This window comes from Cervus elaphus, chromosome 1 (genome assembly GCF_910594005.1).
Source record: "Cervus elaphus chromosome 1, mCerEla1.1, whole genome shotgun sequence".
In the NCBI taxonomy this organism is placed as follows: domain Eukaryota; kingdom Metazoa; phylum Chordata; class Mammalia; order Artiodactyla; family Cervidae; genus Cervus; species Cervus elaphus.
This window is the reverse complement of record NC_057815.1, coordinates 51,507,406-51,579,494: the sequence shown is the minus strand read 5'-3', so window position 1 is coordinate 51,579,494 and position 72,089 is coordinate 51,507,406. Positions and strand designations below refer to the sequence as shown.

General features: G+C 37.6%; 2 protein-coding genes and 1 non-coding gene across 4 annotated transcripts; 1 reads left to right on the top strand and 2 right to left on the bottom strand.

Annotated features, from left to right (window-relative positions):
* Positions 1-11,908: 11,908 nt before the first annotated feature.
* On the bottom strand, positions 11,909-47,283 carry COPB1 (COPI coat complex subunit beta 1). 2 transcript variants are annotated; one of them, XM_043902518.1, is made up of 22 exons: positions 47,146-47,283; positions 46,240-46,396; positions 42,671-42,900; positions 42,078-42,247; positions 40,260-40,374; positions 38,961-39,053; positions 37,080-37,217; positions 34,296-34,415; positions 32,831-32,938; positions 32,601-32,747; positions 31,170-31,315; positions 29,620-29,716; positions 28,048-28,208; positions 27,100-27,220; positions 22,488-22,715; positions 22,155-22,334; positions 19,711-19,855; positions 18,588-18,707; positions 15,945-16,090; positions 15,256-15,345; positions 14,160-14,315; positions 11,909-12,256 (listed from the first exon to the last, which is right to left on the bottom strand). In XM_043902518.1, exons 2-22 carry the CDS (start codon positions 46,328-46,330, stop codon positions 12,197-12,199), a joined length of 2,862 nt encoding a protein of 953 aa, XP_043758453.1. In that variant the 5' UTR covers positions 46,331-46,396; positions 47,146-47,283; the 3' UTR covers positions 11,909-12,196. The 2 variants fall into 2 exon arrangements, with proteins under 2 accessions (XP_043758453.1, XP_043758458.1); XM_043902523.1 differs by having other exon boundaries at positions 46,240-46,399; positions 47,147-47,281.
* Positions 38,376-38,482, top strand: LOC122703942. The gene has a single exon (XR_006343676.1). It is a non-coding gene; the product is annotated as a U6 spliceosomal RNA (small nuclear RNA).
* A 7,429-nt stretch (positions 47,284-54,712) lies between the features above and the next one.
* Positions 54,713-67,649, bottom strand: PSMA1 (proteasome 20S subunit alpha 1). The gene is made up of 10 exons (XM_043902503.1): positions 67,508-67,649; positions 66,163-66,207; positions 65,782-65,883; positions 65,559-65,662; positions 63,575-63,663; positions 62,878-62,948; positions 62,629-62,758; positions 60,151-60,230; positions 56,237-56,347; positions 54,713-55,083 (listed from the first exon to the last, which is right to left on the bottom strand). The coding sequence occupies exons 1-10, from the start codon at positions 67,508-67,510 to the stop codon at positions 55,027-55,029; spliced, it is 792 nt and encodes a 263-aa protein (XP_043758438.1). The 5' UTR covers positions 67,511-67,649; the 3' UTR covers positions 54,713-55,026.
* Positions 67,650-72,089: the final 4,440 nt, after the last annotated feature.

The window sequence follows — 72,089 nt, the reverse complement described above, 5'->3', positions numbered from 1 at the left end:
TAATGTCAAAGTTTTTGGACTTCTTTCTTTCAAGTTATGTCTTCCAAAATGGTTATTACCAGGGAAAGGTCGGACCAGGTCAAGGAATCACACAGCTACTGTTGCATGTGGCCAGGACTGCGGTGTTGGCTTTAAACTTAGAATCATTTGTGAAGTTTATAGTTGGGCCACTGTAACAGAACACAATAAAGATGACAAAAGTCTAAACCAGAGAAATGGCAATAGGAGTGGGAAAAAAGATGAGAAAAATACTGAGGAAGGGAGAACATCGGGCTTGGTGTCTGATGAGATATAGGGGGTGATGATAGAGCTAACAGTGACTACTGGGTTTCTAGCATAACTAACCAGACAGAGACTCAGCAGAGGAACCAGTCTGAGCGGTAACGTAAGTTTCATTTCATAATGTGGATTTTGAGGTGTCTGGATAATAGCCAGCAAGCGGTAGGCGCCAGAGCGGTGGCTGCGCATCGCTGGAGCGGCTGCAAGGAGATACCCCACGTCCAGGGGCAAAGGAGAAGCCCCAGCAAGACAGCAGGAGGGGCAAATTCGCATTTAGAATCAAACCCTATTCCCGCCAGAGATGCTTAGAGGGCTCAAACAAACCTTGTGCGCACCAGGACCCAGAGACCCCACAGAGACTGAGACAGAACTGTGTTTGAGTGTCTCCTGTGGAGTGACAGGTCAGCAGTGGACTGCTGCAGGGGCAGGGGCTCTGGGTGCAGCAGACCTGGGTATGGCATAAGCCCTCTTGGAGGAGGTCGCCATTAACCTCACCATAGAGCTGCCAGAACTTACACAGGCCTGGGAAACAGACTCTTGGAGGGCACAAACAGAACATGTGCCCCAGGACCCAGGAGAAAGGAGCAGTGACCCCACAAGAGACTGACCCAGACTTGTCCGGGAGTGTCCAGGAGTCTGCAGCAGAGGCGTGGGTCAGTGGTGGCCTGCTGCAGGGGTGGGGGCACTGAGTCCAGCAGGGCCTGCATGGGACCTCTTGAAGGAGGTCACCATTATCTTCATCACCTCCACCATAATTTGGCCCCAGGTAAATAACAGGGAGGGAACACAGCTCCACCCATCAACAGAAAATTGGATTAAAGATTTACTGAGCATGGCCCCTCCCGTCAGAACAAGACCCAGTTTCCACCTCAGTCAGTCTCTCCCATCAGGAAGCTTCCATTAAGCCTCTTATCCTTCTCCATTAGAGGGCAGACAGACTGAAAACCACAATCACAGAAAACTAATCAATCTGATCACATGGACCACAGCCTTGTCTAATTCAATGAAACTATGAGACATGCCCTGTTAGGGCCACCCAAGACGGACGGGTCACGGTGTAGAGTTCCGACAAAACGTGATCCACTGGAGAAGGGAATGGCAAACCTCTTCAGTATTCTTGCCTTGAAAACCCCGTGAACAGTATGAAAAGGCAAAAAGATAGGACACTGAAAGATGAACTCCCCAGGTCGGTAGGTGCCCAATATGCTACTGGAGATCAGTGGAGAAATAACTCCAGAAAGAATGAAGAGACAAGCCAAAGCAAAAACAAAACCCTATTGTGGGTGTGACTGGTGATAGAAGCAAAGTCTGATGCTGTTAAGAGCAATATTGTACAGGAACCTGAAATGTTAGGTCGATGAATCAAGGCAAACTGGAAGTGGTCAAACAGGAGATGGCAAGAGTGAACATCAACATTTTAGGAATCAGTGAACTAAAATGGATTCACCCATTCACTTAAATGGGTAAATTTAACTCAGATGACCATTATATCTACTACTGTGGGCAAGAATCCCTTAGAAGAAATGGAGTAGCCATCATAGTCAACAAAAGACTCTGAAATGCAGTACTTGGATGCAATCTCAAAAATGAAAGAATGATCTCTGTTCATTTCCAAGGCAAGCCATTCAATGTCACAGTAATCCAAGTCTATGCCCTGACCAGAAATGCTGAAGAAGCTGAAGTTGAACAGTTCTATGAAGACCTACAAGAGCTTCTAGAACTAATACCCAAAAAAGATGTCCTTTTCATTATAGCAGACTGGAATGTAAAAGTAGGGAGTCAAGAAACACCTTGAGTAACAGACAAATTTGGCCTTAGAGTACACAATAAAGCAGGACAAAGTTTTGCCAAGAGAATGCATTGGTCATAGCAAACACCCGCTTCCAACAACACAAGAGAAGACTTTACACATGGACATCACCAGATGTTCAACAATGAAATCAGATTGACTATATTCTTTGCAGCCAAAGATGGAGAAGCTCTATACTGTGGTTCAGATAATGAACTCCTTATTGCCAAATTCAGATTTAAATTGAAGAAAGTAGGGAAAACCACTAGACCATTCAGGTATGACCTAAATAAAATCCTTCACAATTATACAGTGGAGGAGAGAAATGGATTCAAGGGATTAGATCTGAAAGACAGAGTGCCTGAAGAACTATGGACAGAGGTTCCTGACATTGTACAGGAGACAGGGATCAAGACTATCCCCAAGAAAAAGAAATGCCAAAAAGCAAAATGGCTGTCTAAAGAGGCCTTACAAATATCTGTGAAAAGAAGAGAAGCAAAAAGTAAAGGAGAAAAGGAAAGATATTCCCATTTGAATGCAGAGTTCCAAAGAATAGCAAGGAGAGATAAGAAAGCCTTCCTCAGTGATCAGTGCAGATAGAGGAAAACAATAGAATGGGAAGGACTAGAGATCTCTTCAAGAAAATTAGAGATACCAAGGGAACATTTCATGCAAAGATGGGCACAATAAAGGACAGAAATGGTATGGATCTAACAGAAGCAGAAGATATTAAGAAGAGGTGGCAAGAATACACCAGAAGAACTATACAAAAAAGATCTTCACGACCCAGATAATTATGATGGTATGATCACTCACCTAGAGCCAGACATTCTGAAATGTGAAGTCAAATGGGCCTTAGGAAGCATCACTACAAACAAAGCTAGTGGAGGTGATGAAATTCCAGCTGAGCTATTTCAAATCCTAAAAGATGATGCTGTGAAAGTGCTGCATTCAATATGTCAGCAAATTTGGAAAACTTACCAGTGGCCACAGGACTGGAAAAGGTCAGTTTTCATTTCAATCCCAAAGAAAGGCAATGCCAAAGAATGCTCAAACTACTACACAATTGCACTCATCTCACATGCTAGTAAAGTAATGCTCAAAATTCTCCAAGTCAGGTTTCAACAGTATGTGAACAGTGAACTTCCAGATGTTCAAGCTGGATTTAGAAAAGGCAGAAGAACCAGAGATCAAATTGTCAACATTCGTTGGATCATTGAAAAAGCAAGAAAGTTCCAGAAAAACATCTATTTCTGCTTCACTGACTATGCCAAAGCCTTTGACTGTGTGGATCACAGCAAACTGTGGATAAATTCTGAAAGAGATGGGAATACCAGAACACCTGACCTGCCTCTTGAGAAATCTGTATGCAGTTCAGGAAGCAACAGTTAGAACTGGATATGGAACAACAGACTGGTTCCAAACTGGGAAAGGAATACATCAAGGCTGTATATTGTCACCCTGCTTATTTAACTTATATGCTGAGTACATCATGAGAAATGCTGGGCTGGATGAAGCATAAACTGGAATCAAGATTGCCGGGAGAAATATCAATAACCTCAGATATGCAGATGACACCACCCTTACGGCAGAAAGTGAAGAGGCACTAAAGAGCCTCTTGATGAAAGTGAAAGAGAAGAGTGAAAAAGCTGGTTTAAAACTCAACATTCAGAAAACTAAGATCATGGCATCTGGTCCCATCACTTCATGGGAAATAGATGGGGAAACAGTGGAAGTGACAGACTTTATGTTTTTGGGCTCCAAAATCACTGCAGATGATGACTGCAGATGTGAAATTAAAAGACGCTTACTCCTTGGAAGAAAATTTATGACTAACCAAATGACATATTAAAAAGCAGAGACATTATGTTGCCAACAAAGGTCCATCTAGTCAAAGCTATGGTTTTTCCAGTAGTCATGTATGGAGGTAGAGTTGGACTATAAAGAAAGTTGAGAATACAAAGAAAATTGAGAAAGAAAGAACTGATGCTTTTGAACTGTGGTGTTGGAGAAGACTCTTGAGAGTCCCATGGACTGCAAGGAGGGCAACCAGTCAATCCTAAAGAAAATCAATCTTGAATATTCATTGGAAGGACTTATGCTGAAGCTGAAACTCCAATACATTGGCCACCTGATGCAAAGAACTGATTCGTTGGAAAAGACCCTGATACTGGGAAATATTGACCACGGGAGGAGAAGGGGATGACAGGGGATGAGATGGTTGGATGGGCATTACCGACTCAATGGACATGAGTTGGAGTAAACTCCAGGAGTTGGTGATGGATAGGGAGGCTTAGCATGCTGCAGTCCATGGATTCACAGAGTCAGACATGACTGAGCTACTGAATTGAACTGAACTGATATCCCAGTTGATTTACAAGGTTTGTTGAAGAGGTATACATAAAAACACAAGGCTTCTTAGTATGAATTTTTTTAACTAGAAACCCTGGAGTCAGTTAACTATATTATTTCATTTTACAGATAAATAGATAGGCCCAAATAGATATATCAATTTTCAGAAAGTTAGAGAACTGAGATTCAATTTAGGAAGAATCTCATTTAGGGGTGTTTCAGCCCACCATGCTGCATTTCATTTGTGTATCTTGTTGGTTTTACAATTAATAAAAAATACATAGTTTTCTCAGAATCCCACAATTATATACAGACTCAGATAAAAGGCACAATCCCACTTGCCTGCTTTTGTCACTGCATAACTAACTTCTTAATCAAAGAGATTCTGCCATGCTAGATAGAGAAAACAAGAGAAAGTGGTCAATTATTAGAAGTGACTTTTGATCCAAGCGAGCAACTCTAAATAATTGTTACTGTGATCTGGATGCACATATTTCTGTACTCAGTTGTTAAAGAATCATTCCACTATCATCCTGAAAGCAAATAAAACCAGTATGTTCATCAAAGACCATCTATCACATGAGGTGTATGGGTTGTGTCAGTCTCATTTAACTGTGAAAACAACAGTTTATAAGCGAAAGTGCTAAAGCTAGTTAAAAAACTGACATGATGTGTGAGGCGAGCAGAAGTAATGCCATGGCAGGCAGCTTAGATTAGGAGTAGGCCTTCCTACTTCTGGGTGGTAAGATTATCAGGCCACCTGGATACAACCAATCAGCTTAACACTGACTGCTGTTTGCCAATTAGGAACGGGGCGGAAACTCCCAGGAAAGTCCCGCGCGCAGGAAAGTTTTAAGTGTGTTTGACCAATGAAATTGCTTTGCAAACTTGTAACCAATCCGCTTAAACCAACTACCAACTGCGTGTACTCACCCTATAAATTTGTGTAACAGCTTGGGCTTGGGGCTCTCTGACCCCGCACCACTGCATTGGATGCGGCAGGAGCCCTGACTCGAGTCAGCAATAAACTTCCCTTTTTGCGAGTTGCATTGTCTTGGAGGCCTTCTCTCTTCCTGCTCGGGGATTCGGACATCGGGCATAACAGATGAATACTGCTATAAAGAATTCTTGAGAAATGAAGCTGCTTCTAAGTAAGTTTCTGGTGTTAAGAAAAAAAACAAAGCATTCAAACAGAGTATAAAATTAGGATTTAAATTCTGAGGGAGGTTGAAGATAGTGTGAAGAATAGGTTTCCGTCTTTTCTGTAGTGAAAGGAAGGTGAATGGGAAAGCAATAAAGTGAATACTTATTAACATCTACTATGTGCCAATGTATAATACATTATGTCATTTCATCCCTCACATCAATTCTATAAAATAGACATTATAGTGAAAGTGTGAAAGTTTTAGTCCGTCCACTTGGCTCCTCTTTGTAGCCTGCCAGGCTCCTGTCCATGAAATTCTCTAGGCAAGAATACTGGAGTGGGTAGCCATTCCCTTCCCTAGGCAATCTTCCAGATCCAGGGATCAAACCCAGGTCTCTTGCATTGCAGGCAGATTCTTTACTGTCTGAGCCACCAGGGCAGCCCCAGATATTATAAGCATCCCACAAGGGAGGACACTGAAGCACAGAGATGAGGCAGCAGTGTCAATGTGTGACTAGTTGTAAGGTTCTTGTGTCAGATATGAAACCCAGGCTTTATACCTGGGTTCGACTCTTCAAATTAAGCCTTAATTGATAGGAAGTAACACCCTCCCTTATGACTGTAATCATCATCTGTAAATTATTTTAATAATATGTGCCTGATAAGGGTCACTGAGAGGGTTATATATGTCACTGAAAAAGCACTCAGTGCTATGCCTGACACATGTCAGCACTCAATAAATCAGCTATTCACGATTGTCCAAGACCACAAAACAAGTACATTCAGACAGGATTCTACACTTCTTCTGATTCTAAACTGAACTTCTGCACTGTAGCTGGTTACTACTTCAAGCTCTGGAGATTCCTGAGGGTAGAGAGTGATGTTCAAGGATGGGAAAAGATAACACAGAGTCTGGAGAGGACTGTAAGGCAGGGAGGTGATATGCCTGACCCTACTTTGAGGACAGCGTTCAGAACTATTAGGACAAAAGACTATAATTGTAAACTTGATCTTGGTTTGAGGGGATGGATATAAATTATGAGCTAAGGGACATTCCCAGTATCACCAGTAGAACTACTTACTTTATCCAATATATAGCACAGATACTTCATACTTGATGTTATTTGAGTTTTCAAAAATATTTTGGGGACTTCCCTGGTGGTACAGTTGCCGGGACTCTGTGCTCCCAATCCCGGGGGCCTGAGTTTGATGGGCTACAATTCATGGAGTCGCGAAGAGTCGGACACAACTAAGCAACTATCACTACCACTTCTTCCTTTCAGGGAACTACATCCCCTTTGCTGCAACTAAGACCCAGTACAGCCAAATAAATACATATTTAAAAAATAATTTTGGTTCTCTTTGTCACTTTAGGTATCCTAAAACAAATTCCTCTGTTTTCTATATTATTTACAAATCAAGTGGAAAACTTTTTCACAGCTAGAAAAATATCACTAATATTAATCTCCTTGCTAATAAAAAATTATATTGGTTTTTCTTCATATAAAAACAACTCTTAGACTCCAATCTCTTCTAATCCCAAAATGAAAGTAACTGCACATGGCTCCCTCTAGTGTCAAGACAGCAAAATATCAAGGTCATTTAATTTTCTTGTAAGATTTGCACATTTATTCAATACATTTATATATTAAGCTCTGAGCTGGTGCCAAATACTTTGCTTATCCTCTTACTAGATATGATGGTCCTAATTATATGATATTTTATAATGTGAGCATTGCTGTTGTTGCTCAGTCCCTAAGTCTTGCCCCACTCTGAGACCCCACGGACTACAGCACGCCAGGATTCCCTGTCCTTCACCATCTCCTGGAGTTTCCTCAAATTCATGTCCATTGAGTAAACGATGCTATCTAACCATCTCACCCTCTGTCGCTCCCTTCTCCTCCTGCCCACAATCTTCCCAGCATAAATGTCTTTTCCAATGAGCTGGCTCTTCGCATCAGGGGGCCAAAGTACTGGAGATTCAGCTTCAGCATCAGTCCTTCCAATGAATATTCCGGACTGATTTCCTTGAGGATGGACTCATTGGAGCTCCTTGTTGTCCAAGGAACTCTCAAGAGTCTTCTCCAACACCACAGTTCAAAAGCAACAATTCTTTGGCACTCAGCCTTCTTTATGGTCCAACTCTCACATCTGTACATGACTACTGGAAAAACCATATGGACCTTTGTCAGCAAAGTGATGTCTCTGCTTTTTAATATGCCATCTAGGTTTGTTACAGCTTTCCTTCCAAGGAGCACCTTTTAATTTCATGGATGTAGGCACTATCCACAGTGGTTTTTGAGCCCAAGTAAAGAAAATCTGTCACTGTTCCCACTTTTCCCTCATCTACTTGTCATGAAGTGATGGAACTGGATGCCATGATCTTAGATTTTTGCGTGTTGAGTTTTAAGCCAGCTTTTTCACTCTTCTTTCACCCTCAAGAGGCTCTTTAGTTCTGCTTTGCTTTCTGCCACTAGGATGGTATCATCTGCATACCTGAGGTTGTTGCTATTTCTCCCGGCAATCCTGATTCCAGATTGTACCTCATCCAACCTGGCTCAATGATGTACTCTGCATATAAGATAATAAGCAGGGTGACAATGTACAGCCTTGACATACTCCTTTCCCAATTTTGAACCAGTCCATTGTTCCATGTCTGGTTCTAACTGTTGCTTTGCTTCTTGTCCTGTATACAGGATTCTCAGGAGACAGGTAAGGTGGTCTGGTACTCCCATCCCTTGAAGAGTTTTCCAGTTTGTGGCAATCCACAGAGTCAAAGGCTTGAGCACAGTCAATCAAGCAGATATTTTTCTGGAATTCTCTAGGTTCTTCTATGATCCAATAGATGTTGTCAATTTGATCTCTGGTTCCTATCTTTTCTAAACCCAGCTTGTACATCTAGAAGTTCTCGGTTCATGTACTATTGAAAAGCCTAGCTTCAAGGACCTTGAATATTACTTTGCTGGCATGTGAAATGAGCGAATTATATGGTAGTTTGAACATTCTTTGGTATTGCCCTTTGGGATTGGAATGAAAACTGAGCTTTTCTAGTCCTGTAGCCACTGCTGTACATGCTCAGTTACTTAGTTGTGTCTGATTCTTTGCAACCTCTTGGACTGTAGAACGCCAGGCTTCTCTTTCCTTGGGATTCTCCAGGAAAGAATACTGGAGTGGGTTGCCATGTCCTCCTCCAGGAGATCTTCTCTATCCAGGAATCGAATCCACATCTCCTGCGTCTTCTGCATTGCAGGCAGATTCTTTACCTCTGGGCCATTTGCTGAGTTTTCCAAATATGCTGACATATTAATTAAATGTAGCAATTTAACAGCATCATCTTTTAGGATTTGAAATAGCTCAGCTGGAATTTCATCATCTCCACAAACTTTGTTTGTAGTAATGCTTCTTGAGGTCCACTTGACTTCACACTCTTTTAAGATGTTTACTCTAGGTGACTGACCACACCATTGTGGTTATCATTAAGGCCTTTTTTTTTTTAATAGCTCTTCTGTGCATTCCTGCCGTCTCTTTGTAAGGTCTTCTGTTTCTGCTAGGTCCTTATCATTTCTGTCCTTTATTTTGCCCATCCTTGCATGAAAAGTTCCCTTGATATCTCCAGTTTTCTTGACGAGATCTCTAGTCTTTCCCATTCTATTGAAAAAGCCTTCTTATATGAACAATGCAAAGACATGTGACCATATAAAGTGTATTTTAAATCCCAATTAAGAAAGCACAGTATAAATAGCTTTTCTAAACAGTGCTATCCCACTCAATTTACATTTAGTAAATGCACAAAACCAATAAAATGCTAACAAAGTAAATATATTAATGTACTATAGATATGACAACTGTTTTAACTTTTTTCTCTTTTGTTCTCCTTATTTATGAATTTAAGAAAATGGCCATGTGAGCCAATTTTAGCCCAACAAAATTGACCAGAGTGTTAGACAATTTTCTGAGAGTATCAACAGAGATATATTCTTGGACATAAACAAAGATAAACCCTTGAGATATAACATGAAATAATGGTTGTGAACACAAAGCCAAACTCTCTAATGTGCTAAGCCACTTTTCCTGTCTTGTGTTATCATCAATAGATGTTCTATAGAAAAAGGATTCCCTGGTTATGTAAGATTAAGATATGCTGGGTTAAACCAAACTTTACTGAAGGACCTCTCAACATTTTCAGTATGCTAATGCGGGTGGTGAAACGCCAATACAGAACAGTATAAAGCTTTTCCAAACTGACTTGACTGTGGAATCCCTTTTCTCTTGATAATATCCAATGGCATCAAGGAAACTAATATGCATTGGAACAGAGCTTGGCAAAGGATCTAATCCAAAACTGCATCAGTTCTGCTCTCATCACAAACCTCCAACGCTAGACACTGCACCCACCTGACCCCTTTTCAGCATTCCCACTATCTTTCCTGTTTGGTAGCCGCTGACTTTGCTTTGAGATCTTGGTGTTCTGGGATATCAAATGCACTATGATCCCCTGGTTCATTTGATTAAAAAAGCACGTGGCTTCAAAGTTTCTGACCTCATACCATGTATCTGTCTCCTTCACACTCCAAACAAATCATTTCATTCTCACTCAAGTGCTGAAATGGGAGATGCCACTTTCACTCTTTCACAGACCTTATCTATGGACTCATCCTGAATGCAGCCTGAATCTTAGCTGGAAGACAAAGTGTAATAGTTTAATGTTCAGACTTAGGTAAAAAAGCAGACTACCTCAGTCATCCCCAGGGAAAGCAAGGGCCAAAAAATAGCACAATCTGACCTGAAGGAACTCAGCTCAGCTCACAAAGGCATTTAGAATCATCCTGGGGATGGTGCCCAGCCCTGGCATAAAGTGAGGAAAAGGGGAGGAGAAGGTGAGGCACATAGGCAACATGGAAACAGGACAGCTTTCTGAATCCTCTGGAGTTGAATCCTCCCAGTGCAGCTTCAGTAATTGGTTTGCTGGAATCAACTTAATTCCTAACAAACATAAAGGAACACCCAAAGCTAAATGTGAAGGTTAAAAATCTATTTTGGAATATCTACCTTTCATTGTGATTCAGAATAATTAAGAATAGTATGTTTATTTTAGTCAGAGTTTATAATACTCTTTTTAAAATGAAGATGGATACAGATGGCCAACAAACACATGAAAAAAATGTTCACTCAACAGTACTAATTATTAAAGAAATGCAAATCAAAACTACAATGAGGTCATCACCTCACACTGGTCAGAATGGCCATTATAAAAAAAACTACAAACGATAAATGCTGCAGAGGGTATGGAGAAAAGGGAACTCTCCTACACTGTTGGTGGGAGTGTAAGTTGGTACAGCCACTTCGGAGAACAGTATGGACATTCCTTAAAAAACTAAAAACAGAACTACTACATGATCCAGCAATCCCACTCCTGGACATATACCTGGAGAAAACAATAATTTAGAACTATATATGCACCCTAATGTTCACTGCAGCACTATTTACAATAGCCAGGACATGGAAGCAACCTAAACATTCATCAACAGAGGCATGGATAAAAAATATGTGATACATATATACAATGGAATATGAGCCTTAAAAAGGAACAAAATTGTGCCACTTTCAGAGACATGGATGGACCCAGAGACTGTCATATAGAGTGAAGTCAGAAAAACAAGTATCATATAACGTCACTTATAATGTGGAATCTAGAAAAATTTTTACAGATTAACTTGTTTGCAAAGCAGAAATAGACACAAAGATTTAAGAACAAACATATGGATATCAAGGGAGAAGAGGGGAGTGGGAGTATGGAGAGACTGGAATATGTATACATAGACTACTATGTATAAAATAGACAACTAATGAGTACCCACTGTATAGCACAGGAAACTATTCAATGCTCTGCGCTGACTTAAATGGGAAGGAAATCTTAAGAAAAAGGGGATATATGCATACATACAGCTGATTCACTTTGTTGTATAGCAGAAACTAACACAACATTGTAAATCAATTATACGCCAATAAAAATTAATTAAAATGAAGATGGATCTGTTTTCTCAAGGTATTTGATACTTTCTTCTAGGACCTAAATTTCAGAGAAAAGCCCTTTAGAACACGATGAGGCATTTTTAGATACACTGATGTCAGAATATTAAATCAGTAACCATTAATCAAGTAAATCAAGGCCTATCTCATTTCATATCACTGTATCTTTAAATTATCTTAATAAAGCTCATAAATTCTCAACTCAAACAGCAATTTAAATTTATAATAGAAATCTATAATGCAACTAAAAGAAATTCATTGTTACATAACTAAAATTATATAATTACACATTTATTCATAAAACAACAAAAGACTTAGGAATAGATCTGTTTATTGTACTGTGAAAATGGTCTTGATACATGTGAGAAATATTATATACTTTGAGGACAGCATTCAAAATTGTTAAGACAAAAGACAAACTATAATTTTAAAATCAATCTTGATTTAAGGGAAAGGCTATAAATTATTGGCTGGAATGCATTCAGCATGAACTCAGAGTCTATATAACACAAAAGCACAAAAAGAGTACAAAAGATGTTGGAGTCCAGTAAGCCCATACCTAAATTTTAACTGTAAAGCTGCAAAGACTTTTTTGTTTATTCTTATATACTATTTTTCTTCTGAGACAAGTTGATTTTATCTCCAAGACTTAAGGCCATTCCCTGTAAGAAAGAATGATACAAAATTATTAAAACTATGTGTAATCAGTAGGTTATTCCATCTTACCAAGCCCCCATTCAATGATACCACATCAACACTGAAACTAAGATGTACAAAACAGACTCAACAAAACTTTACTTAGTTAAGTACTTGTAGTGCTAGATTTAAAAAGAGTCATTAGATTTCAAAAAACTAAAGAATATATTCACAAATACCCCACAGTAGTTAATCCGATTGCAAATAAACCAGAATGACAGACCCAGAAGGTGGGCCATTTATTAAAGGAAGGAGTTCTATTTCAAGAGTGAAAAGGGAAAGTGAAAGTTGCTCAGTCATGTCTGACTCTTTGTGACCCCATGGACTATACAGTCCATGGAATTCTCCAGGTCAGAATATGGGAGTGGGTAGCCTTTCCCTTCTCCAGGGGATCTTCCCAATCCAGGGGTCAAATCTAGGTCTCCTGCCTTGCAGGCAGCTTCTTTACCAGCTGAGCCACCAGGGAAGCCCAAGAATACTGAAGTGGGTAGCCTATCCCTTCTCCAGCGGATCTTCCTGACCCAGGAATCGAACCAGGGTTTCCTGCATTGCAGGTGGATTCTTTACCAAGTATGATTATTATAAATACGCGTGTGTTCTTAGTCGCTCAGTTGTGTTTGACTCTTTGCGACCCCATGGATTGTGGCCCAGCAGGCTCTTCTGTCCATGGGGATGCTCCAGGCAAGAATATTGGAGTGGGCTGCCATGCCCTCCTCTAGGGAATTTTCCTGACCCAGGGATCAAACCCAGGTCTCCTGCATTGCAGATGGATTCTTTACCATCTGAGCCAGAGTGAGGTTGCATTAGATGCATATATACTATATATATTATTGGAAATATTAAAATAGTATGTATTATAGATATAAAATAATATAGTTATAAATATAAACTTAATATATAATTATATCATTATAATATAAAATAATATATATTATAAATCTAAAAATTGTATACATACACATATATATATATGCATCTAATGTCAACAGTACAAGTCTGTAAGGAAAGACTGGCTATAATTTCCAACAAGGGAGAATTTTTTTTTAGAAGGAGTTATTTCACAAGAATAAAGAAATCAATAGATGGTTATTTAAAATGGGATAAATAAAATGGGCATTTATGCGATTAAAACAAGATTTGATATTACTATACTACCTAAGGTTAAACGGGCCAAAAGGGACCCCCTACTGGTCCCCAACATTAATAGCCAAACATGTCTGTTCTATTTACCCAGTTTTAAAATATGCATTTAAGAGGCTACAAAAATTTGCACTGAGATATTTGATCAGTAATTACTGGGGCAACAGCTAGACCAAAGGGGCTGAACTCCTCAGCTCAACCTCACTCTGGAGATGCCAGAATTTTTTATACAAAGGTCAGTAAAATGGACAGGGGAAAAAAAAAAAAGAAAACTTCTAAAACTCCTCCTCTAAGACCAAGCTTGTTGATTGGATTGATTGGATCCTAAATGAAAACAAAGGTTAAATGCATAAAAATTTACAGAATTGAGATGAAAGTATATAAAATTGGTACATTTAAATGGACTTTACATAAGACGGTTGGCATCCCAGGTAGCTCAGTGGTAAAGAATCCACCTGCCAATGCAGGAAACATGGGTTCAATATTTGGGTCGGGAAGACCCCCGGAGAAGGGAATGGCAACTCACTCCAGTATTCTTGCCTGGAAAATCACATGGACAGAGGAGCCTGGCAGGCTGCAGTCCTTGGGGTTGCAAGGAGTCAGCCACAGCTGAGCACGAGCAATGCAGAAAACAGCAGTGTGCCGGAGCATACTGTACACAGAATGAGAGAGACACAGATCCTTTCTCTTTACTCAGTTCAGAGACCATCTTAAAAAAGCAACCGTTACCTGACTCTTTGCGCGAATTCTTATGTGGCCAGTAACAGGGGCCTCTGGTCCCTGTTGTATTGGCTTCTCAATGCTAACATTTGCAAGTGCATCTTCTCCAAATATGGAACGAGCATAGAGGTTGGCTGCCATAAAGCCACAGTAACCAGAAAGTGCCTGCAAGAAATTTGTGATAAATTCAATACTAGAGAACTACACATAAGCAAGACTAAACAGCATAGGTAAATTATCACCACTTAAAGCAGCTTATTCACCACTTATTCATACATGACTGTATGAACTTGTTGATACTCACAGAACTACATGTGTAAAATGCGTGAGCTTTACTGTGTCTGTATCTCGATAACCTGATCTTAAAGAAATAGCACTTATCCTAATTTGCATTTCTATATTTTCTTTGTTTAGAGTTGTCTGACTGCCTCCTACACCAGACCTTAAGCGCTATGAAGAAAGACTATTTTTATTTTCTCCATTATTGTATATCCAGCAGCTCACAGAGTATGGGGCATATAATATTTATCAGACTCAGTATCTGTTGAATAGACTAACATGAATTAAAGCCTACTTGATTCGGTCTGGCAGTATTCTTTCACTGATTAAATAAGTACCACAACATTAGCAGAAATTATATAAAGAAAACTTCCTTACATTCTCAGCTTCAGTTTTTGGTCTTTCTCTCTAGTCTTTTTTTCATACATACACAAATATAGCAGAAAATCAGAGTATATTAACAATTCCATACTTGGTCAGACATATTCTGACCCACAATCAGAATCAACAGAAGAGGTCAAGGACACTTTCTCTCTAGTACACTGTGGAGCAAGTCTTCAGTTGAAATGAAGAAGACTGAAAAGAAAAGCCAACCTGACTATTTAGTTGGGTCACTGCTCGAGGGACAAGCAGACACTGCTCCTGTCTCAGCAGAAAGCAGTAAGCAGGTTCACACATTCTACGGGATAGTTTTCTCTAACTAGTCCAGAATGACACTGCTTTTCTCAGGCTAAGTAAAAACACAATATACTAGAGGAAACGCAAGAAAGCCAAGAATCTACCATTACTCTGTATCAAATTTAAGAAGTACCCAGGCAAATCTTACCTTCTCTGGAGTGAGGCATTTCATGTTGGTTGACTTTAGTATGTGCTGTAAATAGTCGTTTAAATCAACTATATTTGTGTTAACTGTCACCTGTACAGAGGAAGAGAAAAAAAGTCAAGAGATTATACTTTTAACAGAGAGAAAGTTGTGAATTTCTTATCTTGGGGCTGATAAAACAATCACTTATGTGTCATATTAAAACCTCCTTCCAAGTACTTAAGGGGAAAGGGTGGACAATGAAAAGTAAATGACATCTACAAAATCTAACAAACTGTAGGCTGGTATCAGAACTTTCGAGTACAGATAACTTCACAGACAATCAACATGTTGTATATAAAATAGTTCCAATAAAAATCAAAGCTCACAGGAACAAAGTTCACTAGCAAGCCACTGACTTTGCAAAGCTTCTATTGGATACTTATTCAATGGTAAGTTTCTATTCATATACACAAAGGATGGAACATTGTTTATAATGTCTTGAACAATTAGATTAATTATAGAACTGTTACTCTCACCAATTTACAACAGTAACTTAACCAAACCACTTGCATGCTTTCCAGTTAAGGCTAATTTGTAAGCACAGATACTGAAAGACTTTGCTTTTCACATCTGGGATTAATTTTATCAAAGAATCCCTCAACACTAGCCAAAAAAAAAAAGGAGTTTAAGAAAATCGTCTAAGGACTAACTTTGTTTTCCCATTCAAATTCAGCCCACATCTGACGGAATTCGGCATCAGTGCAAGTTGCAGGCTGTATATAGTCCATGATGTCAATGTGAATATCACTGAGGACCACACAATTTCTGTCACTTGCTGCTCCAGAGACATCATAAACTGCAATTTAAAAAGATTCCCAATCACCACCAAAGGCAAATTTTAATTTAAAAGTTTTCATATTTCTAAATAACAACTATGATACTAGCAAATAGTTTTGCTTACTATATACTGGGCTCTATTCTATATATTTTACAAATTAATTACCTATTTAATATTCCCATCAATCCTATGTTACAATATTATTACTTTCCATCTTATAGAGAAACAAAAACAGAAAAGTTAAGTTGCTAGGTCACAACACTGGTTAAGTGGTAGAGGCCAGGATTCAAAGTCAATGAGTGCTTGCATAGCAGTTGCAATGTGTTATAGACACCGTGGAAAGATATATAGATAATAGTGTTCCCACACTATTAACAGGTGCCTAACAAACATTTCTGGATGAATATTGCTGAGCTATAGTACTTAATGACACAATACTGTTTGATACTATAAATGTTTCTTCCATTGTAGAAAGTCATCATCTGACTGGAGCCTACCTTTCCTCCTTTTAGTCTCTCCTCTTGACATTCCCCCACGCTATCTACTTTTAGAGAAAACTAAGCTTACCAAGAGTAAGTTCCTTTAATTTTCAGCCCCATGTCTAAAAATAAATGTATTTTTCTCTGAATCAACTTATCAACTTTCACCGCCTCACTTTTGCTGCCTCTTCTCTTCAAGGTTAATACTTGCTGCCATCCGTGATGCCTGCTTTGGTTTAGGACCTCACTCCATCAGCCATCACCTCTTTCACTCTTAATGTCTTTACCTTCATACTGACTTTCTTCCATTAGAGTTTATGAACATAGTCAAGGCTCTTGCATCTTCAAAAAAATCTTCCCTCATGCTTTACTTCTTTTCTGGCTACTGCCCTCTCAATCTTATCAAAACCAAGGTCCTACACTCAGAGTGATCTACACTATCTCTATTTCTCCAAGTCCAATGAAGCCCTGAACCTACCACCATTACCCAAGACATACCATAAGCAATGTTTTAGTATCACTGACAGTCAATCTAAAGGACCCTTCTTGTAGATCTTCTGCAGCTTTGGACATGTCTTCAAGATTTTTCCTTACTTCTCTAACCACACTTCCTTTACAGGCTTCTCCTTCTTTTAATACTGTTCTGGATAAAAAAACTCTGCACAGCTTTTAATATTCTTGTTCTCTTGGATTCAGTTTTCAAATCTCCCCTCTCTAGCTCTTTATGCCCTCTTTAGGTAATTTCTTCCATTTCTATGGTTTAAAAACAAATATTTATCTCTACTTTAGATCTGTTCAAGTTCCAGGCTCATCTCGAACTACCCTTCAGTAACTTAAAGACCCTTTAATTTATTATATCTCTCAAATCTGTCCTTCTCTCCTGTGTTCCATTTCAGTGATTAACATAAACACCAACCCAACACACCCAAGGAGGAAATCTGAGGGCTGCTCTAGCCACTTACTGTTCAATCAGTAACCATGTCCTGGACATTCTACCCCCTTAATATCTATTATATCCAGCCCTTCTCTTCATCCTGGCCATTACTGTGCTGGTTCAAACTCTCCGTCATCTCTCACCTGGGCTACTGCAAGTCTACCAGCTAACCTTCCTGCCTCTTCCAATCAGTCTTCTTTAGTGCGGCCACAGAAATATTTAATCATGTGATTCACCAATAATTCCTCAATGGCTCCTCTTTATATCCAGGATCAAGTCTGAAAGTCTTAGCATGACAAGTACAGTACAGCTGCCACTGACCTTCTCAACCTCGCTCTCTTCTACCATCAGGCTCTAGCCCACTCTCAACTCCAGGTATATCAAACTACTTGCATTTGATTCAACTGAATCTCTGTCTGTAGATCACTTACTGATCTTTCAAAACCCCACTTGAGCTTCAGCTCCTCCACAAAGCCTTTCCTCCCAACCCCCCACCACTCTGCGAGAAATAACCGAACCTCTGCACAGACTTCCACTTCACCCAGCACAGGCTTCTGTCACAGTACTTAACATTCTGTACTGCACATTATCTATTTCATGTATTTGTTTTCCCTTACTCAACTAGAAGCTATCTGAGGACAGAGATTTTTTTTGTTCCTACCACAGAAACTGTTTTTTAAAAAAAGAGAGCTTATTGACTAAATACCTTTGTGCAAGCTAATCCCTAGGCGGCCTGGCAACAAACACCTGTGCACTTAGTTCAACGGCTGATAACATTCCTTCCTCCGTTATAAAGCCTTCCATAGTTAGCATTTCCCCACTATGATCCCAAAAAACATAGTATATAAACTAGCTGTCAGCATACTGTATTGTAACTTTATATTACTTATTCTTCTCCTCTTGCTTAACAGTTTGAGGACAGTGACTCTCATTTCTGTACATCCAGAACATAGTACAACCCTGAATAGCACAGCAGATGCCCCATAAATCAATAATGAATGGATTCAAGTCCTGTCCTCAAGAAATGTCACACAGCTAGATCATTACAGAAATTCTCTAATAAAAACATCCAAACATCACAGGCTATAAAACAATTCCTTACCTATATTACCAAAAATTATTCCATTTTCTGTTGATGCTACTTTGACATTAGCTTTGATATTTGCAAAATCATGAGGAGCAAGAGTCAAAGGAGATGGCTTTTCCACAAGTTTCAAGTCCCCTGAAAAAAAATTTAGACGTGGCTAAAAAGACATACATAGTAACCTCTCCAAACATAAAACCTTAAAATACAGCTCAATAGTTTCTAGCAAAACAAGGAATAAAAGAAGGATTATGATTCAAATATGAGGACAAAAAAAATCATTTAACACTATTATTTACATCAATATGCACAGTTTCTTTTCAAAGGTTAATAGGCTTCTCAGAATAATCCTATATTTAAACTCATTTATGTGTGTGTGTGTGTGAGGGGGTGGTGGTATTTTGGGCATACCATTTTATTTCAGTGAATGGATAGAAACTTTTCAAAAAGCTAAAGTCTTAAACTATACACTCCATTACAAAGAAAGATGAAACAACCTGAAGAAAGAATTAGTTCTTTATGTAGGCCTCAAGCTATGCTGAGGAAGACAGGGCAGAACTATGTTCTCCCTTGATTTCTTAAAGTCTCTTAACTCTTGCTTAAGTCATACAGAATTTTGTAGGGAAAGTGCACTGTTCCTGCATACAATTTGTATTTTCCAACCTCAAAGCCAGATGTGTAAATGATCAGAGAAAGTCTAATTCATGTGTCTTTATTAAGAAGAAAAAAAAACTCATATTGCTAAATGTGATAATGTATTACTTTGGCCACACATGGGGTATGTATTTAGTTATGAACTCAGAAAATACCTTGTTCTGCACTAATGCAATTGAAATTAACTAAGCTACCTGGTAAATCTGTAATATTTCTTATATATATATTTATGTATATTTAATAGTTCTTATGTATATAAAAAAAATTGACATATGTTAGATCAAGTTCATTGAATAAACCTATACAGGAGTACCAAAGAACATAAGCATAAGAAAGTATCACAGAGGCTCAGAAACAAAGACTTGATTCAAAATATCACAAAGGGCTCAAGAGAATTCTTATACTAAAACTTGTACACTTTCTCTTAAAACCTGTCATAAAGATTTACCATATAATAAAATTTTCCTTTTATGGTAAATTTCCTTACCCAGAGTAGCTAACTCTAACGTGCAGTTCTGCAAGGTGTCACTGGTTTGGTTCACAACAAGTACATCCAGGACGATATCATACTGGTTGACATGAACATAGGCTTCTGCATACACAGGGTCTGAGAAACCTGTCAACTGGGTAACCTGTCAAACAAAAATAATCAAATGACTGAGACAATCAAATATATCCTAGCCAAATGACTAGAAATGTTAGGTCATTAACAGATGTACTTAGATTAAGCCAGTCATTCAAAATGGGTATAATAAAATTGTTTTATAATTTAGACATAGTAATTGAAGCTTACACACTACCATGTTAAATATGTTCAGCAAATACATTAAACATTATCCCAACTTAGGAACTGAGTAGATATGAACAGATTTTCAGTTAAATCCCTCAGGACATACACTTACTGGTTGTTACTCAAACTCGGGAAAAATAATTAGAAGCAAGAAATTCTTGTAATTCCATGAAGATGAATTTTTAGATGGACCCCCACCAAAACTTTTAAAAAAACACCCAGTTCAGTTCAATGTTCAGTCATGTTTGACTCTTTGCGACTCCACAAAAAAAAAAAAAAAAAAAGAAAGAAAAATCCAGAGTATATATAATATTTTTAAAATGTAATAATCACCAAAAACATAGGCAGAAAAAGAAAAAAAAATAGGTAAAGTAGACTACATCAAAAATCACAAACTTTTGTGCATCAAAGAACATTACTAACACAGTGAAAAGGCAACCCACAGAATGGAAGAAACTATTTTGCAAATCATACATCTGATAAGGCACTTGTATCCAGAATACATAAAGAAATCCTACAACTCAACATAAAGAAAACAACTGACCAGATTAAAATCACTTGCAAAGGACCTGAGTAGACATTATACCCAACATCACTAATCACTAGGGAAATGCAAATCAAAACCAAAACAAGATGTCACTTCATATCCATTAGGATGGTTACTATAATGGAAATGAAAAATAAGTGTTGGCAAGACTATGGAGAAATCAGAATCCCTTCTGCATTGAAGGTTGGAATGTAAAACAGTGCAGCTGCTATGTAAAAAGTACAGCGGTCCTCAAAAAACTAAAGCAAAATCACTATACTATCCAGCAGTTCCATTTCTGGGTTTAACACAAATGAAAGCAGATATCAAAGAGATATCCAAACATCCACATTCATGGCAGCATTACTCACAACAATGAAAAAGGTGGAAGCAACCCAAGTGTCTATCAACAGATGAATAGATAAACAAAATGTGGTATATATTTAGCCTTGAAAGGAAAGGAAATTCTGACACATGCTACAAAATGGATGAACCTTGAAGACATTAGGCTAAATGAACTAAGAAACCAGTCACAAAAGGATGAAATTGTATGATTCCACTAATATAAGGCACCTGGCATAGTCAAATTTACTGGGATAAAAAGTAGAATGTGACTACCAAGGGCTGAGGCAAGACGGGAATGGGGAAATATTGTTTCATGGGCATAGAGTTTCAGTTTTGAAAAATGAAAATAGTTCAGGGGACAGATGGTGCTGATGGTTACATAATAATGTGAATGCACTTAATGCCACCGAACTGGACACTTAAAAACAGTTAGGAGGGGATCTCTCTGGTGGTCCAGTGGTCAAGAATTCACCTTGCAATGCAGGAGATAAAGGTCTGATCCCTGGTCAGGCAACTAAGATCTCTTATATTGCAGGGCAACTAAGCAAGCGTCATAACTAAGACCTGACGCAGCCAAATCACAACTGATATATATGTTTTTAAATAAGTTAAGAGCGTAAATTTGATTTTATGTAAATTTTACAATTTAAAAAAACAGTGAAAAAATTTTATAACTGTAATACTGTCAATATCAATTATCAATTTTAAGGGAGAAAGTGTTTTAGTAGTTCCTATTCTGCCACTGATCTTACCTTGGGCAACAAAATCAATTTGAGACTGTTTACTTATCCAACAGAGGAAGGATTAAACTAGGTCATAGATGTGTAAATTTAATATTTGAGAAAAGAGAGGTATCAGAATAATTTTCCTAATGAAATCCTATATGGAACTACTGTTTAAAGTAGCAGGGGACAGGAGAAACTGAAGGCAGGGTGTGGGGAAGGAGGCTAGTGTTGTACCTTTTAAAAGCTCTAGTTAACCTCTCAGGATCCCTTGGCTCTATGTTTTAGTTTACGGTAATTTGACACACAACTGGAACAAGTTATGAAATCAGCCACGGACTAACAGTACTAGCATATAGAAAAGTATCAGGTTCCACCGAGTTTCAATTCATGTTTAATGAACCTGTCAATCACAGTAAGGACAAAAAAAATATGCCGTACTAGTTATTTTTCTTTTACAATAAACAGCAGGACCAACACATTCTTGATTACTACTTTCTTAGGCAGTCAACTTAAATAATCCACTGGTGTATTTGACATATCGTTACCTTGTTAAGTTTAGATGCTAGGGGATCTGCGGCTTCTTTTCTCTGCGTGTTACCCATTGCTGCCAGCAAACTCAGCTGAAACTGATCTTCCTTGCAGTTCATTTCATTCTTTGCAGTTAGTTGCATGAAGGAAATGGGGTCATCAGGCTGTACTGTCACATTCCTCTTTTCAGATTCTTTCTGTGTTGCAAAAACAATATACCAACTCTTTAATTTGGAAAAAAAGATAGCTTTCAGAGGCCTTCAACATAGACACTCCTCACACATGAGAACTGAAAAATCAACAACAAAGAACACAAAGCACTTTTATGCCTTTATCATATATAACCTTACCTTTTGGGATAATTTTTCTTCTTCAAGTTTAGCAGATAACATGTGAGAAAGGGACTGTCTGCATTCCTTATTGAAAATGTCATTCATTAAAGGTGAACATTCAGATAAGACCTTGAGGCACAAGGAGATTCGATCTACATCATCGTCTGTAATTGGCTTCTTAGGAAGAGAGGATTTTCCCAAATGTAGGATAGTGGCCATGAGCAACATGGCTTCAGCAACAAAAGACTAGACAAGGAGAGAAATGGTTTATTTACTGTCACGCTTCTTCAAATGCAATAATGTCACTTTAACTCAAAATCCAAGAAATTAAACCTAATATCACTTAATCTGAATATTTTAGATTTTATTTTTTCACACCCTTCTTCCTGCCACCCTCTAAAACCTTCATTAACCCTCAGCTGATTGAGAGCAGAGGCCTTTAAACTATTTTCTCTTATACTTTCCAACTTCAGAAAGATAAAAGAATGATTCGTTGTTACTGTTCAGTCTCCAAGTCATGTCTGACTCTGTGTGACCCCATGAACTGCAGCACGCCAGGCTTCCCTGTCTTTCACTATCTCCCTGAGTTTGCTCACTCATGTCCATTGAGTCAGTGATGCCATCCAACCATCTCATCCTCTGTTGCCCCCTTTTCCTCTTGCCTCAATCTTTCCTAGCATCAGGGTCTTTTCCAATTTGTTCTTCGCATCAGGTGGTCAAAGTACTGGAGCTTCAGCTTCAACATCAGTCCTTCCAATGAATATTCTGAGTTGACTGCCTTTAGGATGGACTGGTTTGATCTCCTTGCAGTCCAAGGGACTCTCAAGAGTCTTCTCCAACACCACAGTTCAAAAACATCAATTCTTCAACTCAGTCTTCTTTATGGTTCAACTTTCACATCCATACACAACTACCGGAAAATCATAGCTTTGACTATATGGACTTTGTTGGCAAAGTGATGTCTCTGCTTTTTAATACACTGTCTAGGTGTGTCATAGCTATTCTTCAGGAGCAAGTGTCTTTCCAATTTCATGGCTGCAGTCACTGTCTACATTGATTTTGGAGCCCAAGAATGATACACTTCACCAATTGTTAATATTCTGCCAAAACTGCATTCTTCTTCTAGCCATATATGTACATTTATTTTTTTGACTTGGGCTTCTGAGGTGGCTCAATGGTAAAGAACCTGCCTGCAATGCAGGAGATGTGGATTCAATCTCTGGGTTGGGAAGTTCCCCTGGAGAAGGAAATGGCAACCCATTCCAGTATTTTAGCCTGGGAAATCCCATAGACAGAGGAGCTGGGAGGTCTACAGTTAGTTCATGATGTCACAGAGAGTCAGACTTCTGACTTACCAACAACACAACAATAACAATTTTTTTGGCTTAACATATGAAAGAAAGAATCTTGACTTCATAAATGCTTTAGCAAACATCTCTTGATTCAGGACAGTTTCCTGGATAATCATAATATCATTAACTCACCTAAGAAATGTAACAATTTCCAAATATATCTATCACTCCAAATTCAACTAGATCTTCCTAATTGTCACAAGAATTTTTTTTTTTTAAATCCAGGATCAGGTTCATGCATTTTATTTGATTATTGTTCTCTTTAGCCCCTTTTAATCTAGACCGGTCCTTTGGTTTTCCATATTGTTTTCCACCATTGTGATGTAAATGTATCTACACATTGTGATCAGCATACATATATGAAAAAATTATCAGAAGCCTGGGAAGAATAAATGTAATAATCCTTTGAGTCCAGATATGGTCTCCAGAAGGAAAGAGAAGGGGAGACTGAAAAAAGTAGCTAAAGAAATAATAACCAAAAATTTCTCATATTTGATAAAAACTATAAAACCACATATTGAAGAAGCTCAATGAACCATAAGCAAAGGAAACATAAAGAAAATCACATTAAGGCATATGCTAATCAAATGACTGAAACCTGAAATTATAATTATAGTGATAAGTAGAAAATCCAAAACCAGCTGGAGGAAAACAGGACACACTCCACAAAGAGGCACAAGGGCAACATCCTGATAGTACTGAAAGCCAGAGAACAATGAAGCAACATCTTTACAGTGCTAAAAGAAAAAACTGTCAACCTAGAATGCTATACCTACAAAGATATCTTTCAAAACTGATGGAGAAATAAGGGCTTTTTCAGACAAACAAAAACCTAAAGAATTAACTGTTAACAGATCTGTACTACAAGAAAACTTAAAGCAAATTATTTAGGCAGAAGGTGTATGATACCAGAAAGTCAGATCTACATTAAGAAATGAAGAGTGTTGGAAAAGGCATATATGAAGGGAAGCCAAGACAGCACAGTGATGAACAACCAAACTTCCTTCTGCCTTGTACCAAAGGTGGCAAATTTCTTGAACTAGTAGGTTACCAGAAAGCTGGTTCTCCTAAACAGATTCCAGCAAATGCTCTCCCAACTTGCAGAACCAAGACATAAAATGTTGGAGACTTTTAAGAAGCATAATTTAAAGAACAGACAAGACCTAAATACATAAGGGCCCTCAGAGAGTTACAAAGTAAGTTACTCCTCATAAATAAAAGTAATTCCTCCAACAAAAAAAAAAAAAAAAAAAAAGATAATAATTCCCTAGGAAAAAAATAAAAAAATAAAATAAAAATAAAATAAATAAATAAATAAATAAATAAATGAGCACGTTTCAAAATAAATAAATAAATAAATAAAAGTAATTGATTAAAAAAGATAATACATCTTATAATTTACCTGATCCTCTGAATCTTATTTATGGATTTATGAGGAAAGCTATATGATGGAAATTTTTTTTAAAAATCCTTCAAAAATCCCTAATCTAAAAATAAAGTGTCTTATTATATGGAGGTTTGCCTACATGAAAGAATCTAATGGATTATCATGGAACTATTAAATACTATTATGATTAGGAAGGGTTTAGAATAGCATAGGGAACATGTTATAAAGTTAAATGAAACTACAATATGGCAAAACACAAAATGAGCACTACTAGGGAGAAAGTGTTTCACAGATAAAAGTCATAATAAACTCTTTCTGAGGAAGGAAAGGTTTTCATTAATATATTTGGTAATGTAATCCTGTCTTTTGAGGTTTCTATCTCCACTACAATAGTAACAAGATTTGTACTTCAGGCTTTAACCATGACTGATTTTCTTCTCATTAATTTTCATTACATCACTCCTTATTTTAGCAATGTGAAAAAAGATATGAATAAAAATAAAATAAAAAACACTCAGTTTTACAACAAAGTGATTTTTTTTTTAAATGAAAGCAAAGACATTTCATTTCTCAGGCAAATGAAAGCTGAGAGAATTCATCAGCAGCAGACCAGCAATATAAGAATAATCAATTTCTTCAGGCAGGAAGAAAATATCAGATAGAAATCTGCATGTATACAAAAAATGAAAAGCACTGTAAGTATAACTTTTTTCTTACTAAAAAATGTTTAGAAGAAAACTGACTATTTATAATGGATGAATGGATAAACAGTAATAGCAGAATATTAGACAGCCTGAAAAAAGAAAGAAGTTCTGACAATGCTATCATTCAAATGAACCTTGAAGATATGCTAAATGAAATAAGCCTGTCACTGAAGGACAAATATTGCATAATTCCATTTATACTAGGTGTGTATAACAGGCAAATTTATAGAGGCAGAAAAGCAGAATGGTTGTGGCCACGGACTAGGGGAGGGAACATGGGATTATTGTTTGCTGCTTATTTTCAATTTGGGATGATGAAGTTCTGGAGAGGGATAGTGGTAATGGCTAAAACAATTTGAATGTACTTAATGACACTGAACAACACACTTAAAAATAGTTTAAATGCTAAACTTTATGTTACATGTATTTTACCGGGAAGAAAAATATGAAAACAAAACAAAAATGGAAAAAAAAAAAAAAACCCCACCCAGAAAGGTACTTGAACTTTGTCCTGTTTCCAACTCTCAACTACTTAAAACTTGCTAAGTATATCCTTTCCCAACCTGAGTCTGGTCACTAGGTAAATAAGAAAAGGGAAAGAAATGGTACATGTATACATAAAAGATAATTGACTATTTAAAGCAAAAATAATAATAATGTATCACAGGGTTGATTAAATGACACACAGAAATACAATATAGGACAATAACATACAGGATGGTAGCAGGGGTTGGGTAGAATGACAGTACATTATTACAAATGAGTATACAGCCAGAATGGTCAGAAGCGATGAAGAAGGTATGAACTGCAAAAATGGGAATATATTTAAGAGGCATTTCTAGGATAAAACAGACAATGACTGGCAGGATGAAGATGTTGGAGAGAGAGGCATTTCCTTCACTGGGCTTTGACTAATCCCAGCAAACAGAAATAACTTCATAAACCCTTGTATCACTTCCACTGGACTAATCATACTGTGTTGTTATTACATTACTATGTCAATTTTACAATCATTATATTATATATATATATATTTCATTATATTACTGTGTCCATTTCCCCAATTAAAGCATAAGGTCTTTAACGACAGGAACTTAGCGTTCATTCACTTTTGGGTCCTCATTGTTCAATGCATATAGCAGGCACTCAATATTCATGTTAGGTAAATGTAGAATAAATGAACTTACATTTTGCTTTTTCTTCTCCTGAACCAAAGCCACATAGCGCAAGGCAATCTTGGTCAGAGTTGTGGCAAGGGAGGCAGCAACAAAGAAATCTCCATCCAGAAGGAATCCTCTTAGGGGAGGTCTGCAAAGGAATCAAGGCAAATGAAACCCACCAACTTCTTAAGCAGCATGCAGCTTCTGTATAAATGACTCAAGGAAGCCTATTTCATACTCTCGCTGCCACCCTTCAATGATAAAGATCTCAACTAGCTCCCTCTTTACCTCTCAGAATAAAAAAGGAAAAAGAAAAAAAAAATACATGGCTTTAACACATCTGCAATGTTAAAGGAGCTAAATAAATAAAGAGAAAACGGTTAAAGGTGTATATTCATTTATTACATCCCTTTGGGTAGTTCCAAACCTCTTTAAGCCTCAATTTCCTCCTCTATGAAATGTGGCTAATCAACAGCATACTGTCGAAGACTATCAGAGACAAGCTATTTATTTAGTACAATGCCTAATACATAGTAACCATTAAAATTTTAGACATCATCAAAATTTTCATCATCTTCACTATATAATTGGAGAGCAAATATGGAGGAAAACATCAAAATTTTATTTCATCATCAATGAGAAGTACAAAATCTTGAAAATGTGTTTTCCAAATGTTATTTGGAAATAAAACTCAAATATCATTTGTTACCTCCACCTAGTATTTTCTATGTGAGTAAAGTAATCTTAGTTTAAATAGAACACAGTTCAATGAGAATATTTATTAGGAGCAAAGAATTAAAACTATTAACACAATTTCTGGAAGAAAGAACTTAAACACCCTTTTCCTTCCAAGTACCTTAAATAGTGACGATTTCTATTTGGGTCAAAAGAGTAAACTAATAAAAGAAAGAAATCCTCTGACTGTTTTATACACAGAAGTATAAAAGCTTGCAGGGCACAGCTGCTGCAAATTACCTTTCTTCCTCTTTCTTGGTTGGTCTAGAACTGCTAAGGGCACTCTGAGTTGCATAGGTGCCCATTTCAGTAACCAATTTCTGAACTGGCCCCACAGTTATTTCTTCTTCAGGTTTTAATTCACCAGCTTCTTTTTTAATCTCTGACTCTACAATTGGGATCTAAAAATCAAACGGAAGCATCAAATATCAGTAGGAAGCCAAACATATTTAAATATTCAATAATTTCTATAGCTCTCTACAGAACTATTCCCTCCATGGAGTTTTTGGAACTTGGGACTCCGCTTCCAATCTTCTTTCCCCCCCAGAATAAAGCACTGAGGACGGGCGCTTTGGAGTTGGATGCTGCTGTTAGTGGTATGTGCTGAATGTGTTAGTCACTCAGCCACGCCCAACTCCCTGCAACTCCACGGACTGTATGCAGCCCGCCAGGCTCCTCTGTCCAGGGAATTCTCCCGGCAAGAATACTGAAGGGGGTAGCCACTCCCTTCTGCAGCGGATCTTCCCAACCCAGGGATCCAACCCAGGTCTTCCACAGTGCAGACAGATTCTTTACTGTCTGAGCCTTCAGGGCAAATTAATTGAAACTACTTTGAGCCTCAATTTCTTAATCTGTTAAACCGAAATCTTAATTCTCTACATACAAGTTACTGAAAAGGAAAATGCTTACGACAGTGACTAAGCCTTATTCTTCTTCTCCCTCACTTTCGTGAAATCTAATCAAAACCAGCACCCATCCTTCCGTAAAATGAAATAAATCTGACTTCTGTGTATGTAGTCAGATTTACCAACCTCCTCTTTTAATTTTTTTTTTGGCCACATGGCATATAGGATCTTAGTTTCCCCAATCAGGGATCGAACCTGCACTCCCTGCATAGGAAGTGTGGAGTCTTAACCACTGGACTGCTAGGGAAGTCACCCAACTTCCTCTCTTTTAAACCAAGTAGATACTATGTATTTATTTCTTAATACCAGTCTATCATCTAATTTATGAGCTCCAAGAGTTGTCAATCATTATCTACCGACTCCCTTATTACATAGAGGAAAAACCTGATGTCCAGTCAGGTTAAGGAAATTATACCCAAAGTCCCAGAGTTATTATTGGCAGAAGCAAGACTGGAATCCAGGTTCCTAACAAGTACTGTTCTTTCTATTCTACTATATGGGCTTGTTTAGATGAGGAAATGCTGCCGTTTTAGTACATAAATAGGTATTCTAAAGTCAGCCCTGTTCTTACAAGAATTCTTTTTTTTAATAACACAGAGGATTAAGCAGAGTTTTATAATCTTTTTCCTTTTTAAAAATATATAACCTTTTGTTCAAATAAAATTTTACCCAGAATGGTAAATAGTACAGATAAAAGAACACGTGTTATGGCTCAATGCAGAGGAGGGCAACTCCCCTAATTTCCCACTGACCAGAGGCTTAATTATCTGTGTAATTAAAATTTTTTCAATGTTCTTTAGCCCAAACACTATTAAATAAAAACACAAAAGTAAATCACCACATAAAAGTCAGATTTACTAAAATAAAAATCGCTGCATAAAGTAGCATTTATTAAAGTAAAACATACCTCCCCAAGGGACCTGCGGACCTCAGTCATCACACTCTGAATGTCTTCCTTGGTACTACAGTATTCTCCCAGGATCCACAATGCTCCTCGGTAAATCCTAAGGCAAGAACACAAGCTATGAAGCACTGGCTCAGCCAACAAATCTTGAAGCAGTGATCTTTTTTTGTGAGTTTAAGCTTAAGGAAGAAAAAATATTCTGCAGTTCCAAGAGACTATGGATGAAATGTTAATAAAGAATATAACAAGACACTAAGCTTCTTTGATTCTCTCCTGAGGTCACAAGAATTAAAAGGAAAGTTAAATGTTTTTACCATTTGTAGGAACATTCTACAACTGGTAAACCCAGGAGGTTAAAAAATAAAATACCCAAATGTTTCCCAGAAACGTGTTGTCTTTCATTTCGGACAGAATTTAAGGTAAATTTGATTTTATAACCTACTGATATTAAAAGTATGTATTATTTTTATATAAAAAATAATTCACTGAAGAGGCAGGGATGCCAAATAGACCAATGAAAAAGGAAGGAATGCATAGTATCAAAACAACAACCAAAAAAACCTCAAATAAAGCAAGCAACAATTTTCTAGTTAAAAATGTTGAGGTGAATTAAGCCTTCAGTCATCTTTTCCCTAAGATTTTCGTTAAATTTATTCAAAAAAAATTCTAGAAACTGAAACCCTAAGAGGTTATGGCTGCCAAAAGCTAAACTTTGACATGATTTTTTTTTTCCAGAAAGGAAACAAATCTTTCTCACTTCCATAAATCTCATTACATTTCATATCATAAAACCAACATTGTACTCCCTTCTTTTCTATACAGGAAGATATAAGGCAAGTCTACTACAATCCATCAGATGATTTAAATGAAGCTAAACTCAGCTGCAATAGTCTCTTCTCATTAGCAAAGGCTATCTGAAGGGAAACATTACAGATTTAGGCTGTTCATTTCAATCCTCCACTTCAGTAAACGATAAAGAGGGAATAAAAATAATAAAGGTATCCCAAAATAGTACCTTTTAAAAATACTTGCCTTATCAGATTATTCCTTGCAAGTGTATAAAATGCAATTAATATTTTATACTGATCTTGTAAGCTGCAATCTTGAGCTCATTTATTAGCTCTAATAGTTTTGCTTGTATGTGCATGGGGTGGGGAGTGGGGGTGATTCTTTCCCTTGTTAATATGGTGGATTACATAGATTGAATTTTTTTAACTAGTCTTGGATCCCTGTAATAAACCCACTTGTCAAGGTACGTACAAAACAAATAAAAATACGTTTCTTAGTCATTTTAGAATTTATGATGCTTTAGAGGAAATGAGAATGGAGAAACCTATCTAAATCATACCTACCTACCAAAAATTTTTTTGCTGATAGATTATATTCACTAAGGGTGAGAGTAGGGGTGACATGTTTCTGACATTTTTGTCTCCTTTTGTCTTAACTGTTTTAAGACAGCTCTCCTGTCTTACATTTTTTATCAACTTACCCTTAAAGATAGAAATTGGTAAAATGCTTACTTAACTTTACATTTGAACAGATTTTAAACCTACTTGACAGATTTGATAGCATGAAAGACTTCAAGCATCTTCTCAACAATAAGCATTCTCAGGTTATCAAAGCGCTGAATGGCTTCACGAACAAACTCCAAGACATCTGCAGCTGCTGCTTCATTACTGTCACTGAGAAATTCCATTAACTAAAAGTTAAAAAAAAAGATAACAATTACACATTTTCAGAAAGAAAATTACCTATTACCTAAGGTTAATAAGTAAACTGAACAAGTTTACAAAGAAAATAAATAATACTTTTCAAATACACAGCAAAATGTAAGTTGAGAGACAAGTACCATTATGTAAACAAAGGCATGATGACTTTTCAGTTTACATGCAGTGAAGTTTATTACAAAACACATGATAAAACTGAAGCTAGAGGACTTCCTTGCTAGTCCAGCGGATAAGAATCCACCTGCCAACATAGGAGACACAGGTTCAATTCCTGGTCCAGGGGTCCAGGAAGATCCACATGCCTTGGAGCAACCAAGCCCGTGCACCACAACTACTGAGGCCCGTCACCCTAGAGTCCGTGCTGCAACAGGAGAAGCCACCGCAATGAGAAGCCCGCACACCACAACTAGAGTAGCCCTGGCTCGCTGCAACTAGAGAAAGCCCATGTGCAGCAACAAAGGCCCAGCATAGCCAAAATAAAAACAAAAACTGAAGCTGGAAATCCACAATTCAAAATAAATTAACTGGAGACACACAAAGTTGTAACTAAAAGTAAAATCATTTTAGAGAAAATTCAGAGCTCAAAGTCAAAATTTCAAATTACAATAACATACCGCATTTGTCTGACAATGACAGAAAGCAAAACATTCTTGGTATGCCAATTTTTCCTTTAACTAAATCCTTCAAATTTAAGAGATAAAATTATTGATATCTGAAAGAAACTTATTTGCCCTACTGATTGATTTATATACACAGAATATTTTACTATAGGTAATAGTAACAAATATTAAGGGCTTCCCTCATAGCTCAGTTGGTAAAGAATCTGCCTACAATGCAGGAGACCCAGGTTCAATCCCTGGGTTGGGAAGATCCCCTGGAGAAGGAAACAGCAAGCCACTCCAGTACTCTTGCCTGGAGAATCCCATGGACAAAGGAACCCGGCAGACAGTCCATGGGGTCACAAGAGTCAGACAAAACTTATCAACTAAACCACCACCAACAAACATTAGTTATAATAGTATATGGAGGTATACTTGTCATTATTTTTTTTTGTTGTTTTTTCAGTGAAGATGCGAGAGAAAGAAGTCAGAGTCCTTATCCCTTTGAGATTAGCAGCAGACATAAAGATCTCTTCTGACCATGAGATTTAGTGATTACAAAGAGCTGAGATTCCTAGAATTTAACTGTCAAATAATTAAAATTTCTTAATTTTTATTTTTAGAGAATTTCAAAATTAAGATCACTGGAATTACATACCACAGGAATAACATTTGCAGCCATATCTGGAAATCGGACCGAACAGGAATGCAATGTTCGCACAAGGAGTTGTCTGTATTTGTCAGTATCTTCATGCTCTGACACATTATTTGTTTTAATTACTTCCTTCTTAAGGACAATAACCAGCTGTAGAACAAAGCAAAAATAAGTGAGAATGACATCATGTTTGGCTTGACAGCTTACAATGTGCTGTCAGAATTTTGTTTTACCTCTTCAACATTCCTAGAGGAGACAAGATCCAGTGCTAACTGCAGAGTTTTCTTGCGTACTTCTAAGTCTGGTGTGCTCAACACTCTTAGGATGTCCATAACCAAATCCTGAAAAAGAACAAAAATAATCTAGAATTATTACCAGTATTTCTGGTCACAAGAAGAAAATCTTAACTGTAGAATAGAGGTTTCTGTCATGACCTTAATACTCTGATCAATAATAAAATCACTACTGTTGGACAAAAGATAGTCTGAGTTGCCTATGTAAGGAAACATGAAGTATGTAATATCACATATGATACATTCAAACTGAACATGTTTACTCTGACTCTGTCAAGCTTTAGCTCAAACCTGCAGTTTCTAGGAAATACAGAAGTCAGAGCAGCAAGCTAAATGACACCAAAAAAAGTAACCAGACACATCCAGAAGGAGTCTCTTGCATAAGTCAGTGTTCTGAAAAAACAATACTGCTCAAATTAACAGACTCAGGGCTATACATCACAACTACCTACATCACAACCAAGTGTGATGTATGGCTATAAACTGAAAAAAATCAAACCAAAAGCGTGTTTTAGGAATATCTGGGAAAATTGGATGATAATAAGAAATTATTAACAATTTTGTTAAGTGTGATAATGTTATTTTGGCTCTGCAGGAAATTCTAATATTTTAAAGAAGCATACTTAAAATTCTATAGCAAGTATTTTTAAATATAGCAAAACATTTCACTTCTTTAAAACTTTGTATTTTTAAAAAATTCTGATAAAAATGTTCTAAAATTTTTAAGGATGAACTCCTGTATAGCCTCACTTATATATACCAGTTGTTAATATCTCACATTTGCTGCGTCATGTTCTCTATACTCCTAAATGTTTCACCCAAGAAAAATTTCTTATATAACACAATTATCAAATTCAGAGAACTTAACACTGATTAATGATACTATTAACTAATACAAAGTCTATTCACATTTCTCCCAACTGTCCCAATAATGTCCCTTATAGCAAATGCTTTTGTTGTTATTCTGATCCAGGATCAGCATTGAATGTAGCTTTATTTTTATCATGGGACTTCAGTTTTACAATAATCATTGTCACAGATTAAACAGGTATACTGATAATCTTCTAGAATCTAATCATCTTTCATTCTCAGTTGGTTTTAATTATTTTGCAAAAAATGTAAATTATATTAAAACTAAAACAAATATATCTCTACTGGTAAGAACACCAAGTGCAGTACAAACAGAAAAGATAAAAGGTAACACATTAATTCACGTTGGAAATTCTTTGTAATAACAAAGACAATACCCCAAAAGGCTACAGTGCTTCAAGAGTTATATCTTAGGTGACCAAAATTTAAACTGCCAAATCTCCAAGCATTTAAGCTAACCAAGATGGCAAGTATTGGGAATTATTTCAATTTGGAAGAAGATTCTATTTAGGATTTCTGTTTCAGAAACATTTACCTGTAGTACTCGTTCATGAGCAGGATGTTCTTTTAATTCTATCAATCGATCTAGAACTATGAGCTTTACATTGTTGTCACTCTCTTTAATAATCAAATCAATGTAACACTGAGCAGCAGCCTATGTTAAAAAAAGAAATACATTTTAAGAACATATTCATCTATCTTAAACACAGAATCTTAAATTAAGAAAAAGTAAAGCCTCCAAGAAGCCAAAATACATTCACTACTCCTGCACTGAAAGTTTATGCATTTTTCTCAGAGGAATGTGTCCCTCTACTACCCAAGTTCTAATAAATTTCATTATTTTTTTAAGGTTACAAAAAATTGGAAGCATCACAATTTAAAAGGATGAAAGAGGCTGTTACAGGCAGAAACCCTCATTAACAGCCAAAAATTAAGGGTTGAGCCTAAGGAACAAGGCAGAAAAAAGCAGATAGAGAATCCCAAACATTTTAGCTATTGAGCAACTTTTAGTTTCGGTACAAAGCCTAACCCATTTGCATTACAGAACAGAAAAAATCAAGAATATAAAGATGGCTCTGAGTCATTAAAAGTAAAGGACAAAGAAGCAAATCTGAAAGAGCTCCTAAAGACCAAAGCTAGGATAATTATATCAACAAAATAAATAATAATATTGGATTATAATCCATAGAATAAAACATCCATACTGATATAAAGAAGGAAAGAAGATAAGGAGAGAGGGAAGGAGGGAAGAAGGGATGAAGGAGAAGTGATAGCTCCTCCCTGCAGAACACCAAATAATAAATGTAGAATGAGGGTAACAAAAAACCACCATTAGAATATCATAATAGAAACTGCTGTAGAAAGATCTACTGTTACGTGCTAAAATTAGTTGGTGTAAGTCTGAGGAGAAATAGGATATTTGCACAGTTTCTAAGTATGTTCTCAAGCTATTTATTGATTACAAAAGGAAAAATCGTTAAGTCTACAGTGGAGATATCTGACACAGACCACCTTAATCGAATGATCAAGGTCAATTACCACCTTAATCGAATGATCAAGGTCAATAACCTCAGATATGCAGATGACACCAACCTTATGGCAGAAAGTGAAGAACTAAAGAGCCTCTTGATGAAAGTGAAAGAGGAGAGTGCAAAAGCTGGCTTAAAGCTCAACATTCAAAAAACTAAGATCATGGCATCTGGTCCCATCACTTCATGGCAAATAGATGGGGAAACAGTGGAAACAGTGGCTGACTTTATTTTTCTGGGCTCCAAAATCACTGCGGATGGTGATTGCAGCCATGAATTTAAAAGACGCTTACTCCTTGGAAGGAAAGTTATGACTAACCTAGACAGCATATTAAAAGGCAGAGACGTTACTTTGTCAACAAAGGTTCGTCTAGTCAAGGCTATGGTTTTTCCAGTAGTCATGTATGGATGTGAGAGTTGGACTATAAAGAAAGCTGAGCGCAGAAGAATTGATGCTTTTGAACTGTGGTGTTGGAGAAGACTCTTGAGAGTCCCTTGGACTGCAAGGAGATCCAACCAGTCCATCCTAAAGGAGATCAGTCCTGGGTGTTCACTGGAAGGACTGATGTTGAAGTTGAAACTCCAATACTTTGGACACCTGATGGGAAGAGCTGACTCACTGGAAAAGACCCTGACGCTGGGAAAGATTGAGGGCAGGAGGAGAAGGGGACGACAGAGGATGAGATGGTTGGATGGCATCACCGACTCAATGGACATGGGTTTGGGTGGACTCCGGGAGTTGGTGGTAGACAGGGAGGCCTGACATGCCTGGGGAGGCATGGGGTCACAAAGAGTCAGACACGACTGAGCGACTGAACTGAACTGAACATCACCAGTAATAAGATATATCAGCATCGTGTACTTCTTGATAGGATACACTGAGAATGGTGTACCACTTCTGTGGTATTTCCACTAAAATGCACATTAAACTAATGAGGAAAAAATGCCAGACAAACCAAAATTAAGAGATATTTTACAAACAAACTGACGCAGTACTCTTAAAAGTATCAATGTCATGAAAAACAAGGAGAGGCTGAGGAACTGTCACAGACTGGACGACACTAACATATGATAATAGCGTTATGTGGGATGCTAGACGAATCCTAGGACAGAGAATGAACTTTAGTAGGAAGACTGGTGAAATTCGAATAAAGTCTATAGTTTAGTTAACAATATTGTTCCAATGATAATTTTAGTTTTGACAACTACACAATTGCTATGCAAGGCATGAACACCATGGGAAGCTGGGTGAAGGATAATGGGAACTTTGACCTATTTTTGCAATTTTTCTGTAAATCTAAAATTATTTCAAAACAATACGTTAAAAAGAATTTTTTAAGTATTGGTGGTAAAAGCACTAAATTCCCCTATTTATATAATATGGTTTTCTACAATAATTCATTCTATGAATAGAGTAGGGTTCCTAACATAGTCTTGACAGAGTACATTAAAATATTTCATTATCAAAAACATTAACTGGAACGTTTTAAGGTCTACCATTTAGGATTCAGCATCCATTTCCCCAGATCTAGTTCTTAATGTAACTGAAGTATGGGGTGGAGATCTTAAAATATCAGTATCATTTCTCCAGAAACTAGAAATAATGCTATTCTGTCACTTTTACTCTTTATATATATGTGAAAGCAAAAAGTAAGAAAAGAAGGTTGGACTACATTGGAAATCAAAGAATTTTCTAAAATTTGTAGTTGATTGTACCGTCACTCAATCAAAAGTGAGAAGACAGCATGCCTATCACCTAAGGGCACACAGACACACAGAAAGGCCAGCACCTTGATGGCAGTAGGCGCACTGGAGAGCGTCACTAATGTTCCAGCGGCTTCGTATTTTACAGCAGGGCTGGATGACTGCAGCAAGTTGTAGATGCAGCGAATGAAGCGAGCCCTTTCTGATGGATTAGCATGACAGACCTGGAGAAGAAAACATTTAGGTTTCAACTGAATTCAGGAACATTTGCTTTCAAACACATTCTTAAAGACAGATGTCAGCTTATGGGATATGAGTTTTCTTCATTTGAAAGCTAAGAGATGTTGGCCAATGCAGGATGAGACACCGTGATACAACACTGGTAATTTCAGGAAGAGATAGATTTTACTTTAAATAACTGTTACAGCTACTCATTCATTTATTCATTCAATAATAATTTATATTTCCACTCTTTCATAAAAGATTTTTAGATGGCTTATAATTAAAGACATGAACACTACACACAAGTCATTAACCAAGTAACTAATACAAGTACTGTAATAGGTATTAAATTTGGTCCTATATTTGTATTCTGGATGTCATATCAAAAAGGTAAACATGATGGATTATATGAAATTCAACAGACAATAATAGAAAAATATTAGTGTTTTAATAAAGCAAGAGCACTTCTTTTTCAAGTACTACTATTGTTACTTATTATTTGGGACCATATTCAATGTTAAGAAGACAATTAACATTTTCTATTCCATTCTAAATGCATCTTAATACTTTTTCCTGTGAAGCAAATACTTCTTACTTTTTCTCTTTTGAAGTTAGCATTTATGTTAGATTTTTCTAAAATGTACACAGTCAAATCTCTATTACTCCACTGAGACTCAAAACCTCTTTCCTCTTACTATAACCTGGACCCTACTAGACAAAGAAGTCATTGGATAGCAGAGAACTCCTACTTTTGAGAATCTCAGTGGCATCCCTAAACCATACAGATGAATTACATTTATATATTTACATATGTAATATTCATAGTTCTGGCTTCATCTTAAATGCCAATTCAAAATGACTAGATACTCTGTGTTGAAAGGGGCCTTTTTCCTGCAGAAGCAAAGAGGATGTAATGAGTTAGCAGGGTCCACTATGTATCCTGTTGATGCCATTCCATGCAATAAGTCATTCCTAACATATATTTTTGTTGGCCTCCAAAGGTATTAATAGCAAAAGTGGATGTTACTGCATCTTTTATTTTCTCAGAATATTAAGATGCAATCAATTTTTCAAAGGATGTATCGAATGAAAATGTTGTCAATAAAGTACTTCATTTTAAAACCCAAATCTCTGACCAAGTTTTAAAATTCCTATAGGTAGTGCTCGCTTCAGCAGCACATAAACTAGAATTGGAACGATACAGAGAAGATTAGCATGGCCCCTGCGCAAGGATGACACGCAAATTCGTGAAGCGTTCCATATTTAAAAAATAAATAAATAAATAAAATAAAATTCCTATAGGTCAATGGCATAAAATGTCATATTAACATATTTAAAGTCTTTCTATTCTCTTTTACAAACAACAAACAAAAACATATTTAAGACTTTTTCTCATTTGTCTTTAGATTTTCAAAGTAGTCAGGTACATATTCAAGAAAAGATCTTGACTTTTAGTTCAAAGCCTAACTCATAGTCTGTTCATTGACTGAGTAGTACACAACAATTTCTTCACATGTGTATTGGGCCAAACCATGAATTTTTACAGAATTCTTTATGGAGATTTACCAAGAATGGAAGAATTTGGAAAATATGACAAACCAAAGGGGGTAGGGAAGACTTTAATAGGCCATGCTGCGAAATACTTCTACTGTTAAAACATATTATCCTAGCAATTAAGTTGTGTCCTCAAGACTGTTTAACCTTATCTCAAACTCTTAATTTTACACATTATAGATTAGTTTTACCTTATAAATTAGTTCAACAATAACCAACTGAAGAATGTCTCCAAATGTCTGAACTTGATCAATACAAGTACTTAGGTAATCCAAAGCCCGATCCTGAAAAAATAAGAATATATTTATCAAACTCAACCTCATGCAATAAAAGGACTTAAAGAACTTTAAAAAACATACACAACTGAACCTAAAACAAATGAGGAAATCAGGGCAAAGAAAAATTAATTGAAGGAAAAAACTAAAGGTTAACACATAAATATAAGATACAAAGTCAAATATATTTTCTATTAATAGAAACGGGCCACAAATCTAGCATCAGAATTTTCTAGCAGCTAAACTAAGGAGAAAAACACTGTGTATTCGGGGTATCTACACAATCTAAACAAACCAATTGCCTATGAGTACAGTTACTCCTATTTCTGAGACCTAAAATAAAAATCTCACTGATTCTCACACCCTGAACACTGTAACATACAGAACTATTGCCTCATCAACATCTCTACAGTAAAAGTATCAATAAATTTTAATGAAATTCTAATCATGTACGTAAACAGCATAATACCAAAAACACAGGTCAATAAAACCAACTGTACAAAAGGACAAAACTTTGTGGCCCAAATAAGCAGCATTCTTATAATCTTGTTTACAAAGATAAAATGATAGCATCTAGATTTCAGAAGAATGGATAGATTCCATTATTTTTTCAGTCTTCATGCATATTTTGATAATAAATACTGGATGGCAAAAGTTCTAAGATTAGATGCCACCAATGTGTGCAAAATCTCTGCTAACCAGCAGAAGAATAAACTTTAATCACCAGGAGAGCTGGATGTAGGACTGACATTTACTTATGAAGTTTGAAATGCCTAATAAAAACATACATCTACACTGAAGTCCACCCTCTTTCAAAGCTGTGGCTCAGGACAGACCCTAAAAAGAACTTCTGTTTTTCTCTATTAAACAATTTTAGATCTTTACCAAGAGAAGGAAAAATAAAGCCCCAAACCTGGGTACCAAAGCATATGGCCACAATAATTTCATCTGGAAGAACTGTAAAATGGCTGTTATTAAAAATGTCTGTGTGATGTTTACTTAAAAAAAGAACACATACATAAGCAATATACCACAAAAAGGATTTTTTAAACTCTATTTTTATATAAATTAAATTAAAAAATCTAAAAAAATCAAAATAATACAAATCATATGTACTACAAACAAAATTACTGACTAAAAACTTGTGTAGGTGTCTCTAGTATCTTTAATTCTCATTTAAATAGTCATAAAAGTATTTTTTAAAAAGTACTTCACCTGATCTGCATGAATTAGCATCATAAATGCATTTCTTTTGCAACTTGCATCCTTCTCATTCACCAGAAAATCATGTATCAATTCAGGAGCATCCGGTATAAGATGTTCAAAGTTTCTTCAAATAAAACAGGTAATATTCATATTTAGTAACTCTCTGGACTCTACCAAAATTAACCTTTATCAAACCTTATACCACTATTAATTGTTTTGCTTTTTTAAATTTTAAATCAATTAGAAAATTGTGAGTATGAATCAGAAATTTACCATCTTCATCTATTTATCGAATTGTATGCTTTTTAGTTCAAATTAGAGAAAGCTGATTTACTCAACATGATATCTATCAACTGGATAGCTCTAATAATTCTCTTTCATATACTTTAGGGCTATAATATTGATGCTCATAATGACAACCTCAAGGTACTGAAAGATCCTACATTAAGGATTATTGGAGGGACTTCCCTGGTGGCCCAGTGGCTAAGACTCTGTGCTTGCAATGGAGGGGGGCTGGTGTTCAATCCCTGGTAGGGAGCTAGATCCCACATGCTTCAACTAAAGATTCCACATGCTGCAGCTAAGATCCCATGCAGCCAAATAAATTTTTTTTAATATTAAAAAAAAAAGAATTATTGGAGAAGAAATAGTCCCTTCAATTTTATTATTTATGCACTGCATTTAACTACTAACTTCTTACTTTGAAAACTTAGAAGTGTTTGTAGTATACAGAACAATGAACACCTGCTTAATAAAAACAGTCCCTAGCATTTTTTCCCCCCTAACAATAATTAATTCATAATCATTTTGGTTTCACCTATGTCTCTGCCCACTTTCTCTCCTCCCATATTATTCTGAAGCAAATCCCAGATCATTTAACATTTCTTCTGTAAATGTATCATTATGCTTCTCTAAAATTAAGAACTTTCTTTTTAAACTAACATTATCATGTAGTAAAAACTGTAACAATTTCTTACTATCATCATATAGACTGTTCAAATTTCCAGTTGTCCTATAAATGTCATAATTTTTGTGTGTGTGTAAGTTTAAATTCTGAAATCTGTGTAATCTTTAATAACTTTCAAAGAACTCTACATTATTAACCAGCCTACCACCTTCCTGAACAGATAGCAAAATCCAATATAACAGTGAAAGAACTGTGAAATTACTAAATTATTGACTATTAAAGTACAAAGATGTTTATAAAAATTACATCCTAATTCTAAATAGACTGACACCAGTGACTGTAAAAACCAAGCATTCCAGCCTATCTAACATGCTCTTTTAAAGTTCAAACTTTAAAACTGCCTTTTTAGAACTGCTTTTTTAAAGTCCAAAATTTTCAATTTTCTAAGAAGAGGAATCAGCTGAGAACTGCAACCCTTCCTATTAAAAAGTTTCCTCCTTAAGGCCTCTAAGTATAAAAAGACAAGACCCACATCCCACAAAAAGAGAATTCTAAAATAAGGTCAAAACCTCAAAGTTATGGGCTAAGCAAGTTAATAAATTAATTAACTGGGCTGGAGCACTAACACTGAGAAAGACAGGTAGTGACATAAACTGGAAAGCACGCAACCTGCTTAAAGGGGGCCCTGACACTCGCTTCCAGCAGATTGCTGTCACGCAGAAGCCAGGACCTGGTGTTGCCAGATCTTTTGGCTTTTCAATGTTAACAACCTAATGATAATAAGGAAAAATGTTCAGGCTAATCAAAACGTATTTGCATAAAATCGGTACATAAAATCGGTAAGGAACCACTCTGGAACTTCTGGTCTGAAAGACTAAACAGTCCATATGGAAGTAAGCCAAAGGAGGAGCTTTATTTACCTATAGATAGTATAGATGGCCAGAACAGCATTTCTTCTAACATAGCTGTGTCGATGCTCCAAACAAGCACGGATAGCTGGCATTAAAGGTTCCAGCAATTCTGCCTCTTTCAACTTGCAAAGAAAACGAAGAGTAGATCCTCGAATAAATTCATTAGGATGCTGAAGATCCTGATATAAAAATCAAATGTGAAATGCTGAGTCCCAGTATTTTACAAAAAACCACAATGTTTAAATACAAAATTTTTCAATAAAAAAAAAATTTAGGAAGTAGGTTTCAGGACAAACACCTAGATTATTACATAATTTCCATCAGATTCCTATAGATGAAAGCAATTTTTACTTATCACATCAATGTCTCATATTCTATGTGTCACTATTTTTTTATTAATAACACCTAAAAATGCATGGAAAGTGTCTGGAAAAAGGTAACAATAAAACTTTTCACAATAACTTTTTACAACTTCTGCTTCAAATATCTAAAACATCATTTCTGAGATTTAATTTTAAAAATTAAAACATAGCCCATACCACCAACTTTACAATTATTTAAAAATCAAAGCAATATTTGGAAATAATTATGGTTTGGTTTACCTTTCTATATGCATCACAAACAAGGATCATTTCATGTAAAAGCCTTCCATCTGGAGTTGTTTTAGGAACAATTTCCCAAAATACCAGAAGTAATTTTTTGATGGTATGATCCTGAAGAGGCAGCACAAAGCGAATGATGGTCATGAGAAGTCCAGGAAGTTTTTCACCATTCAGAATCATAATGATTACTTTCTTCAAAGCTTCAGTCTTTGACTTCACATCTCCTTTTTCTGATTAAAAAAAAAAAAATTGTTTTAAAGCACAATTATTTTAAAAGAAAATTCTTCAGATAATTTTAAAAGCAATTAACAAAATAAAACATGTTCTCACTTTATCAGCGGCAATAGTAATAAAGGTACCATTCCAAGTGACAAGGGTTTTCCACCTGGCTCTGCCAAAAACAAGCTGTATGATTTTACAGTCATTTATCTCTGAACCTCATGATTCTTTACATGTAAAAGAAAAGCACTGGATTAGATCTCTGACCCCAAACCAACGGAGTTAATGTGGAAACCATGAATCTATAGGTATACCAACAAATGTGTATCTCAAACACACCTGTAGCTATTTTTCAAAATGTAAACAGATATGTTATGTGCTTTGGAATTCAAAGTGCTTTTATTCAGTATGTATTTTCTAAACCAAAGTTACAGCCACCATTATGAAGGGTGGGAATGGGGATAAGTGACCTTTTTTCAACATTAGGAAGAACCTCAAACTCGAAAAAGTTGGGAATTAACAGACTAGATTAACTCCAAAATCTCATCATATTTCTACAGACTATAAAACTTCAGAATCTTTCTTGAGAAATTACCTAAAAAATTGAAGGAAAATTAAAATGTACTGGATCAGCAACTATTATTTATAATTAAGGATGACACATTTAAGATAAGATACTAGTTTACTGTTACTTCACCTAAAAATAAGTGCTATATGTTACGCAAAACAATCTATAATTTCACATCACTATTGCATACTGAAGAATTTATGGTTAAAACCTTCTGGATCCAAAATTTGAAGGCAGAAACATAAGAGATAAGTATATTGAATACTGACGAATTTAAGGTATGCATTAAAAATGCAACACAGGACTTCCCAGTGGTACAATGGATAAGAATTCGCCTGCCAATGCAGGGGACATGGGTTCGAACCCTGGTCCAGGAAGATTCCACAAGTCTCAGAGCAACTAAGCCTGAGCCACAACTACTGAGCCCAAGTTCTAGGGCTTGTGAGCCACAACTACTGAAGCCAGTGTGCCTGGAGTCCATGCTCGTCAAGAGAAGTCACTGCAATGAAAAGCCAGCGCACAGGCAACCAAGAGCAGCCACCCTCCCAAACTCCCCGCAGCCAGAGAAAGCCTGTGAGAAGCAACAAAGACCAGTGCAACCAAAACTAAATAAATAAACAATATCTTTAAAAGAATGGAATACAGTTCGGGTTACTGCCAAAGTTACACCATAAGTGTCAATGTGAAGGGAAAAAGTGTTATGCTCAGCTGTGTCTGACTGTCCGACTCTCTGCAACCCCATGGACAGTAGCTCGCCGGGCTCCTGTGTCCACGGAATTCTCCAGGGAAGAATACTGGCGTGGGTTGCCATTCCCTTTTCTAGGGGATCTTCCTGACCCAGGGATTAAAGCCAGGTTTCCCACATTGCAGGCAGATTCTTCACCGACTGAGCCACCAGGGAAGCCTTATAAGTATCAGTATTTTTGTTTAAAACAGACTAACTTCTTGTGCATCTCTCCATGCTTCACAGTATTATATGTCCTGCTATACACGGAAAAAAAAAAAAAAACTGTGTGCCATATCAAATCAAGAAATGAACAAATGTAAAAGGATGAAGTTAAGCATTAATCTGGGCAGATCTTCAGTTTTTTGTTTTTTTAATATGTATTTATTTATTTGGCTGCTCTGGGTCTTAGTTGCAGCATGTGAACTCTTAGTTGCAGCATGTGGGATCCAGTCCCCTGATGAGGGATCAAACCCAGCCCCTCCTCCACTGTGAGCATGGAATCTTAGCCACTGGACTACCAGAGAAAATCCTGAAAAATCCACTTGTAACTAAAGGTTAAAAAGTTTTAAAAGTAAGTTTATTAGTAAACTTGTAAAAAATTGACACCCTTTATTTCAAGTTCCCCAATCCTTATTTCCATTTATTCTAACAATTCAAATTGAGGTGAAGAATGCTTCTTTTCACATCCTCAAAATTTTCAGAGCTTATTCTCCTTTATGAAAAATAGTTTTAAATATCAATTTAATTCACCAAAATATACTCCAGGAAATGTGTAGTCATCAGGGCTCACATCCAGTGATCAAAGGTAAAGTGAAATTAAACCATATCAGTATTTCACCAAACAAAACTACTTGTTATTCAAATTGAAAACTATGTCTAAATCTTTTCATCTCAACTCTATTGAAATACAGTCAAAAATAAACCTAAAATTCAAGACTACTTATTTAGTTACTTGGTAGGTGAAGTGTAGTTAAGAAAAGAGTATTTTTACAGTTAAGGACAAGTTTGTCCTTTACCTTATCACCCACCAATAAACTTAAGTATTTGGGAGGTTTAAAAGTGAAAACCTTTAAATTATGAAAATTTGAAGATTTTGAAATTAGAAAAAGAGTAATGAAAGGTTATTCAATTTGTATTCCATTCTACTCTCTTACATGAATATGGGGGAAAAAAGGAAATACAGTATGTGCGGTTTTTGTAAACAAAGACGATCAGCTTAAAAGCCATAAAAAAATATTTATTTTTCCTTCTCTAGAAATAGGCCTCAATAGAAACCGAATAAAATATAATCTAAAATCACAAGGTATTCCATTACTGCTGATTAAGAGTGGGAACATGCAACTAAAATATCATCTCCTTTCAAACTGTAAACTATCTTCTAAAAGATACTATCAAGATTTGAAGCATAACTCTCCCTCGTCTGTTTTAAACAGTAGTTATCAGTTTAAGTAAAACTTATTTTTATTAGTTCAATTAAGCAAGAATTATTATCTTGGAATGTGCATTACTTTAAAAAATTTTTGACAGAATCACTCACAAAAAGGAGATACAGTACACATTTTAAAAATTCAGAAATAGATTTTCTTCTTTGCATAAATGCTTTAAAAATCAAAAGCTTAAATGCTTCTGAGAAAACATATATATGTTCCAGTGTTGACTTCATTTGTTCAACAGGCAGTAAAACTAAAAGAACAAGCTAAGTAATATGAAGCTAAGTGCACAAAGAAATTAAAACATTCTAATACACACTCTCAGTCTGTTATCTACAGAGAACTGTCAGCTACATTTAAACAAGCCATTGTTACCTTGAGGAATAGCTAAAAACTAAAGCACTACATTTATTTAGCCCCACCCCACCATGCTATAAGCTAAGCTGAGATGTTCTTTTATTTCCAAAAACCAGTATTACAGGCCTAAATAACACATTTCCATTTTTATTAAGACAAAGTTTTATTGAAGAGATCCTAAAAAAAAATTACGTGTTTCTAATTATAAAGGAACTTGAAATGCAAGTGAGCTTTTTACTTTCATTTTCAAAATATTATCAACATTTACCTAGATCATTTTTTAAGCTAATTTCAGACGGTGGTTCTGAGTCCATTGGCACGTTAATTAACGTATAGCATACGTTCTCGGCAGCCGTCATGGTTCCCGGTTACAGCCAACTCTGGATACAAGATTTAAAGATAACAGATGCAAAAAAAAAAAAAAAAACCTAGAAAAAGAAATACAAACATATCACGACAGAAAAAACAAAAACAGAACCTGTAACTATCGTTATCTTTTCTGTCTAAAGTTCATTCAGCTTGGCTTATGAATTTTAAAGCATTAGACAGGGAGGGTCCATCTATATTACGTTGCATAGAAATAAATCCTGATGTATTAAAATACACACTTGTCAGCCTTGGCCTAAGTTACATTATCTCCCACCTCACAACCCCGCCCAGAGTCTAAAAAGCTGTACAACAGAATTAAAGCCCACAATACAGTGACAAATCCCCCAGCCCCACCCCATCACGATATAAGTGATTTTTAAACATAATACACAATCTGAACTTCTGAACTTAAAAAGAGCCCGTGCAAAAATACTCTGCTAAAACCCCTGCTGCGCTCTAATACATTCACCCATGCGACCCAACTCTGTGGACCAGGAGTCCCTCAACTGGTGCTCTGGTGCTCTGCACCCCCACGCCCCTTCCCCGTTCCTTCTCTCCTGCAAATTCCAAGCCCCACCGGGACTGGCGAGCCCCGAGAGCCTGGGAGGGAGAAGACCCCCGGCCAGCAAGCAAGCCGGGATGGGGCGGCCCGCTCAGAGCTTTCCAGTCCTGCACTCCACTTCGCCAGGCCCGGACGCTAGCGGCCTAGTCGCTCCCCTTCCGAATCTCCCCGCTAGAGCCCAGTTCCTCCGACTCTGCCCGGCCCAGGGAGCGCCTCCAAGATGAGGGGGTTTGTAGGCCGTTACCTGACTCCGAGGGGCAGCACCTGGGGCAACGGCGGAACCGCAGACTCCAGCTCCAGCCCGCAGCAGCAGCGGCAGATCCGCAGAGTCCTCCGCTGACGTGGAAGGGGGTGGGGAGCCGACCCAGGCCGCAGCCACCTAGCCCCTACGGCAACTCAGAGAGGACAAGCCCTCTCGGTCCTGCGCCTGCGTGCGCCAGGACGTCGCAAGCGTTTCTAGTTCCGAAGGAACTGTAAAACCTCTTCCTGTTTTCTTATCGTCGGCTGCTTTAGGCCGAAGAGGAGACTGGAGATACAAGCTAAGTTTTCCCTACAAGCCTGAATTAGGCGTTGAGGTCATTTAAACGCAACTTAGAAACTGTATTTTCTGCCAGAAACTCCACCGCAGCCAAAGGAGGAGAGGGAGTGCTTGTACTCGAGGGAAAAACATTTTACAGGACTGATGGCCTAGTGGGAAAGAATGCTATCCTGGGAGCTGGAATCCCTTTTCTAGCTCACCCACGAATAAACTGGGAAAGTAACTAAATACAATTTGAGGAAGTAACTTCAGTTCTTCCAAGAGACACTAGATTGTATGAAGATCCATTTCAGTTCTTAACGCCTCTGCCTCTGCAGTTAGGCTGGACTTGCTTGAACATCAAAGTCACACTGGTTATGACTTCTGGTCTTTGTTTAGAAACGGTCCCTTTCATAATCCTTTGGAAGAACCTAGATTAAATTTTTTTTAGGCATAAACGAAAATTGACAGTCACTGTTTTAAAGGATTTTACCTGTTTCCAAAGAACTAATTCTTAGAGCTACAATCAGCCATAAATTTGCACATTTAAGTGTGCAAATGTGCACACTCCCCACCTCCCCCCCGCCCCCCCCCCCCGCAAGAGGATTTTCTGATCAATCATTAATAATAAAAACTTCCTTGAGGCCTGAAGCAAAACATTGTGACTACAAAGAGACCCGATAGAACCTGACATAAATAGGCTCACCTCCGGGAGATAGAACACAAATAGTGCCTCTCTATCCAGAATCCAACTATTTTGAGGTTTGTTCTTTCTAGAACCATCAGACAAAAAGTAAATTCTTTGAGAACCCAAAATATATCACAAACCCTATCATTCATTTTATTAAAACTATTTTCCTTAAGATCCCATATATTCTTCACCTAGATTCTTACAATTGTAAAAAAAAAAAAAAAAATCTTGTATAACTATCAGTTCAGTTCAGTCACTCAGTCGTGTCCAACTCTTTGCGACCCCGTGAATCGCAGCATGCCAGGCCTCCCTGTCCATCACCAACTCCTGGAGTTTGCTCAAACTCATGTACATTGAGTCAGTGATGCCATCCTGCCATCTCATCCTCTGTCGTCCCCTCCTCCTCCTTCCCCCAATCCCTCCCAGCATCAGGGTCTTTTCCAATGAGTCAATTCTTCGCATCAGGTGGCCAAAGTATTGGAGTTTCAGCTTCAGCATCAGTCCTTCCAATGAACACCCAGGACTGATCTCCTTTAGGATGGACTGGTTGAATCTCCTTGCAGTGCAAGGGACTCTCAAGAGTCTACTCCAACACCACAGTTCAAAAGCATCAATTCTTCGGCGCTCAGCTTTCTTCACAGTCCAACTCTCACATCCATACATGACCACTGGAAAAACCATAGCCTTGACTATATGGACCCTTGTTGGCAATGTAATGTCTCTGCTTTTTAATATGCTATCTCGGTTGGTCAAAACTTTCCTTCCAAGGAGTAAGCATCTTTTAATTTCATGGCTGTAGTCAACATCTGCAGTGATTTTGGAGCCCCAAAAAAATAAAGTCTGAAAAACTGTTTCTACTCTTTCCCCATCTATTTCCCATGAAGTGATGGGACCAGATGCCATGATCTTAGTTTTCTGAATGTTGAACTTTAAGCCAACTTTTTCACTCTCCTCTTTCACTTTCATCAAGAGGCTTTTTAGTTCCTCTTCACTTTCTGCCATAAGGGTGGTGTCATCTGCATATCTGAGGTTATTGATATTTCTCCTGGCAGACTTGATTCCACTTGTGCTTCTTCCAGCCCAGCGTTTCTCATGATGTACTCTGCATATAAGTTAAATAAGCAGAGTGACAATATACAGCCTTGATGTACTCCTTTTCCTATTTGGAACCAGTCTGTTGTTCCATGTCCAGTTCTAACTGTTGCTTCCTGACCTGCATATAGATTTCTCAAGAGGCAGGTCAGGTGGTCTGATAGTCCCATCTCTTTCAGAATTTCCTACAGTTTATTGTGATCCACACAGTCAAAGGCTTTGGCATATTCAATAAAGCAGAAATAGATGTTTTTCTGGAACTCTCTTGCTTTTTCGATGACCCAGTGGATGTTGGCAATTTGATCTCTGGTTCCTCTGCCTTTTCTAAAACCAGCTTGAACATCTGGAAGTTCACGGTTCATGTATTGCTGAAGCCTGGCTTGGAGAATTTTGAGCATTACTTTACTAGCGTGTGAGATGAGTGCAATTGTGTAGTAGTTTGAGCATTCTTTGGCATTGCCTTTCTTTGGGATTGGAATGAAAACTGACCTTTTCCAGTCCTGTGCCCACTGCTGAGTTTTCCAAATTTGCTGACATATTGAGTGCAGCACTTTTACAGCATCATCTTTCAGGATTTGAAATAGCTCAACTGCAATTCCATCACCCCCACTAGCTTTGTTTGTAGTGATGCTTTCTAAGGCCCATTTGACTTCACATTCCAGGATGTCTGGCTCAAGGTGAGTGATCACACCATTGTGATTATCTGGGTCGTGAAGATCTTTTTTGTATAGTTCTTCCGTGTATTCTTGGAGAAGGAAATGGCAACCCACTCCAGTGTTCTTGCCTGGAGAATCCCAGGGACAAAGGAGCCTGGCAGGCTACAGTCCACGGGGTCACAAAGAGTCGGACACAACTGAGCGACTTCAGTCACTCACTCACTCTGTGTATTCTTGCCACCTCTTCTTAATATCTTCACCTTCTGTTAGTGTAACTATAGTACAATATCAAATCCAGGAAATTGACATTGATACAATTCAGTCCTCCTTCATATTTTACCAGTTTTACATGTACTCATTGTGTATTTAGTTCTGGGCAATTATATCATGCTAAGATTCATATGATCACCACTAATAATTCCATTACAAAGCTCCCACCTACCATCTTTTCGTCACTGTCCCTTCCCTCCTTAACCCCTGGATACTACTAACCTCGTCCCCATGTATGTAATTTTGTCATTTCAAGAATGCAATATAAATGAATTATACAATGTAACCTTTTAGTTTGGCTTTGTTTTTCACTTAAGGTTAATTCCCTTGAGATCAACCTAAGCTATGTGTGCAAGAAGTTATTCCATTTGTCTTTATTTTTAATATGGAATTTCACAAATGCAGTTACTTCTCAAGAAGTGGCAATCTATCAGCGTGAAATGACCCAAAAGGCATTAAAAACTAAACTTAGCAATAACAAAAGCTCAGCAGTTTGAGTCTGCACTGAAAATTGTCATTGCCAGTGTATATACATTATTGTATATATTTTTTAAATTAACTTATTTTAATTGGAGGCTAATTACTTTATAATATTGTAGTGGTTTTTGCCATACATTGACATGAATCAGCCATCAGTGTACATGTGTTCCCCATCCTGAACCCCCATCTCACCTCCCTCCCCATCCCATCCCTCCGGGTCATCCCAGTGCACCGGCCCTGAGTGCCCTGTCTCATGCATCGAACCTGGACTGGCAATCTGTTTCACATATTGTAGTATACATGTTTCAGTGCTATTCTCTCAAATCATCCCAACCTCATCTTCTCCCACAGAATCCCAAAGTCTGTTCTTTACATCTGTGTCTCTTTTGCTGTCTCGCATATAGGGTCATCATTACAGTCTTTCTGAATTCCACATATATGCATTATTATACTGTATTGGTGTTTTTCTTTCTGACTTACTTAACTCTATAATAGGCTCCAGTTTCATCCACCTCATTAGAACTGATTGAAATGCATTCTTTTTAATAGCTGAGTAATGCTGGGAGGGATTGGGGGCAGGAGAAGGGGTTGACAGAGGATGAGATGGCTGGATGGCATCACCGACTCGATGGACATGAGTTTGAGTAAACTCCGGGAGTTGGTGATGGACAGGGAGGCCTGGCATGCTGCGATTCATGGGGTTGCAAAGAGTCGGACACGACTGAGCGACTGAACTGAACTGAACTGAACTGAATATCCCATTGTGTATTAAATACAGAGTTTATTAACAGGTATCAGGATCCTATAGAGCCTAATTCTTCCTCACTTGTTATAACATGCACTTTGTTTTGGGACTTCTTTTTATCTAGCATGTAATTATATCATTTTGAATGCTTTTTCAATTATAAATTGAGAACAAGAACCTGTCATATAAGAATTGAAAATTTTAGATGTCTAGAAAATCAAGGCCTAGAGAAAAGGGACTTGTCCCCCAAATCACAAAATGGTTCAATACTGAAAAAACTGGGATGAATCCTGTTACCTACTTTACTGCATCTTATTTTTAACTATACCAGTTCTTCAAAGATGCATATATGGATGCCTAATAAATTCAAAGTGAATTAAATATTATCCTTATATTAAAGTGATAGGTTTTATGATTTTTTTAAATGAAGATATTATTAAGACTGTTATTATTTAACACACACTAAATGGAATGACTGAGTATAACACACTGGATAAAACATGAAAAGGCATCAAAATGAACTCTGTACAAATAGAATCGAATCTTATTGGGGTGGGGAGGATTTTAAGTTCTAAAGTCAGTGTGCCAGACTAAAATTACATACTGAAAAAAATTACTAAAATTTCCCCCAAAGTACAATACAGATCAGTACACGCACTGAGTCTGGAGACAGGTGGAATGACTCCCTTTCTGTTTTGTGTTTGTGTTTCATGAGTTTGACACAACTTCACTGTAGGTCAAATGGCACTGGTGGGTTCACTGCAAGCTCAAATGGCAGGCTCTTGAAGCTGATTCCAGAGTGGAGACCAGTATCTCCACATTCCTGTATTTAGTTATAGGTGGAGTTCCCTGGTGGCTCAGATGGTAAAGAATCTGCCTGCAATGTAGGAGACCTGGGTTTGATCCCTGGATCAGGCAGATCCCCTGGAATAGGGAATGGCTACCTACTCTGGTATTCTTGCCTGGAGAATTCCATGGACAGAGGAGCCTGGCGAACTACAGTCCATGGGGTCGACAAGTCAGACACAACTGAGCGATTAACATTTTCACTTTTCTTTCCTTCAACAAGGATGCTAGAGTTTCTCTTACCACTCTCCCTTCAAGAGGTCACAAAAGAGTTAAACCTATTAAGATTCACATAAACCTTCCCACTTAACCTTCACAATAATTCTCCAAACGATTTCCCTACAGCAGGGTTAAGTCAACTGCTCAAAGTCAAAAGCAGCTAATTAGTAGAATTATGTCTAAAATCCAAGTTGCCTATCTATGAGTGAACTGTTCCTCTCTAGAAAGATATGAATCTCAGAAAATAACTCCTTTGGGCTCCTGAGCAGTAAAATTCTGGATTACAGGCTTTGTCTTTTATTTTTTGGCTGTGCCACAGGGTTTGTGGGATGTTGGTTCCCTGACCAGAGATTGAACCTGCATCCCCTACAGGGGAAGTGTGGAGGCCTAACCAGAGGACCTCCAGGGAAATCCCTGGCTTTGTTTTTTTAAAACAGATTTTCTCTAATCTCATTTTGTATGATCTAAGATAAAAATTGTGGATAAGGCAATGGCAACCCACTGCAGTACTCTTGCCTGGAAAATCCCATGGATGGAGGAGCCTGGTTGGCTGCAGTCCATGGGGTCGCTAGGAGTCAGACACAACAACCCACTCCAGTGTTCCTGCCTGGAGAATCCCAGGGACAGCAGAGCCTGGTGGGCTGCCGTCTATGAGGTCGCACAGAGTCGGACACAACTGAAGCAACTTGGAAGCAGCAGCAAGGTAAAAATTGTACCGCAGTATTTACATGCACAGTTCATAGGAATAATGGAAGGCAGGCTAAAGATTATGCTAAAAGTAGGGCTGGGCAGGATATGAGGAAATGATGGTTTGAGATTATAATTTCCCTTTTGATATTTTTATTGACTACGCCAAAGCCTTTGACTGTGTGGATCACAACAAACTGTGGAAAATTCTTAGAGATGGAAATACCAGACCACCTGACCTGCCTCCTGAGAAATCTGTATGCAGGTCAAGAAGCAACAGTTAGAACTGGACATGGAACAACAGACTGGTTCCAAATCGGGAAAGGAGTACATCAAGGCTGTATATCGTCACCCTGCTTATTCAACTTACATGCAGTGTACATCACTTGAAATGCCAAGCTGGATGAAGCACAATCTGGAATCAAGATTGCCGGGAGAAATATCAATAACCTCAGATATGCAGATGACACCACCCTTATGGCAGAAAACGAAGAAGAACTAAAGAGCCTCTTGATGAAAGTGAAAGAGTAGAGTGAAAAAGTTGGCTTAAAACTCAACATTCAGAAAACTAAGATCATGGCATCTGGTCCCATTACTTCATGGCAAATAGATGGGAAACAGTGAGAGACTTTGATTTTTGGGGGCTCCAAAATCACTGCAGATGGTGACTGCAGCTATGAAACTAAAAGATGCTTGCTCCTTGGACGAAAAGCTATGACCAACCCAGACAGCATTTTAAAAAGCAGAGACATTACTTTGCTGACAAAGGATCATCTATTCAAAGCTGTGGTTTTTCGAGTAGTCATGTATGGATGTGAAAGTTGGACCATAAAGAAAGCTGAGCACCGAAGAACTGCGGTGCTGGAGAAGACTCTTGAGAGTCCCTTGGACTGCAAGGAGATCCAACCAGTCCATCCTAAAGGAGCTCAGTCCTGAATATTCATTGGAAGGACTGATGCTGAAGCTGAAGCTCCAATACTGGCCACCTGATGCGAAGAACTGACTTTTTATTGGAAAAGACCCTGATGCTGAGCAAGATTGAAGGAGGGAGAAGGGGACGACAGAGGATGGGTTGGCTGGACGGTATCATCAGCTCGATGGACATGAGTTTGAGCAAGCTCTGGGAGTTGGTGATAGACAGGGAGGCCTGGTGTGCTGCAGTCCATGGGGTCAAAAAGAGTTGGACACGACTGAGCAACTGAACTGAACTGATTTTTGCAAAACTTCCCTACACTGAGACCACAGATACTACTACTGCCATCTGCTGGTTGTAAAGAAAAATCATTCCCACATTAATAATCTTCCCACTACATCCTACTACTATTATTAGAAAGGGATTTTTTCTTAGGTTTTACTCGGAATCTCCAAGGTTAAACTCTAAAAATCAGCATTCTGGACCAAACCTCCATGGAGGTTTCTCATGCAGCCAGTCTATTCGCTGGGATATTAGTATAAGGCTGTTATATATAAGAGGTAATATTTTTCCTGTCACTAAAAATAAGGCAATTTAATTGGCAAACATGGTGACCACATATGATGATGACACAGCTGTAATCTCAGACTACTATTTACAGTTGAAGCTACTTAAAAAGCAAAACCACGATACATCAGCAGGTGAAACAATTTTATTTCACAGTTGTTTTTAAAACCACAAAGACACTATGTTCTTCATATAAAAACATTAGTAGAGAGAACTATACTTTCTAGAAAATGATTATAGAGACCATCTTAAAGAAAAATGAACCCAATTATATGGTTTTGGTGGCAGCTTAGGAAAAACTCACATCTGAACTGATTCCTAAAACATACCATTCTATCCCACCATTCTGCATCTTTGGGTTCAAAGTATAAATTATTGTCATCAGTATGTGCTCCTGCATTCTTACATGTGTGACAATACATATATAGACTGGTTTGTTGTTTAATGTTCCATTGGTTCATCAGCCTTTTCTGCAGGTTCATCAGCAGGTTGAGTAGGCTTAAGAGAGGAAGAAAAAAGAAAGTATGTAAAAAGAACACTTAACCAATATACACTTTTACTCACAAATATTACATAATAAAAAGCAATGAACAATTCCAGCATTTCATCATACTTTGTTTTGCTCAAGAATAAAGGCTTTTCTTATCACTACAGCCTTAAAAATAGAACCAGCACACTTTAGACATTCTTTTCCTCCTTAGCACTAATAAACACAGCAAAAATATTTTCCAACAAAGCAACTGTGAGGTACTATGCTGCACTGTTCCCAACAGCAGTTAAATAACGCAAATCTTGCTGCTCCAAATAATACCAACATCTTTTTCAGGTTAAAAAAAGAATTCATGCTGTAGGAGAAATTTCTGTACAAGATACTTTTTTTTCCCCCAACTACATAGCTATTAAATAAGCATCTATAAAAGCAAATGTGTATTCAAACTTTTGACAAAAAAGGCCAGTATTTAACCTGAGATTCATCAGTACTTCTTGATCCTTTTCTCAATATTTGTGAAGAGTCAACTTAGTTTCCCAAGCTGGTCACCAGTGAGTTTTCTCTCAGTCCCACCTCTGATAGAATCTTGGCTAGCCCTATGATTTGCTTTAACCAACAGAATGTAAAGAAGGAATGCTGTGCCAGTCCTGGGCCTCAGCCTTAAGAATGCCTGGCAGCTTGCGCTTCTGAGCTTCTGAACTTTTGCAACCTCTGAGCTGCTTCCTGCCAGAGATACTCTGGTGAAGGAGAGGCCCTAAGACTACATGGACAGAGGCCCAGCCACCCTTCTAGCTGTCCCTCCAAGATACCTAGCAAATGTGAGTAAAGAAGACACATGAGTAAAGCCATCTTGGATGTTCCAGCCCTACCCCCTCAACTGAATGCAATGTTTGAGACACCCAAAGTGACATGAGCCAAAGAACCATCTAGCTGAGCCCATCAACACACAGAACTGAGAAGCTACAACAGAGAACCAAATCACCCTTTTTGTGTTTCATGGAGATCACTGAATCCCTCAGTATTAGTTCTTAGTTTTCCTACTGCCACATGAATTATGAGCCTATCTCAAAAATTAAATACAAAAACAGTAGATTTACACAGTTGTGGTAGTAATAGCAATTTACAATAGAATTAGTCTCTTGGTTATAATTAGTTATATACCTGTGCCTTTCTCTGCGGTCTTTCTTCCAGACCTTCCAGGAATGGAGACACATCATCATCATCATAAATCGTAAACTCCAAGTCTTTACCAACAATTCCAATGGAAACATTCTGAAGGGGAAAAAAAAAGGTAAAAATTAAAATTCAAGAGAATTTAGGTTGGAAATATGCTTATGATAAAATGAAAAAAGTTGAATAAAAATTTATACAGCACTTGAACGAGACAAAAAAACTTAGGGAAAAAAAGAAGGAAACTAGTAAGCTTTTGTAATGTGCAGATTTAATATTCACTTTTGATAACCACGAACAATCCTGAAGGTCTATGTCACCTAGAAATTTGCAACTTGGCTCACAGTCAGAATGTGAAGACCAGTGTGAAGAAACAAACCATTTGCTAAGAAGTAAGCCTTCATTCTTTACCATCTGAGAGGTAAAGCCTACATTCTAAGAAATAATTAAATTTGTTCCTTGTGTAACATGTAAGACATGATGGTTCTTAAGGAAATAAATTTTGGGTTCTAAAATATTGAGTTTAGGGGACTCAGAACTATGTTCTACATGGAAAAATTAAAAAGCAACTCTTAAAATGTTCAGTGAATGCTAACCAGGACAGTAGAGCTCCTGTAAGATTAAAATTTCAGTGAGAACTTGAGACATTAAGGATATATAGGGCATTCTCTATGATTCAGTAAAAATGTAAAATCAAAAAGCCAGATACCTGAGCTAACTTTTCCAAGTTGTAAATGCCAACAGTCAACTGTATACCCAAAATTTAAAAGACAGTCACCTTGGAGTGATGGCATTATAGGTATTTTTAAAACAAACAAATAAAAACAATTTACTGTACTTTCCTAATCTTTTTGAAAGAAAATTATTTTTATGATAGGAAATGCTGTTTAAAAAGATTATGCAGGTTATAAAGTCTTCACACACATATTAATTACCCAATCATAACAAAATGTATTTTATAATATGGTAAATGATCTCTCTAGTGATCATTAACCTCAAGGAGACCTTTAGTTTTTGTTGTATTATACGAGTTTCTAGATCATTCAATCTCCCCTTCCCTGGACAACTCTTTCTAACATTCTCCATTTCTCATGCAGCTCAAATCCTTGCTTCTATTCAACTGAGAAAACAGAAGCAATCAGAAGAGAATGTTCATAAGCTCCCATAGTATCCAGTCTTTCCTATATCTGTCCCTAGATTCTGTCCCTTCGTGTTACTGGGAATGAAGAGCCCCAGTCCTCTCTGAAGCTTACCTTTTCACCTACGTGCTGTTGGTGATTGGTCCAGCAGTTCTCATTTTTATCCTATATAGATGTTTTTATCTTTTTTTTTCTTAATAATGATGTTTAATCTACTTAGTGCACATCTTTACTTGTTCGTTTATTTATTTATTTCTGCGCTATGCAGCATGCAGGACACCTTAGTTCTCCAACCAGAGATGGAACCCATGCCCTCTGCATTGGAGTGCAGTCTTAACCGCTGGACCACCAGGGAAGTTCCATAAATCTTTTTCTTGATACTGGATTATTCTTATAACCATGCAGCAAACTATTGTAATCTCTCCCATCTTAAAAAACCAAAACAAAACCCCTTTTTTCCCCACTACATTCTCTACCAACCACCACCCCCTTTCTCTGGACCCGTAACAGAAAGTCTCCTCTGAAAAGCTGTCTCCAATTTCTCTCATTTTCTCCTGACTATTCCTACCACACTTTTCCCCTCCATTCCATTAAGACTGTCTAGTCAAGTTTCAGTAGCATCACTGCTAATCTAAATTAATTCTCAGTCCACATCTTTCATGGCCTACTGGCAATGTTTTACCCTCTTCTCCTTAAAAGTCAGTTCACCTCTCTATTGGTGGGTTCTTCATTTGTAAGTTGTGGGTTCAACCAACCATGGATCAAAAATATTTGGGGAAAAAAAATTCCAGAAAGTTCTGAACAGCAAAACTTAAAACTGTTTACACAGCACTTATATTGCAATTAGAACTATTTACATGCATTTACATTGTATTAGGTGACACAGGTAATCTAGAAATAATTTCAGCTTTACAGGAGGATTGTGTATAGGCTATATGCAAGTATGACATCATTTTACATAAGGGACTTGAGCACCCTTGGATTTAGGGATCCATGGTAGGGGATTCTGGGACTAATTCCCCTACCACTGATTCCAGTGGATGACTGCAGTTTCTTCATTTCCTTTTAAAGATGCCTCATTTTCCATGTTTTCCTCCTACCTCCCTGGCATATTTCTCAGTCCCTTTTTGCTGATTCCTACTCTCACCTTCTAACCTCTAGAGTACCCTTGACCAAGTCTTCAAACTTGTCTTCAAACTTATTCTAATCTTTCAGAAACCTAATCCTGGCCAGTCTCTAAATACCATTTTTACACAAAGACTTCAAAACTTCAGTTCTAGGATAAACCAATCTCCAACAAACTCTAGGGGGTGAACATCCAATAATCACTTATTCTGTATCACCAAATGGACAAACAAGAGGCATTTCAAATTTTGTATGTTCTAAACTAACTGCCTGATCTTCCTCTACAACCTTAACCCCAGAATCTGTTCCTCCAAATGTCTCATCCATCTCAGTAAATCATAAGTCTATCCTTCCTCTATTCAGGCAAAAATGCTAAAGGCATTTTTTTAAACTCATACCCCACAACCAATTCGTTAGCAAACCTTTCTGGTTCTAATTTCAAAACATATGCAAAATTGAACCACTTTTCATCATCTCCAACTCTATGACTCTGCTCTAATCTATCACAGTCTATCACTTGAATTACTATAACAGCCTTGAAACTATCTCCACCCATGCCCCCACTCAAAATGGCAACTAGAATGACTTTTAAAATCTAAATCAAGCCACAGTATTGCTCTGCTCAAACTCAAGAGTAAAATCCAAAGTACCTATAACGTTTACAGGACATATGCTATGTGGCCTCCATTACCTCTCTGACTTTATTCCTTCTTCTCTTCTTGATTGCACTGGCAACCCACTCCAGTACTCTCGCCTGGAAAAATCCCACGGACGGAGGAGACTGGTAGGCTGTAGTCCATGGGGTCGCTAAGAGTCGGACACGACTGAGCGACTTCACTTTTCCTTTCATGCATTGGAGAAGGAAATGGCAACCCACTCCAATGTTCTTGCCTGGAGAATCCCAGGGATGGGGGAGCCTGGTGGGCTGCCATCTATGGGGTCACACAGAGTTGGACACGACTGAAGCGACTTAGTAGCAGCAGCAGCTCCTCTTGATTACTGACTCCAACACAACTGGCCTCCTTATGTTGAATACTAGGAACATTCTGAACTCAAGGCCCCATATGCATAGTTCACTCTCTCAACTCTTTTACATCTTTCCCTCAAATTTCACTTTCTCAGTGAGACCATCTTACACCACTCTATACCCACCATGCCTCCTTCTTATACCCTATTGGCCATTCTTTCTCCTTTTAAACCTGTTTTATTTTTTCTAAGCATTTATCACATTCTAATATCCTAAATAATCTACTTGTGGGTACACTGTCTCTCTTTGCCCACCTGGATGTATGTCCCAGGAATGCCAAGATGTTTGTTGTATGCATTATATTTTCTCAGTGCCTACTGCCTGCATGTGATTGGTGCTCAATGTATATTAAAAATATAAAGATATTCCTATCTCTTGATGAAAGGCATTCTGCAACAGAATTATATGTTTTATTGCTTTATACCAAAAAGAAACGTTTAAAAATCATTTCAAAATCAGTCATTTAGTGAATACCTTAAAAAGAAAGAATGAGCCGAGGAAACCATCTTGCAAATTAAAGAACTCGAAGTATACACACCCCTATTACTTACATGTGTAAAATAAATGATTAAACGATAATGTTAGTATCCCCAATTGGAAAATTTTATATTTACCTTTGTAGTTAGGTCCTGTTCTGCAGGAAGGGTTTCCCGTAAGGCACGCAGACCATGCTTAACCAGTTCATTCAAATTGCCTAAATATAATAAATTCACAATTATTTCTTAATTCTATTTTCACGCTAGGCTTCCTTTATTTATTTGTCAGGTCTATAGTCTGAAATCATGGTTTTAGTAACACACTAAGTATATCATAATAAAAAAAAAAGTCTAGGGTTTTGCCATATAATCTTCTAATAATCTATTATTAGATTGCTATTGTTTTATTTAATGAGAGAATACATGGTTTTTGTTACTAAAGTTACACTTTTCTTATGCTAAGTTAAATTAAAACCCTGATACAAATCAGGATTTTACAGCTCAAAGTTTTGTAAAATGTATTCTGTAAAACGTTTGTCACTGTATTTGCTGTTTATAAAAGAGTCTCCAATTGCTTGTATGTGGTCAATATTGCCCTGATATCAAAACTATACAAAACTACCAAAAGAAAGTAAAACTACAGATCAGTATCCCTGATTAACACACAAAAACCTCAACAAAATATCAGCAAACTAAATCCAGCAATGTTTATATGTTTCCATAAACATTTTACGTATATATAATTTACGTTATACATCATGACCAAGGATTTGTCCCAGGAATGCAAAGCTGGCTAAACATTCAAAAGTCAATGAATGCTAGGCAGAACACTCGATGACATAAATCAAAGCAAGATCCTCTATGACCCACCTCCTAGTGTAACAGAAATACAAACAAAAGTAAACAAGGGGGACCTGATTAAACGTAAAAGCTTTTGCACAGCAAAAGAAACTATAAGCAAGGTGAAAAGACAACCCTCAGAATGGGAGAAAATAATAGCAAATGAAACAACTGACAAAGGATTAATTCCAAAATATACAAGCAGCTCGTACAACTCAATGCCAGAAGAACAAACAACCCAAAGAGTGGGAAAAGGACCTAAACAGACACTTCTCCAAAGAAGACATACAGATGGCTAACAAACACATGAAAAGATGCTCAACACTGCTCATTATAGAGAAATGCAAATCAAAACTACAATGAGATATCATCTCACACCGGTCAGAATGCCCATCATCAAAAGTCTACAAACAATAAATGCTGGAGAGGGTGTGGAGAAAAGGGAATGTTCGTGCACTGTTGGTGGGAATGTAAATTGATACAGCCACTATGGAAGACAGTATGGAGATTCTTTAATAAACTAGGAATAAAGCCACCATATGATCCAGCAATCCCACTCCTGGGCATATACCCTGAGGAAACCAAAATTGAAAAAGACACATGTATCCCATTGTTCACTGCAGCACTATTTACAATAGCTAGAACATGGAAGCAACCTAGATGTCCACTGACAGATGAATGGATAAAGAAGTTGTGGTACATATACACAATGGAATATTACTCAGCCATAAAAAATAACAAATTTGAGTCCATTCTGATGAGGTGGATGAACCTAGAACCTATTATACAGAGTGAAGTGAGTCAGAAAGAGAAAGATAAATATTGTATTCTAATGCATATATATAGAATCTAGACAAATGGTACTGAAGAATTTATTTTCAGGGCAGCAACGGAGAAACAGACTTATGGGGAGAAGGGAGGAGACAGTGAGATGTATGGAAAGAGTAACATGGCAACTTACATTACCATATGTAAAATAGATAGCCAACGGGAATTTGCTGTCTGGCTCAGGAAACTCAAAACAGGGGCTCTGTATCAATCTAGAGGGGTGGGATGGGGCAGGAGATGGGAGGGAGGTTCAAAAGGGAGGGGATATATGTATACCTATGGCTGATTCATGCTGAGGTTTGACAGAAAGCAACAAAATTCTATAAAGCAATTATCCTTCAATAGAAAAATAAATTAAAAAAAAAAAAAGTCAATGAACGCAATACACCACAATAGAATGCGGGGTGGGGGGCGGGGGGAGCGGCAGGGTGGTGGTGGACACCTGATTACCTTAATAGATACATAAAAAGCATGTGTTAAAATCTAAGATCCTTGCATAAGCAAACCATTTGAAAACCTGCCCTATTATCACGTTACATCTTTTACTTTTCTTTCTCACAGCTAAACTGATTTATTTATTTATGGACTACTTATTGCAGAAATGTCTATGTGGCTAAAAATAAGAATCACAGAAAAATAAAAGCTGTAAACAGAATTTACAAGTGGTAACTAGTACAGTGGCTCTCAACTCTGGCTAGGACAAAACTTCAGGCCAACTGAATCAAGAATCTTCAAGGTAACGAATACAGTTATATTTTGAAAACGTTCTACCAGTGACTGAAACTACCCTGGTAGCCAGAGAAAGTAAAAACTACTATATATGGCAGAAATAATATACAGTTCATGGGCTTAATCTTTTTAAGAGAAGCAGATTTTTTTTTTTCATGTAGGATACTGTGTTTATTCACTACATAAAGACTAGGAGCGCAAAAAAGAAAAATCACTTACACTCCATAAACTCTGACATATGTCTCTCCAAGTAAGTACGAGCTGATTGAGATCGGGCTCCAATGGACATAGCTCTGCAGTCAAAATAGTTAGCAGATGGACAAGTTTGGAAAATGTGAGGGCCCATATCCTACAAATAGAAGAAAAATACACTGCATAATTCTTGACTCTGATTGAGCTAAAAATTAGAAAATTTGTTAGTTTCAAAAAAAAAAATCATTAAAATATAACAATACTCTATGCACTTACATCATAACCAGCAATGAGCAGCCCAACACCATATGGTCTCCGGCCGTATCGCTGGGTTGGTATCTGGGTTTCTTAAACTAGTTAAAGAGTTTGTTCTAACAGGAAGTACAGTACTATCTTTAATTTCAAATTAAACATTATCAAAAAGAGTTCTGTTTTTTTTAATTGCTGCATAATCCACTACCCCAAGAAGAAGAAAATAAAACAAGTATTTCTTTGGTTTAGTGTTAAAAGATGTTTGACCATCCACCAAACCCGAAGTGAGTGCTAGCAAGATGATCTCATCTGGTGTAGAGAATTTCATTCATTTTGGATATAAGGGGCAAGGATTTGGGGGGAACATCTAGAACCACCAATAAAAAAAAACATTAAATCTCTTCTAAAATTGATGTTCAGTTTTTCTGAAATTGGGCTTTTCTATATCTGGAACATATTAACTGCTTATCTATAAAGGTTGATACAAAGAACAATCCAACTCATTTAGAATCTATCCTTCCATAGTAAAACTCCCTCCAACTCTCCTTCTAAAGACTTTAAGCATTCTTTTACTGAAAAGTGACTAAACTTAAAGTTTGCACAATCTTACCTATGTTATATATTATCATATTCCTAATAAGTAACATAACAATTAAATATCAAGACCCTTTAAAGTCTACATCCATAAATGCTACAATAAATGCATAAATAAAAAGGATACTGCTTCCAATTAGAGATACAAGACGAGACACAGGAAGAGGTCTGTCAAATACAAATCTGGAATCCAAACACTCCTGGCGCATAAAATTACTGAAAAAGAAACAAGAAAAACTGGTAATTTCAAATCACAGAGTCATTCTAATCAAATAATTTGGTTTCTTTTTGCTTTCTTCCAGATGTTTACATGAGTGACATCCATACAATGGAACCATAAACATATAATGACAAGGATGCATTTTTCTATCAAATCTCTATATTTTAAATGTTCTATTATTGAAAGTGACTAACCTTAAAGTTTTAATAATTTTACCTAAGTTTGTGACTACATGTTTCTTAGCTCTTGATAACCTTTGCCTCAGAGCACTTTACAGAACAGAGAAGAAAAGGCTGCACAATAGGAAAAAAGCAATCTCTCTTCTCTTACCCTTGCCACTGTCAACAAGACTGTCTTAATTCCATGTCTTGAGCTATCAAAAAGAATAACTTCTTTGCTTTTTTCCTTGAAAGCTGACAAAAATTTCCCCAATAGAACAAACAGAAGAAACTGAATCCATCCCAGGGCACTAACATGTTCCTGTCAATGTTACTTCTATCCATAGCAGTACTCTAGAGGAGACACTACACTGTTAAGTCCCTTAAACCCGACAAGATGCAAGCAAATGCAACAATGGGGAAAAGAAAATTCACACCTAACTATTAAAGCCAAAAGGATAAACTTTTCTTTCATAATGCTCTGTCTAGTTTATGTGTGTGTCACATTCAATGATCAAATGTTGGCTGCGGTAACCAAGCTAGTTGTTCACTACTTATCACTTAAGTCCATTTCCCAAGGCTGTCTAATACTGCATTGCTCAATATGGCAGGTACTAATAACAAGTGACTAGCGAGCACTGAAAAAGTGGCTAGTCTGAATTAAGAGTGTCTTCAGTATAAAATATACATGAAGTTTCAAAGATTTAGTGCAATAAACACTGTAAAATATCTTATTAATAAAGCTTTTAAATGATTACATGTGACATGACAATATTTTTGAAAGATTGGGTTAAGTAAAACATTTGACAATGCAACATATATTTTCAACAGCTAACAGAAATACTAATGCAGTTACTATATTGCTGACCTAAGAAAGCAGGGAACTCACCAAGTAACTTGAAAATTTTAAACATCATCATTATTAATTGTCCTTGGTGTTTATATTCCTCCTTTCCTAATTAAATCAGACAAGAGATTACTTGTGGCTAACTACCTACCACTTACCAACACATACACTGAAAGATGCTGTATGAAGTATTCTACATGTTAAGCTATTTATCAATAACCTTAGGAAAAAATACTAAAAAAACTGAGAGTGAGAATAACTAGAGCAATATCAGATTGAGTGTTAAACGTGGGAACTAAAGACTGTAATCCCAAAGCCCCAGCTCTTCATCTGCACTATGCCTCTCAACCGGAAATAATCTTTACCCCCACCCTACCCTCACAGAAATATACCTGTTGCTCTCCACTTTCCACCTTGTATTACAGATATTCTACTAGATTTTAAGCTCTTAGAAGATGAGATTTATGTCTGATTCACCTTTGTGTACTCTTTGTATCCAGCATTGAGCTTTGCAAAAAATAAATGTCAAATGAATACTGGTATATTAAAGACAGCAAGGGTGGTTCAGCTGATCCTTCAGAAACCTGAAGTGTCAAGCTCTTCTCAGATCTAACATCAAACTATATATACCGAGTCAACAAGTCATACATTATTCAATGACTTCTAAAAAGCATTAATGTTAATATGGTTAATCCTATTAGTTACTGCTACAGTGATCAAGAAATGGAATACTTAGTAACTGAGCCTGAATCCATCAAGGTATTAATAATCTTAACTTATAAACACTCTGGCAGACAACTTCCTAAAATATCTGGATCTTTTCTAGAAATGTAATCAATTATGAATCAAAAGGGATATTTCTTTTGTTTTCCAGGATCATACTCACCATAACAGTCGAGCATCTGCAGTAAGTCCCGCAATTGAGATACCAATATGGTTATCAACATGGAGAATTTTTTTCTGATGAGCTGCAAGTTCTGACTGTGCTCTCTAAATAGAAACATCATTTAAGACAAAAGAGTAAGTTTATAATTTTACTATTTATATAGTGAAACTAACATTTTACAGTGTTTTCTAAAGGAGGAAGATATATTTATTGCTTTACTTACCTTCAAGGCAACCAACACTGCATGAGTTTTTGATTTCAGACCAACTGTGGCTGAACCTTGTTTGACAGCTTCCATTGCATATTCAATTTGATGAATTCTGCCCTAAAATGAAAAAAAAAAAACCACCAACACACCTTAGAGTCATTACAAGACCTTTCTATATATTTAAAATAATTTAGTGATACCAAATCTCAAGTGAGCATAGTTACATCTCAAATGCTGTTTCTTAAAACTAAAAGACTGACTTTAATGATAAACTTAGGTTTCAGGAACATATAAAATGATTATATTCCATTTTCTCACTTCCTACAATCCCATGAGCTTCTAAACACATTGCAGTCACCAAAAGTCACTTCACAGGAATAATATAAAACATTTTACCTGAGGGCTCCAAACAGTGACATCATTGTCATACTGGTTGCGAAACTGAAAGTAAATGAAAAAAGACCTATTAAACACAAGAACATTACAAATTCAAAATCTTAACAAGTTCTATCATTAAAAAATGTTCTCCCATCTCTCTCCATCCAGCCTTAAGGAAAAGCTGTTATTGCAGTCTCACTGGAAGATTACGACTGTAATCAGCTGCAAGCCAATTTTACATTTATAAGGAGCTGCGGGTGGGGGGTTGGACACGGGCAGGGCGGATCTAGATGGTACTTAGCTTCCCAACCAGTCTTGGTTCCTATGTGTCCACTTTCCTTTCTATCTTTGCTTATATTCTTTCCTTATATCAGACCCTAATAAATGGTCAAAAGCATTACCTTTTCTTAAGTCAGCTCAAATGTCTACCTCTTGAAATCTTCATCTTTTCTCCCCAAATCTCAAAACATACTCCCACCAGTTCTTGATCTACACTTCCTTTTCTGCCTCATACTATGATTTGGGATATGTCTGATTTATCTTTGAACCTTCACTGCACTTAAAACATTCATACTGAATATGTAAAGGCACATACTGAACGTAATGACCACAAGAATGTCCCCCAAGAAGTCAGAAGTGGACAGAAATTGCCATAAAAACAGACCCATTACTGCTTTAAAGACGGTATTAAAACAAGTCCACCAGCACAGTACTTGGGAGATAAATCATGGGGTTGAGAAGGCTGAGCGCTGGAATGGCAGGCACAGGCCCGGAATCCCTGAGCTCTATATTATAACCCTGATTTCATCACTAATATCAGCTTCGGTTCACTCATTTGTACTTATCAGGTGGCTAGACAAAGTGATTGAAAAGGGCTTTTTCTGACAGAGATCTAAGAAAAAGATTGCAGAGGGACCCGCCAAGAAAATGAACGCGATCCAGGCAGCAACCCAAACCCTGGAATCAAGTCCGCAATTGGCAGTACAAGGAGGTCTGAAGTTAAGTCCCTATTTTTCCTCTCTCCCACACAGAGCACTAGGGCCCTCTCTGGACCGCTCGGAATTTCCTCGACTGAAGGAACCTGAGGCGCGAAATCGGCTGGTAGACCGAGAAAATACTGTTCAAGGCCCGGCGGAAAGCGAAACAAACCCCAGGGAAAGGTCGCACCGGCAGCACAGTCTACCGATCTCCACTCTCCCGGCCAGGCCGGAGATGCTGAATCACCGCCTGAACCATCCCGTCGGTTACGGTTCCCAAGTCCCATGGCCCCGGACCGCTCTAAGGAAGGCATGAGAAGAAGCTCCCCAGCCCCCAGCCAGCGGACCTCTTCCCCAACCCTGCCTCAGCTCGGAATCCAACGCACCATGGTTCCGGCGCGAGCCTGGCTTCGGCCTCCTGCAAGCCTGCGGATGGAGCAGCACTGCCGAAGCTTCCGCTCGGCGATCTACAGAGAAGGCTGCGGACTTTGACGGCGGCGGCGCAGGGTAGAATAGTTTATTCCAGAGATATCGATAGGCTTCCCTGGATTCCGCGCCGTTAAAGCTCTCAGGCGGCTCAGAAGTGGGAGGGGCCTGGGAAGCTAGAGGAACTGAGATTGGCTGGAAACCTTGGGCCAGGAGTGCCCGCGGGAGCTAGGAGCTCCTGGGCTGCAGCTACCAAGTACCCCTTCTTGGGTTCTTGGTGAAGTTACCTGCGTGTTGCCGACTTCTGTCAGTTTCTTACCGGCCTGACCAGATGCACCAGAGACTATAGGTGATCGAAGGTGTGGCTCAGTCTCCCTTTAAGCGATATATGAGGTGTTGTGTAATGTGAGAAGAACGATTCTGAAAGAAAGGCCACAAATAATGGTCCGTTTTTGTGCCAAACATCCTCTCCCTCTATCTTGTTTGTGAATATGCGTTTCTTTCTACTTTGGAATCCTTTCTTCTACTCCTTGGAGAACTCATCTTTCAAGGATTTGTTATCATCGACCACTTTTTAACACTATTATTGGTTTCACCCCAAGAGACTTTACACTCTTTGAGGGCGCCAGTGTCTCTCTGTACTTTTAAAACCAAGCACGATGCTGAAAGATTAGGCAACTAAGGGAAAAGGTGGACATTTTTCTTCCAAGACACGTATTTTCTCTTTTGTGAGAATCTTTTAGTAAATCTTCAAACGAAATAGTTTAGGACAGTTATGCAATCAGCTGCCAACCTAGCATTTACCGACTGCCAATGATGACGTGAAGTGAAATGAAGTGAGGTCGCTCAGTCGTGTTTGACTCTTTGCGACCCCATGGACTACACAGTCCGTGGGATTCTCTAGGCCAGAATACTGGAGTGGGTAGCCTTTCCCTTCTCCAGGGGATCGTTTCAACCCAGGGATCGAATCCAGGTCTCCTGCATTGCAGGTGGATTCCTTACCAACTGAGCCACAATTGATGACATTTTCTTTATAAAAAAGGATGGATAACTAGAGTCAGATAAGGGAAGAGTTGAGAGGGTCCTTAAGTATCTAAGCTTTGCAGGTGAAGAAGAGACTCAGCTCACTTAAATGATTTGCTCAAGTTCCCAGCAATTTAGTATCAGACTTTTTTAAACCTTGTCACTTATATATTTTGGGCATTTTTTCATGTTAAACATTTTCTAGGTTAAACATGACTCCCTAGTATTATGCATTGGATATTTTATTTACTCAAATTCCTAACGTTTAATATTTAGGTTACCCCTCTCCCAAGCAGCTCATTTATGACATATCTTTTGTGTACACATCTGTACTCCTTTTTTTAGAATAAATCCCTAAAAATGGAATTGTAGGGTCAAATGAAATAGATATTTCTAAAGCTTTTATAAAAAGTACTAAATTGCTCTGCAGAAATGTTTTACCAGAATGTATTCTCAACCATTGTATATGAGTGATCCCCTTCTTAAATTCACCAATATTGCTTGTTGTCATTTTTCAAAATCACTGTAAATTTAGTACATTAAATTAAAAGATTGCTTTCTTTTGCTTTCCCAGCACCTAGCATAGTGCCTACCATATATTAAGAGCTTAATAAATAATGTTAAATGAGTGAATGTTGAATGGATGCTTAAAATTATTTAGCACATAAAAATGTGACAGTTCTTTTCTACATCTCACTCTGTATTGACATGCCTCACATATATGTATTATATAACTTTTTTAACACCAAAATAATGATAAACTCTTCTATACTAGATATAAAAAGTGTGGTCATTTTTCATATTCATAATTTAAAATAATTGTATAGTATTCAGTTGTGTGGAAATACAATAATTTGCATAACTCTGGGCTTCCCTGGTGGCTCAGTTACTGGTAAAGAATCTGCTGCAATGCAGGAGACCCAGTTCTGTAGCTGCTTGGGGAAGAGTCTCTGGAGAAGGAAATGTCAACCCACTCCAGTGTTCTTGCCTGGGAAATCCCCTGGACAGAGGAGTCTGGTGGGCTACAGTCCACTGGGTCTCAAGAGTCGGACACGACTTAGTGACTAAGCCACCAACCACCACCACCATGGGTGGGAAATTATATTATTTCCAAGTTTTTGCTACTGTAAAAATAGTATAATGAATATTCTTGTTCAGTTCAGTTCAGTTCAGTCACTCAGTCGTGTCTGACTCTTTGCAACCCCATGGACTGCAGCACTCCAGGCCTCCCTGCCCATCACCAACTCCTGGAGTTTACTCAAACTCATGTCTGTTGAGTTGGTGATGCCATCCAACCATCTCATCCTCTGTCATCCCCTTCTCCTTCCATCTTTCCCAGCATCAGGGTCTTTTCAAATGAGTCAGCTCCTCGCTTCAGGTGGCCAAAGTATTGGAGTTTCAGCTTCAGCATCAGTCCTTCCAATGAATATTCAGGACTGATTTCCTTTAGGATTGACTGGTTTGATCTCTTGCAGTCCAAGGACTCTCAAGAATCTTCTCCAACACCACAGTTCAAAAGCATCAATTTTTTGGCACTCAGCTTTCTTTATAGTCCAACTCTCACATCCATACATGATCATCCATACATGACTACTGGAAAAACCATAGCTTTGACTAGACAGACCTTTGTTGGCAAAGTAATGTCTCTGCTTTTTAATATGCTGTCTAGGTTGGTCATAACTTTTCTTCCAAGGAGCAAGCGTCTTTTAATTTCATGGCTGCAGTCAACATCTGCAGTGGTTTTGGAGCCCCCCAAAATAAAGTCTGTCACTGTTTCCATTGTTTCCCTATCTATTTGCCATGAAGTGATGGGACCAGATGCCACGATCTTAGTTTTCTGAATGTTGAGTTTTAAACCAACTTTTTCACTCTCCTCTTTCACTTTCATCAAGAGGCTCTTTAGTTCTTCTTTGCTTTCTGCCATAAGGGTGGTATCATCTGCATATCTGAGGTTATTGATATTTCTCCTGACAATCTTGATTCCAGCTTGTGCTTCATCCAGCTCAGTGTTTCTCATGATGTACTCTGCATATAAGTTAAAAAAGCAGGGTGACAATATACAGCCTTGATGTACTTCTTTCCTGATTTGGAACCAGTCTGTTGTTCCATGTCCACTTCTAACTGTTGCTTCTTGTACATGCACACATTTTGTGTAGTTTCCTGATTACCTCCTTATGATGAATTCATAGAAATAGAATTGCAGTTCAAAGGGAACCTAAATTTTCAATCATGATAAATACTGCTAAATAGCAAAGAAGAAAATTTTATCAATATATTTTCTAGAGTGCCCCTTCCCTTGTCTGCCAGCTTGAGCTTGCCATGGTTAAAGGGGGAATGGTTGACTTCCTTTCTATGTCCTAATCTAAAATCTCTCTCCATGCCCCTCCCACCACCACTACCAACTCAGTTGCCTTACTTCTCCCAAGATGAAATATGGGAAATGGCAAGAGAGTTCTTAACAAGACTAGTAGTTCTACTACTAGTAGTAGTAGACTAGGAGTTCTGTTGATGCTCTCTGAGCTTAGCAGGTGTTTGCACTTAACTCGTTACTTTATGAGTTCTTTGGAAATATTTCCATCCCCAATGAGCAAATGCTCAAATCTCTTACTTGCACTTGGGTAAATACATGTCATCTGGTCTAAAGCATCTAAGGTATACACCTCTAGCTTGTTTCTCTGGAGGATTCCTCATACTTCCACTTGACCCCTCTCTGGTAACCCATATCTGACTCAAAGAAACACCCACAGAATGGCTTTGCCTCACATTTCTGGGAGTACAGACATTGACCAAATTAAAAACTCATCTTCACAGCCAATCAAAATTTCTTGCTGCTTAGATTCCCCTAAAATGTTACCTCCATGAAGGCAGAGGATTTAAATGGCAGAGGTGAACAAATCACCTCTAAAGTTACCTGTGCCTACAATAGTGAATACTATTAAGTATTAAGAATACTATTAAGTATTAAGAATACTAATAAATGTTCTATAAGTATTGAATGAATGAGTTCCTCAGATATAAGCCAGACACTAATCCACTATGACACCCAGCTTAGGGGTCATATATCTGATTTCCATTAAAGCCTCTTTACCTAGGTATATAGTAAGGAAGTCAGTAGACAATTAAAAGTGGCAAAAGCACTTTTGCCATTCCTTCTTTTCAAAATTTCTAATTTTCATGGTCTTCCACTTTACTGTGGAATGTGAGGATAGTTTACTTTCCTTAGAGCCGCAGCCAAAACTGAAACAGAAAGAATCCCATTTTAACATCCTGCTACACACATTAACAATAGTATTTATTTACTTACAGTTTGTCTCCATCTATTAAATCAAGCCTGAAGAGGACAGGAACTGTGTTATATTTCTCTTTGTATATATATCTAACATATCATACAAGCTAGGTACTCAATAAGGTTTAGAATTCATGGATGAATATGAGTACTTTAGCAGTAGTGTCTTGGTCGCTCAGTCATGTCTGCCTCCTTGTGACCTCATGGACTGTAGCCCACCAGGCTCCTCTGTC

Coding starts and splice junctions, on each gene's coding strand:
- COPB1 (XM_043902518.1), bottom strand. CDS start 46,330: ATGACGGCTGCCGAGAACGTATGCTATACGTTAATTAACGTGCCAATG. Junction 42,901..46,239: donor TAGCTTAAAAAATGATCTAG/GTAAATGTTGAT, acceptor TTTTTTAATCAG/AAAAAGGAGATGTGAAGTCA. Junction 42,248..42,670: donor TTTGTGATGCATATAGAAAG/GTAAACCAAACC, acceptor TTTTTATATCAG/GATCTTCAGCATCCTAATGA.
- PSMA1 (XM_043902503.1), bottom strand. Junction 62,759..62,877: donor TGCTCATTGCTGGTTATGAT/GTAAGTGCATAG, acceptor TTCTATTTGTAG/GATATGGGCCCTCACATTTT. Junction 60,231..62,628: donor TATGTCAGAGTTTATGGAGT/GTAAGTGATTTT, acceptor TATTATATTTAG/GCAATTTGAATGAACTGGTT.